Genomic DNA, 72089 nt, shown 5'->3' on the forward strand with positions numbered 1-72089 from the left:
TAGGCAGAAATTCAATCTACATTTGGATCGCGCTTACTTGACTCTTGTGCAGAAAGGCGTGCATTATTTTACTGCATCCATTTTCACTAAGCTACCAGAAGAGTTCAAAAATCTTAGCAGTAATCCAAGCGCTTTCAAATCCAAACTGAAGAGTTTCCTCATGAGTCACTCCTTGTATTCTGTCGAGGAGTTCCTTGAAAAATTAAGCAAATTCCTGTGTTATATTATTGATTGCCTTTACATAAAACTATAGCTTGATGTCTTTTTAGGATTCATAAGGGTTTTATTTTATCTCTTATTACTTTTAGTTGTAATTTCATGCACTGACATGTTCCATGACCATGGGGATTTGATTCTCAATTTGGTCCTTCTGATATAGACATATAAAAAAAGTGTCTCCAAAGTCAATTTCTGGCTTAATATGTTTTCTTTGCAACACGCCGCATGGCGTGAGCCATTTTGGACACTGATGTTAAGCAAGGATGTTCAGCTTTGATTAGATACAGTGCATTCATTCCATTAAGGGCGTAATGAAGCTTAATACTTCGACTTAACCCGCCATCAAGACCTGCGCTACATCTTGTTACTGTATAAAATCTGTTTTCCATCCATACTTATGCTGTTTCTAGTACCACAGACCTGAGGATGTTGCACAGTGAAACACGCCAGGACTAAAAATAGCAGAATATTGGCCTCTAAGACTAGAGTAAGTCATTCAGTACTGTCTAACTTTGATAATGGGCCCAATCCCAGCATGTCGTATCCCGCTTAAGTCACTCGCAGCTCATTAAATGTCATAGAACTACCAAAATAGTGTGATGCTGACTGCTATCTTTCTGCGACGGGGAAAACGTCTGTTGTTCTGAAAGACGAAAGTGACCCTAGGCTACGTTCTGTGAAGATGTAGAAAAGAGCGGTGAAATAAACACCGTGGTTAATGCGTCGTGGCTACCTTAGTGAGTTTGATCAAGTGACGGCACGAAAACACCTGCAAAATATCGCAGAACAGCCTCCAGCCAGAATTGCAGCCTCCGCACACGACGGGTTGAACGCCTCACTGTGCCATCGGCGCACTCACACGTCGCATCATTCGACGAGAGCAAAATTCGCGATTCGTCGTAATGCGTTACACAACTCCAGTTAGGTGAAGCACGCACTGACACTCTAACAAATCGGACAGTTATTTCACAGTGTGGTCGCGGGCACGTCCAAGTACGACAGCTCCTTTCTACTGTTGTCATGTTTCTGGGTCGAAACATTTTATAGCGTTATTAGTCAAAAGTGACTTGCACATACGCACTATTTCACTGCCGTAACTTTTGACAGCTAGTGGTAATCACACGACCGTTTAGTACCAGTTTTATACAATCTACTTTCCGGGAAGAGTCGGACAACTTATTACTTCCCCCCTCATACGTTTCGCTCAATGACCACAGGGAAAAAATTAGAGAAATTAGAGCCAATACAGAGGCTTACCGATAATCATTCTTCCCACGCTCTATTCGCGAGTGGAACAGGATTGAAGGACCCAGTTAGTGGTACAAAGTACCCTCTGCCACGCACCATTAGATGCCCTGCGGAGCATGATGTATATGTACTAGTGCGCTCTTTCAAGGGGCTGTTACGGACTGGTTGACAAAAAAAAATGAAGTACCCAAAAGGGAGAATGAAACGAAATGGAACTTGAGAGGGTATGTGCTGTTATTTCGGCTGTTACAAAATTGCGTCCAATGTACAAAGAGAGTTTATGGCGTCGTATCGACTTTGGTGCAGAAGAATTCAGTGATTTTGTTTGGAAGGGTGTCGTATGGCAGTTACATTCTCTGATGAAGCAAACTGGTCGGAATCTGTTGTAACCGGTCGTTGATATCCTGGATACTTGCGCTAGGCGAAATTCCAAATTCGAGCTGCTGCCACACGTGTTCTATCGGGCACATATTTGGAGATACTGCTGAGCATGACTGTACGTTAACATCACGCATATAGGTCATAGAGACATGTGCCGTGTGTGGTCGAGCTTTGTTCTGTTGAAAAATTGCATCACTGTACTACCGCAACAAGGGTAACACGCGAGGACGCAGAATGTCTGTGTCGAGCTGTTGGCCCTTCAGAATTCCCTCAGTCACTTCCACTTGTCACGTGAGATCATACTAGATACCTCTCCACGTCACGACGCCAGCAGTAACATCGCCGTGCCTCTCCAAAACATTGGGAAAATGGGACCTCTGCCCAACTCGTCGATTACGGTCGTCCAGGATAGTGCAGAACCGCGATTCATTGCTGGACACAATGCAATAGCGTTAATTAGCTGTTCATGGTAACCAGTCACGGACCCCTCCAAACGCTGCTGTCTGTATTGTGGTATTAACTGCAGCCTACGCATGGCTTTGTAGCTGTGTAATCTGGCTGCTCCTAGCCTCTGACCAGCAGTGTGGGATGGCTCCTATTGTCGGAAGGCAGACGCAGATGAGAAGGGCTTACTGTATGCTCGGTCCACAGTAGAGCGTGGTTGTGTCTAGGATCGGTTCGCTAGACAAACAATCAAACAACTCGTATTAAAGAGTTTTATTACAACAAGACAAGTATTTAACTTTGATCTGAGAATTCTTGTAGTCCTTCATACTCAACAGAGGAAAGTCCACTGGACCAGACGGGATACCAATTCTGTTCTACACAGAGTACGCGAAAGAACTTGCCCCCCTTCTAACAGCCGTGTACCGCAAGTCTCTAGAGAACGGAAGGTTCCAAATGATTGGAAAAGAGCACAGGTAGTTCCAGTTTTCAAGAAGGGTCGTCGAGCAAATGCGCAAAACTATAGGCCTATATCTCTGACATCGATCTGCTGTAGAATTTTAGAACATGTTTTTTGCTCGCGTATCATGTCATTTCTGGAAACCCAGAATCTACTCTGTAGGAATCAACATGGATTCCGGAAACAGCGATCGTGTGACCCAACTCGCTTTATTTGTTCATGAGACCCAGAAAATATTAGATACAGGCTCCCAGGTAGATGCCATTTTCCTTGACTTCCGGAAGGTGTTCGATACAGTTCCGCACTGTCGTCTGATAAACAAAGTAAGAGCCTACCGAATATCAGACCAGCTGTGTGGCTGGATTGAAGAGTTTTAAGCGAACAGAACACAGCATGTTGTTCTCAATGGAGGGACGTCTACAGACGTTAAAGTAACCTCTGGCGTGCACAAGGGAGTGTTATGGGACTATTGCTTTTCCCAATATATATAAATGACCTACTAGATAGTGCCGGAAGTTCCATGCGGCTTTTCGCGGATGTTGCTGTAGTAGACAGAGAAGTTGCCGCATTAGAAAATCGCAGCGAAATGCAGGAAGATCTGCAGCGGATAGGCACTTGGTGCAGGGAGTGGCAACTGACCCTAAACATAGACACATGTAATGTATTGCGAATACATAGAAAGAGGGATCCTTTATTGTATGATTATATGATAACGGAACAAACACTGGTAGCAGTTACTTCTGTAAAATGTCTGGGAGTATGCGTACTGAACGATTTGAAGTGGAATGATCATATAAAATTAATTGTTGGTTAGGCTGGTGCCAGGTTGAGATTCATTGGGAGAGTCCATAGAATATGTAGTCCATCAACAAAGGAGGTGGCTTACAAAACACTCGTTCGTCCTATAATTGAGTATTGCTCATCAGTGTGGGATCCGTACCAGATCGGGTTGACAGAGGAGATAGAGAAAATCCAAAGAAGAGCGGCGCGTTTCATCACAGGGTTATTTGGTAAGCGTGATAGCGTTACTGAGATGTTTAGCAAACTCAAGTGGCAGACTCTGCAAGAGCGGCGCTCTGCATCGCGGTGTAGCCTGCTGTCCAGGTTTCGAGAGGGTGCGTTTCTGGATGAGGTATCGAATATATTGCTTCTCCCTACTTATACCTCCCGAGGAGATCACGAATGTAAAATTAGAGAGATTCGAGCGCTCATGGAGGTTTTCCGACAGTCGTTCTTCCCGCGAACCATACACGATTGGAACAGGAAAGTGAGGTAATGACTGTGACACGTGAAGTGCCCTCCGCCACACACCGTTGGGTGGCTTACGGAGTATAAATGTACACTCCTGGAAATGGAAAAAAGAACACATTGACACCGGTGAGTCAGACCCACCATACTTGCTCCGGACACTGCGAGAGGGCTGTACAAGCAATGATCACACGCACGGCACAGCGGACACACCAGGAACCGCGGTGTTGGCCGTCGAATGGCGCTAGCTGCGCAGCATTTGTGCACCGCCGCCGTCAGTGTCAGCCAGTTTGCCGTGGCATACGGAGCTCCATCGCAGTCTTTAACACTGGTAGCATGCCGCGACAGCGTGGACGTGAACCGTATGTGCAGTTGACGGACTTTGAGCGAGGGCGTATAGTGGGCATGCGGGAGGCCGGGTGGACGTACCGCCGAATTGCTCAACACGTGGGGCGTGAGGTCTCCACAGTACATCGATGTTGTCGCCAGTGGTCGGCGGAAGGTGCACGTGCCCGTCGACCTGGGACCGGACCGCAGCGACGCACGGATGCACGCCAAGACCGTAGGATCCTACGCAGTGCCGTAGGGGACCGCACTGCCACTTCCCAGCAAATTAGGTACACTGTTGCTCCTGGGGTATCGGCGAGGACCATTCGCAACCGTCTCCATCAAGCTGGGCTACGGTCCCGCACACCGTTAGGCCGTCTTCCGCTCACGCCCCAACATCGTGCAGCCCGCCTCCAGTGGTGTCGCGACAGGCGTGAATGGAGGGACGAATGGAGACGTGTCGTCTTCAGCGATGAGAGTCGCTTCTGCCTTGGTGCCAATGATGGTCGTATGCGTGTTTGGCGCCGTGCAGGTGAGCGCCACAATCAGGACTGCATACGACCGAGACACACAGGCCGTACACCACTGGTGATCGTCGAGGGGACACTGAATAGTGCACGGTACATCCAAACCGTCATCGAACCCATCGTTCTACCATTCCTAGACCGGCAAGGGAACTTGCTGTTCCAACAGGACAATGCACGTCCGCATGTATCCCGTGCCACCCAACGTGCTCTAGAAGGTGTACGTCAACTACCCTGGCCAGCAAGATCTCCGGATCAGTCCCCCATTGAGCATGTTTGGGACTGGATGAAGCGTCGTCTCACGCGGTCTGCACGTCCAGCACGAACGCTGGTCCAACTGAGGCGCCAGGTGGAAATGGCACGGCAAGCCGTTCCACAGGACTACATCCAGCATCTCTACGATCGTCTCCATGGGAGAATAGCAGCCTGCATTGCTGCGAAAGGTGGATATACACTGTACTAGTGCCGACATTGTGCATGCTCTGTTGCCTGTGTCTATGTGCCTGTGGTTCTGTCAGTGTGATCATGTGATGTATCTGACCCCAGGAATGTTGCATGGGGGCTTAATTATAATAGAATGCAAATAATTTTAATTTTTTGTTTTAGTAGCTGTATGTCCGATTACAAAGTCTCGTAAACGGTTGGCCCTGACTAGTATTATTACGCTATCTGACTGCATAACAAAGAATGAAATGGAAATTTTCATTAACACAATTAATTAATTAAGTCCCCAGCAACTATAAAACGTACGAAACCAAAGCACAAGTGTAACTGTTCTGTGTGTGGAAGTATGACTCAACGTACGCATCTGGCACGGTTCTTCTTCAATAACACAAGAAATTTTAAATATCATTTATACTGAATTAATTATAGAAAATAAAAATACCATAATTACTCAAGAGAACCAGAATTACACTCTAATCCCAGAACACAAGCCAGATGCTTTGTTGACTGAACCTGTAATGAAGCATTATTTACGACATTAAATAATGAAAAATACATCAAGTTTCGTTACCTTCATATATTGACCAAAATCACTCTAATCATTACAATATATCTCCACACCGACTCGCTATTACCACATCTCAACAAGAACTTTTCAGTATCACATCTCAGCAAGCACTCCCTACTAGCACATCTCAACAAACACTCTCTGCTACGAGTTCTTAACAAGCACTGACTACCACGAGTTCTCAACAACCACTGCCAGTGGAGGCGGCGGAACAATACTCTCTAGCGCGATCTCTGGCGCTGTGGCTCAGTGTAGCCACCTTTCATATGCCCTTGCTCAACGGGCTAGAATTTGATGGTATTTTTGCCAGCATTGGTGGTGAAAATACCACCAAATTCGTCAAAAAAATACAGACAAAAATAAAAGATAATATTAATACGTAAATATCACATACTAGATAAAATTTTGGCTTTGCACTGACCTTTCAATAACCTAATATATAAAATACAGTAAGCAATACAAATTCTTTCATACATGTGACTTTACATAACAGTTTACACAAGTATTATGTGGTTAAACAATTCAATCAATAGCGTCAGCAATGACGAATATGTGCAGGTAAGAGTCTCATAACTTTTCAGAAACAGTAATACACAAAAAATCAGTTTATACAAATATTCACATAAACCCTTTCCATAGCTCAAGAATAAGCAGTTGACAGTTCCAGCAGTAGCACCCAGCAATGGTCAACAGGTGCAAATACCAACAAGTAACATTATTTCAATAGATGCAGTCCATCAGTGGCACCCAGTAATGTTGAATAGGTGCAGACACCAACAAGTAACACCATTTCAGTATAAGCAGTTCCATTAGTGGCACCAGCAATGTTGAGCAGGTGCACACAGCAACAGGTGACATCTTTTCAGTAGAAGCAGTCCATCAGTGGCACCCAGCAATGTTGAGCAGGTGCAGACATCAACAAGTAACACCATTTCAGTATAAGCAGTTCCATTAGTGGCACCAGCAATGTTGAGCAAGTGCAGACCCCAACAAGTGACATCATTTCAGTAGAAGCAGTCCATCAGTGGCACCCAGCAATGTTGAGCAGGTGCAGACATCAACAGGTGACATCTTTTCAGTAGAAGCAGTCCATCAGTGGCACCCAGCAATGTTAAACAGGTGCAGACACCAACAAGTAACATCTTTTCAGTAGAAGCAGTCCATCAGTGGCACCCAGCAATGTTGAGCAGGTGCAGACACCAACAAGTGACATCATTTCGGTAGAAGCAGTCCATCAGTGGCACCCAGTAATGTTGAATAGGTGCTGACCGCAGTCCATAATATTCACTATCACTAATCACACTGTTCATCAGCAGAAATTAAACATGTCCTAGTGGCACCAATCATGTATAAAAAGTGCAAGTAACAGTCCATAATATACACTATCACTAATCACACAGTTCATCAGCAGAATTTAAACATGTCCTAGTGGCACCAATCATGTAGAAAAAGTGCAAATAACAGTCCATAATATTCCTTATCACTAATCAGTCAGTTCAGTCATGAACAATAGTTTGAATGCACATACAATTTCTTTAACAAATTATTATCAATGCTCTTACACTAAACATACAAATCATAATAAACACACAAATGATATCAGATAATTGTCATATTAACTATTACAATACACAAATAGCAGTAAACCTATAATATTTATGGGTGTCAGTGCAAGCCACAACAAACAAGTAAAATAATATTTAGGAGATAGGTTGGGATCACTTCTCTGGGATTATAAAAGGAAAACACACAAAACACACTCACTCATCTTTCATCCACATTTAGTGCTCCTGTGTAGTTGAATAGTGTTAACTGTGTAAATGTAATTCTGTCAAAATTTGATGTTCATCATGTGTATCAAGTAGTAGTGGCAGCAATGTATAACAGTTAATAATAGTCAAGTCAACATCATAGTCATCATGTCAAATCATGTCAATACCAATGTTTGCCAAGCCAGATCAAATGTACTGTTGCTGAACAACTGTCAGTGAGCCAAGATACGCAAATACTTCCTCTCTTCAATATATATATACTGCTTAGTGATTTAACAAAGTGTGTGTGTAGACAATCTTCCTTCTACTTGAGTGTTCTAGCTGCCATCTTCATCCTCCTTGTTCCATATAGACCAACAAAAAAAATATGCTCCTCACTTACTTTACCTCTTGTCCACGAAAACTCCAATAATCATCAACTTCACATAATCTCAATACTTCAATAATACCTCTTCAATACGTCGATCATCAATATCATTTACCTTACCTCTTGTCCACGAAAACTCCAATAATCATCAACTTCACATAATCTCAATACCTCAATCATACCTCTTCAATACGTCGATATATATAAACCTCAGCACCAATATCATTTCACTTCCATAACAACTCTTTCCTCTAGTCAGTCTCCTCGAACAAGTACAGACAAAATCCTAGTGCAACTTCAATTCATCATCTCATACAATCCGAAGACACAATGTCAACACACAACCTCTCGTGTAATCCATCTGATCCAAATCTGCTACTCATTATAAATTATAAGATACATTTTGTTTACCTTGTCCATCATTAAATAAAAGAAATGCATACATGACCTCTAACAGCCTTTAGTTTGAATAATCTTCAGTAAGTAAGTACGAGTACGAAGTGTTAATGATCGTGATATTTCAGTGTGTGCACCACTTCAAAAATTATGGCAAACCTAAGCAAACATGTGGAGTATTTTTTGTGTCACGTGTCACTTCCTATTTCAATTGCTCACGAAGAATGCAGTGTAATAACTGTCAATGGTCTAAACCTAGTGTTGGTATGTCACGTCGTTAGCTTCCTTCCTATTAGCATAAATTTATACAGCTTCCATAAAACCTCCAACTCATGTGACTTCTATGAAGTTTCTTGTACTAATGTCGTTCGTAGAATTATAGCAGTTCATTTTCTTATCTTAAAAATATAAGGCACTGAGCGTAAGCAAAACATGCAATAGCGCGACAGTATACCAGTAGAGAACAGAATGTCAACAAGTGGATGCAGCACAATCCCTACAACGAGGCTCTGCCAAGCAAACAATCTATAATTAATACCACAGTGTAACCTAAACTCTATGTTCGTACACAGTATATCAGCATTTCTATATTCTAAATTGAAGAGTAGTTATGACAACAAAACAGAAGTGTGTAAATATGCAATCCATACGCACAGCAGCAAACATATATCTTACGTAATAAACAAGTCATTAGCATCATTCAGCATAAGCAAATAAATGTTCATATGTAATCTTAATAAGTAAACATGAAGGCGCAAGCAGATAAATCACAAAGTGTAACCTACATACCTAACTACAGTCAGCACAATTAATCAGGTGACAATTATAATTTAAATAAATAAGCACAGCAGGCACTTAATAAAAAAATATGACATCAGTGAAAAAGCATAGCAGCCAAGCGATGCATAATATACGCAAGTAATAACACTGTTCATTAATCAATAATTGTCAAAATCACTAAATGTACACAAGCATGTCGCTTCACAAGTAAATTCATAGAACATGAAATTTAGCACAAAGTATGAGTCACGTAATCGCAAGCAGCAAATTACGTCTAAAGTACGTACCTAAGTGGAAATATATTACCTGAAAAATAAACTCAATTAATAGTTACCCTTTTTAGTTTATTACTTTTTTCTTCGAAATTACATTCTTCCTGAAATTTTCTCCATAGCAAGTCGTCTTAACGTCGGACACGCACAGAATTTACCTGAAGGTCTTAAATATTTTACACAACCGTATCCTGAAAAATACTGAACGTTAATAACATAATTTATAAAGTCACCGTAGCTTTATACTGAATGTAATCCGAGAAATTAGACTGTGTATTTGTTTACGTCTGTCAGTGCATTCGCACTGAGCGCTCGATCAGCTGTAGGCGCGTGACGTAGGAAGTGATTGTTTGCGGTCAACGACTGCCTTGTGCGGCGCGCAGACTTCACTGTTGCTTTGAGTATCTGCCGCCGCCGGAACACGGCGCGGTATCCTTGCATTCTCCGCATGTTTACGTATAACTGTTGGTTTCTCAAAAGTATGTCATTCCACAAAAATTTTAATGTTAGATATGTGATGTATTCCCTTAGAGCGCCGAGATTTAAGAGTTTCTACTTAACAGTGTTATCATGAATAATTTTGCGAATTCTATATGGACCGTTATAAAGCAGAAAAAATTTGCGACGTAAGCCTTTTCCTTTATGAGACAAACGATGAGACTTAATTAACACCTTTTGACCAACTGACAAAATTTTTAAACGACCAGGACGTTTAGCTGATTTCTCTCTTCTAGCAGCCGCAGATGCAATATTTTGTAGAGCCAGGTTGACAACTTCAGAATGCCGCAGTTTCCGTGAAGGCGGAAAAGGAACGATTTCAGAAATGCGATTTGTTGGTACTTTATTTTTTAATATCAATAGAGGCGGTAAAGAAGTTGAGTCATTAGGAAGTTCATTCAGAATGTTTTGAAAAATATGAAGATACTGATCACAAGTTCTGTGATTCTGATGACAATAAAGACGGCACAATTTATTGATTTCCTTCATCCATCTCTCTGAAGCGTTCGATTGAGGGTGAAAAAGTGAAATAAAAATTGGTTTAATCTTACGACGCCGTAGAGTACGAAGCCAAATTTTAGAGTGAAACTGTGATCCATTATCTGATATAACCTTATCAACATGACCAACTTCTTTAAGAAAATGTTTGATGAAAGCGTTAGATACTGAACGAGCTGTTGCCTTGCGTAAAGGTGTAAAACACACATATTTTGATGTCAATTCCACTGCTACGAAAATGTACGCAAAACCATTAGTAGAACGAACCACTGGACCGAACAAATCGACTGCAGCCATGTCCTTTAATTTCGCTGGAATGATAGGAAACAACGGTGCTCTGTGAGAAATCGTTGGAGGCTTAGCCTTTTGACATAATTTGCATTTGGCAAGAACAAATCGAATACGTTTTTCCATATTACTGAAGTAGCAATTTTCTCGTAATTTATGAAAGCATTTTCTGGGACCAAAGTGCGCATAACTGAAATGTGTGTACCAAATCAATTTATTGACCCACTCATCAGGAATACAAACTAACCAAACAGAGTTGTCGACCGATTTTCGTTTGAAAAGAATGTCATTGCGAACTAAATAATGCTGTCTAATCGCTACGCTTTCCTTTCTCCTCCACTTCTCCTTAATGTCCTTCCAGACTGGATCCTTATTTTGCTCCTTAGCGATGTCCTGGAGCGAAGATGAAATAAAATTCTCAAACGCAACACCTTGAATGTACATCAAACAATAATGGTTTTCTTTGCAGTCCTCCTCAGCACTTTGTTTCAAACCCATAGGTGCACGTGATAAAGCATCAGCAACAATATTTGAAGATCCCTGTATGTAAACAATACTAAAATCAAATTCCTGTAGGTACAACGCCCACCGTGACAATCTGCCATGAGTTAATTTTGTCGACATAAGAAATTCCAGAGCTCGATGATCGGTGTAAACCTTAGTATGTCTGCCAAACAAAAATGTGCGAAATTTTGTGAAAGCTCAAACAACAGCCAAAGCTTCAAGTTCCGTAATCGCATAATTCTTTTCGGATTTAGAAAGAACACGACTTCCAAATGCAATAGTCTTCTGTACTACAAAGCCGTTTTGTTCTATCTCTTGAAATAAATGTGCACCTAGGCCTTTGTATGATGAGTCCGTCGCCAAACAAAAATCTTTAGATAAATCCGGATGTGAAAGAAGTGGAGCAGTAACTAAAGCATCACGAAGTTGTTCAAATTCTGACTGAGCTTCCTCATCCCAACACCAATTAGAATTTTTTCCAGATAGTTCACATAAACGAGGTGTGGCCAAATTGTCCAATCTAACAAAGCGTCTAAGAAAATTACAGACACCAAGGAAACTACGAACATCACGTTTTGTGGTAGGTACAGCATAATTACGAATAGCGTCTAATTTCTCTGGATCAGGAAGAATACCTTCTGTAGAAATAATGTGACCGAGAAATTTCACCTGAGAACGACCAAATTCAGATTTTTCCAAGTTCACTGTCATGCCAACTCGTGCAAAAATACGTAATAATGAATCCAAAATTTTGTTGTGCTCACTCCAAGAATGTTTAGCAATAAGAATATCGTCAACATATGAAGTAACATTGTCACGAAGATAAACAGGTAAAATTTCATTTAAGCTACGAATGAATGCTGCTGAAGATACAGTAAGTCCAAACGGTAATTTCCGAAACTGGTAACCGTTACCAAAGGCTAAAAATGCAGTGTATTTTCTACAATCATGGTGGAGTTCTATTTGCCAAAAACTTGCGCGCATATCAATCGTGGATAAAACTTTAATTCCATGGAAATGTTGAAGAAGTTCATCTAAATTTTGTGGACGGTCAGTTTCAGGAATAATAATATTATTTATCTGTCTGGAATCCAGAACCAAACGAATTGATCCATCCTTTTTAAGAACGACATGTAATGGGCTGGTATAAGGGCTGACTGCTGGCTCAATAATGCCCTGATCTAACATGTACTGAAGTTCATTCTTAACCTTGTCTCTGTAAGCCAAAGGAATAGCGTACGTTTTTCCTCGAAATGGTGTGTGTTCTTTTACTTTAAATAAATATTGTAAGCCTTGTATAGTTCCTGTGTGATGACTAAACACTGTAGCATGTGAAGTCAAAATGTGGTGCAGCTCTTCTCTTGCAACGTCATCTGGCACTTCAGCTTTCTTAACCTTTTCATTAATTAATTCTTCGCTACTAATTATATCATCCATCGCGTCTCTGTATCTATTGTCATTGTCATGAATAAACACACTGTCGTCATAATGCTCAACGAAAACATCAGAAGTAAGAAACCTTAAACATTTTGTATCTGATTCTGATCTTGCTAAACACTCGAAAAATTTCAAACATTTCGGCATTCCGGCAACAGTCAAATTCACACTTCCTTCTTTAAAGTTCAAAATTGCCTTATGTGTGTTAAGAAACTCCATACCTAATATAATCTGTGTACTGAGTAATGGAACAATAATAAAATTAGCAGACAATTCGTATCCTTGACAAATGAAATTTAGGTTGGTCTGTTGTTTAACTTCCACACCTTTTCCAGAAATCGCTCCTCGAATTGTAGTTTTAGAAATAGGTAACACAGGACAGGCAATAGTTCTTTCACATATACGAAAAACTGATTCACTAATGACGTTCAATGGGCTCCCAGAATCTAAAACTGCAGTGAACTTATTCTTACCCACACATACTTCAATAACAGGATGTAAAAATGCGTCTACATTATTTTCCTTTTCGCCTAGCAAAATGTCTCTCATATCTTCCAGGCGTACGTAGTGTAAAGTTGTAGTGTCATTACTTTCTGAACCGTCTATATTGCTGCCAGAAGCCGAAGCTGCAAGTCATGGTCGATTGTTTGCGTCACGTCTTTGATTATTCCCGTCATTTCGCGGATCAATTTCTACTATTTCCACTTGTCTCTCTGAATTTCTGTCACGCGGAGGATGCCAATTAGGTCCTTCCTGTCTGTTAGATGCAAATTCTTGGTTGTGTCTGTTATTAAAATTTCTGTTTTCCTGTCTGTCTTCATAACTACTTCTTGTATAATTTCGACTGTCACTTCTGAAATTACTGTTAGACCTACTACCCTGGTTATTTCTGTAGTAAGAATTTCTATTACTGTATGGATAATTTCTGACTTGATGATGCCGATTACCGTTTCCGTATGATTGATCATTCCGGTACGAATTACCGTTATTATAATTGTCTGTGTAATTTCTGTTAGAACGTCTGTTATTGTCATAAGGCTGGTATCTATTGTCCTGTCTGTTACGTCTGTCATTCTCAAAATTACCCATATAACGCCCGTTCCGATCACTATCCCTTTTCTCTGAAAATCTATTATAATTACTGTTACTGAAAAAGTTACAAGAAGTCCCGTCGTCGTTGTCATACTCAAGTTCTTGTAACAAAGTCTTAAAAGTCTCAATGTCGTCTTTACATCTTCCAGCTAAAGCAATTTGTCTTATGGATTGTGGCAGCTTAGTTAAACAAATGCGAATTAATTCAGTCGGGCTATAAGGGTTGGACAGGAACTGATTCTTTCGAATCATGTCTTCAAAGTATTCTGCCGGCGTGCGGAACTCAGACTGTTTAAAATTACGCTGCATAATCAGACTATGTTTGACTCTGTCTTGTGTGTTTTCGGACGAATATGCCGATAGAAATGCATGATAAAAATCATTCAGATTATTACAATCTCTAATGAGTGCACGCATCCGCGTCGCCGGTTCGTTTTCTAAATATCCACACATAAATTCCAGTTTGTGACTTAGTGGCCAATTTGGTGGGAGTGCGTACATAAATTGATCTAACCATGCACATGGATGTATGTCATTCTTAGAATTGCGGAAGATCTTAAATTTCCGAACAGTCAAAAAGTGTTTATAGTCAAAGTTTTCGCCTCGTGACGACAAAGACCTACCGCGTCTGTCCCAGTCCCAATGTTGATTATTGTCAAGTTCGCGCGCCTGGCGCTCCCTTGTTGCTTCCCGTAAATGAAACAAATTATTTTCTTCAAACCCCTCCGCTAACTGTGATTCCAAATTTCTTTTGCTGTCCTTTCCTACGATTTCGCCTTCAATTTGTTTGACTTGCTTTCGTATTGCATCAAATTCCCTTTTGACGCGTTCATTAACTTTTCCCTGATTTTCAACATGCTTATTTATATTCTGGTACTCTTCGGTTTCTGCAAATGGTAATGGAGCTGTGTCATCTGAATCTCTATCCCCATTTAAACTAAGACTTGTCAATTTATCTGAAATCTCCTCAACTCTTTCCGATAAGTCACCTATTTTTTCTTTCTGTTTACTTACGTCTTCCGTAAGTGTCGCGACTCGGGTTAACTGTTCATATTGTTGTGTTAGATTATTTATTCTGTCATTTGGTACGGATTCCTCGATTTTCTCAAATATTTCTTCCTTATCATGTGCACGTTGTAAATTTAACTCTGAAAATTTTTGTACTATCACGCGATCTCTTTCTTCCTCTTCTCTATCTTGTTCCCTTTGTCTAATCTCTACTGCAATTAATCTATTATTGTGAGAATTCAAAATCGGTTGTACTTCTTCTCTGATTTCTTTCTTTAACTCATCTTTCATATTTTTGAAACATGTCCCTATTCGTGAGTCTAACCGTGTTTCCATTGTTCCCATCTCAGTTGTAATTGTTCCTATTTGTGAGTCTAACCGTGTTGTCAAAGTTCCCATCTCTGTTTTAAATTCAGATCGTAACTGTGATCCCATTGTTCCCATCTCAGTTTTAATTGTTCCTATTTGTGAATCTAACCGTGTTTTTAATTCAGATCCCAAATTTAATATTGCACCCATCAACTGCTCCATAATAGCCGGTTCGAAATTCTTTTCGCCCCTAACATTTCCCGCGAAACCAACTTCTTTCGTCATAGCTGTAAAGCTATCTGTGTTCGATACTATTTCAGAATCTTCTATCGTTAATCTCGTATTCTGTGAATTTTATGATTGAGAAAAATTTTGAAATGGTTCCGGACTATTTTCCCGACTTATTACATTATTTTCAACTCCATTATTCATCATACTGTTGTCCTGTGTTGGCGAGTTCGCCATGTCAACAATTTCGTCATTCTCACTGTCGATCATTTTTGCCTTTTTCATCGACCGCGTAATCATTTACAAAACATACAAAACTCGTCACTATATGAAAATTACACACAATGACACTTTATCTCCAACAATACCATTCACACGAAATGTTTCCCTCAAACACGATTAATCGAACAATTGAAATAATTGCACTAATTGTCAAACCCGTAGACAAGACAACATAAATGAAATTTTGCAAAAAAAAAAATACCATTAGAAGAATGACAATTACCAAATCTACACATGCAATATAGACTACAATTACTAAACTACAAATTACTACAACAATCCTACTGTCTACTATTTCTACAATCAGAATAATTCCAAGGGACGATCCGAAGCAGCGGTCGCCACGTGCATGGGGGCTTAATTATAATAGAATGCAAATAATTTTAATTTTTTGTTTTAGTAGCTGTATGTCCGATTACAAAGTCTCGTAAACGGTTGGCCCTGACTAGTATTATTACGCTATCTGACTGCATAACAAAGAATGAAATGGAAATTTTCATTAACACAATTAATTAATTAAGTCCCCAGCAACTATAAAACGTACGAAACCAAAGCACAAGTGTTACTGTTCTGTGTGTGGAAGTATGACTCAACGTACGCATCTGGCACGGTTCTTCTTCAATAACACAAGAAATTTTAAATATCATTTATACTGAATTAATTAAAGAAAATAAAAATACCATAATTACTCAAGAGAACCAGAATTACACTCTAATCCCAGAACACAAGCCAGATGCTTTGTTGACTGAACCTGTAATGAAGCATTATTTACGACATTAAATAATGAAAAATAAATCAAGTTTCGTTACCTTCATAATTGACCAAAATCACTCTAATCATTACAATATATCTCCACACCGACTCGCTATTACCACATCTCAACAAGAACTTTTCAGTATCACATCTCAGCAAGCACTCCCTACTAGCACATCTCAACAAACACTCTCTGCTACGAGTTCTTAACAAGCACTGACTACGAGTTCTCAACAACCACTGCCAGTGGAGGCGGCGGAACAATACTCTCTAGCGCGATCTCTGGCGCTGTGGCTCAGTGTAGCCACCTTTAAATTTGTCAATAAAGTTTCCCCTTCCTGGGACAATGAATTCACGGTGTTCTTATTTCAATTTCCAGGAGTGTAGATGTAGATCCGCAAGTGCAATGACACAGGTGTGTCGCAAGCAAAGGGCTTCGAACAAAATAATCAGTCTTCTGCAGAATAGAGAAACACGAAGAGGCTGTGATGCATCAGCTAAGTGGCTAACGTTGCAGCTGCTATCGAAGTGGCTGCCACCGCTCAGACGCAGCGCTTATGTCCTGTTCACATAAGGGCCGCTGCTGTTATGGTGTCATCCTGGAGGGAGGTTAGTCAGCATGTGATTGGCTGACCTCTTCTCACTGCCGTCTCTTCTCTGCCATTCCCCACTGGTATGCTGGCACTGACTTTACGCCATAACAGTGCGATTCTTCCTTGTGGTGCAGAGATATTTGACAGGATCCTTGATGAAGAGTGGGCCTGCCCTCACGATTCTGTACAGTCCAACGTCGCGTCGTCAAACCCGAAAGCTCTGGGTAATTGCTTAACTCGACCAAGTAGATACCAACAATGACACTGCTTTCAAACTCTGCCAGGTACTGATAAGCGCTGTCTCACGCAAGTATGTGGCACCTCAGAGTCCTTCACGGTGATCACACAAGACGTCCCTTTTGTACTGTACCAGCTCTGGTATCAACAATAAATACTAACGACTCTAACGTAATGATAGTAATGTTTCGAAATTGAGTGACTGTAGGTAGATACAAGACGACTTAGACAAAATTTACAGTTGGTGAGATGAATGGCAGATACCCCAAAAATGTGGAAAACTGTAAGTTAATGTGGATGAGTAGAAAGATCAAACCTGTAATGTTCGCATACAGTATTACTAGTGTCATGCTTGACACAGTCAAGTCGTTTAAATATCTGGTCGTAAGGCTGGAAACCGATATGAGATGGAACGAACATATGAAAACTGTGGTACGTAAGGCGAATGGCGAACTTCGGTTTGTTGGGAGAATTTTAGCAAAGAGTAAAAGTTGGCTAGTGTGGTTATGAGTACAATTTTAATATTAGATTGATATGAAAATTAATTAAATTGATCAATTAATCACCCTGCCCCCACCCACACCTGCCCCCAACCCCACCCACCCCCGCCCCAGATAATGACACGTGTTTTTCTCAGCCTGCCCCCGTGTGCCCCAGCGCCCTCCCCCCTCTCCGTCATCCCCTCCTCCAACCTACCCTATTGGCGAGAATTTCGAATTCTGGCGGGAATTTATTTGTCCCAGGGGTATGCTGACACCCCACCCAACCCCCTACCCAGGAATTGTTGGGAAATTGAAATTGGCAGCTCCCTTTCTGGGACTCGAACCATAGTCCTCCTCGATGGAAAGCTCAACTACACTCAACTACATCTCCACCTCCCCCCACCGCCCGACATAATTAAACCACCAGAGGAGCTTGGAATTCACAGAAACTGAAAATGGCGATGCCATTTCTGGGACTCGAACCATTATTCTACTGGATGGAAAGCCCAAGTGCACAACCCCAACGTATGGAAACTGTCCAGATTTGGGAGAGGAAGGTTAGTTTAGAGTACTTTATTTATTTTGGTCGGGAAAGTGACGCAAAGATCAGTCCTAACAACACAATTAATCAGAAAGATTGGGTCTAATTACACAACTATATGCATGTGCTACACAAACACATCATAAAATCGTAAACTGACGATGCCATTTAACTGGTGTTTTTTTCCCACTAGGATAACACCAATTATATGGCATCGTCAGTTTTTGGGTTGTATTGCGATTTCATGCCATGTTTGTGTAGCGCATGCATGTAGTTGTGTAATTAGACCCAAATTTTCTGATTAATTGCGTTATTACGACCGTTCTTTGCGTCAGTTTCCCACCAAAATAAATAAAGTACACTAAACTAAGCTTCCTCTCCCACATCTGGACAGTTTCCATATGTTGGGGCTTCGCACTTGGGCTTTCACCGGCCGGCTTGGCCGAGCGGTTCTGGGCGCTTCAGTCTGGAACGGCGCGACCGCTACGGTCGCAGGTTCGAATCCTGCCTCGGGCATGGATGTGTGTGATGTCCTTAGGTTAGTTAGGTTTAAGTAGTTCTAAGTTCTATGGGACTGATGACCTCACATGTTAAGTCCCATAGTGCTCAGAGCCATTTGAACCATTTTCTGGGCTTTCCATCCAGTAGAATCAGGATTCGAGTCCCAGAAAGGGCGACGCCATTTTTGATTTTCCATCAGTTCCAAGCTCCTCCGGTGGTATAATTGTGTTAGGCGGGTGCAATGGGCTTTCCATCCAGGAGGACCAGGGTTCGAGTCCTGGAAAGGAAACAGCCAATTTTAATTGCCCGCCTGTTCTTGGGTGTGGTGGTGGTGGTGGTGTGGGGGGGGGGGGCATCAGCATAACCCAGGTACAAAGAAATCCCGCGAAAATTCGAAATTCCCCCCAATATGGTAGTTTGGATGGAGGGGGAAGGTGAATAGGGGGAAGCGGGCCGGGGTACATGTGCAGGCTGAGAAAAACACATGACGTCATCTGGTGGCGGGGGCGGGTGGGGCGCCTTTGGCTGGGGGGGGGGTGATTAATTGATCAATTTGATTAATTTGCATCTCAATTTGATGTCAAAATTGCGCTCGTAACGCCACTAGCCTACTACTAAGAGTGGCTTACTTGTAAATGTGACCGCATATGGGTCGCTGGTGCGACATATTCTTGAGTACTGCTCGAGTGTTTGGGATCCGTATCAGGTCAGATTGAATAATGACATCGAAGCAATTCAGAGATAGGCTGCTGGGTCGGTTACCAGTAATTTCGAATAACATGTAAGTGTGGAGGAGGTATTGAATAGGATTGGGGAAAAGAGGATTTTGTGGCACAACTTGACTAGAAGAAGGGATCGGTTGGTAGGACACGTTCTGAGGCATCAAGGGATCACCAATTTAGTATTGGAGGGCAGCGTGGAGGATAAAAATCGTAGAGGGAGACCAAGAGATGAATACACTAAGCAGATTCAGAAGGATGTAGGCCGCAGTACGTACTGGGAGATGAAGAAGCTTGCACAGGATAGAGTATCATGGAGAGCTGCATCAAACCAGTTTCAGGACTGAAGACCACAACAACAATGTGTAAGTGTTACGAAGATGCTTTGGGAACTCAGATGGAAATCCAGGGATGGAAGGCGAAGTTCTTTTCGAGAAACGCTATTTGGAAAATTTAGATAACCAGCATTTGAAGCTGACTCCCGAACATATATTGCGCGTGAGGACCACGAAGATAAGTCACGACAAGTTATTCTCTCGCTATATTTGCAAGTGCAACAGTAAAGGAAATGACAAGTAGTGGTACAGGGTAGCCTCCGCCACGCACCGTACAGTGGCTTGCGGAGTATCTATGTGAATGTAGATGTACTGTAAGCGCCGTTCCACCTGTCACAGGGCATTGGAACTCTAATCATGTATATGCCCACCTGTGGTCTGTACGTTTACGAAGCTACACCGACATACGATCATGTCTTGTGAGTTCTTAACTGTTCTTGACAGGCGTTGTATTTTGCCTGGTTACTTTCGAGTGTGCACGGAAGGGACAGGACTGTGACCCCCTTGGTAACAAAGGACACGGAATATTGATTTTTTCGTTCGGTATCTTCCAACACAGGGGATGTGCCAGTTGGAAGAAAAGTGTAAGGTGAGCGTATGACGCACAGAAAGACCGAAGGAACGAGAAAGACAGACGACGAGAGAGCGGATGAATAATGGGAGCTGCCCGTCCTGGTCGTGGGACCCAGCGGGAGGAGGGCTGAGGTCCGGAAGCGATGCGCGCCTGCCGCGGCGCGCCGGAAACGTATTTATTTATCGATCGGGCGCCGGCGCTTTTAATTTTGCATCTTTACGCGCGACTGCAGCGAGGGAAGAAGGGCGCAGCGCTCTGGAGGTGTTTCTAATGAAGAGCTTTCAGCGACGGCCGGCGGGTGAAGGTCCGCCGAAAAAAGGCGGAGAGCGCCGCGGACGGGGGGAAAAAATTCCCCCGTTAACGAAGTTTTATAAGCGACGCGGAAGAAACTGTGCGTGTAAAGTGCCTGGCTGGCGAAGGCGGCGGGAGATGGTCGGATATAACGCTGCGATGACTCCGAAAGCGCCAGCCTCGAGAAGGGTTGCCGGAGGTGGAGTGGGGGGGGGGGGGTGAGGAGCGAGGGTCACATCCCCCAGAGAGGCGGGGCTGCCTTGCCGGAGACGCAAGCACTTCTGCACGTCTGCAAGGCGCGACGTCCCACCAACACAGCAAAGGAGACGCGTCCTCCATTTCTTCTCCAGAATTGGTGCGGAACATCTTCCCTGATTCGATTGGGAAGAGGTATACTGATGACGAACGATCTGTCGTTATACGAGGGTCACTCCAAAAGAAATGCACACTATTTTTTTTTTAAATCCGTCTTTTATTCTACATGTTTGAAGGTTTTAAGGTGTGTAGATACATCCTTTAGGAAGAATATTTTCATTTCTCCACATAATTTCCATCCCTCTCAACTGCCTTATGCCATCTTCATCTACATCTACATCTACATCCATACTCCGCAAGCCACCTGACGGTGTGTGGCGGAGGGTACCCTGAGTACCTCTATCGGTTCTCCCTTCTATTCCAGTCTCGTATTGTTCGTGGAAAGAAGGATTGTCGGTATGCTTCTGTGTGGGCTCTAATCTCTCTGATTTTATCCTCATGGTCTCTTCGCGAGATATACGTAGGAGGGAGCAACATACTGCTTGACTCCTCGGCGAAGGTATGTTCTCGAAACTTTAACAAAAGCCCGTACCGAGCTACTGAGCGTCTCTCCTGCAGAGTCTTCCACTGGAGTTTATCTGTCATCTCCGTAACACTTTCGCGATTACTAAATGATCCTGTAACGAAGCGCGCTGCTCTCCGTTGGATCTTCTCTATCTCTTCTATCAACCCTATCTAGTACGGATCCCACACTGCTGAGCAGTATTTAAGCAGTGGGCGAACAAGCGTACTGTAACCTAGTTCCTTTGCTTTCGGATTGCATTTCCTTAGGATTCCTCCAATGAATCTCAGTCTGGCATCTGCTTTACCGACGATCAACTTTATATGATCTTTCCATTTTAAATCACTCCTAATGTGTACTCCCAGATAATTTATGGAATTAACTGCTTCCAGTTGCTGACCTGCTATTTTGTAGCTAAATGATAAGGGATCTATCTTTCTATGTATTCGCAGCACATTACACTTGTCAACATTGAGATTCAATTGCCATTCCCTGCACCATGCGTCAATTCGCTGCAGATCCTCCTGCATTTCAGTACAATTTTCCATTGTTACAACCTCTCGATACACCACAGCATCATCTGCAAAAAGCCTCAGTGAACTTCCGATGTCATCCACAAGGTCATTTATGTATATTGTGAATAGCAACGGTCCTATGACACTCCCCTGCGGCACTGTTACTTCGGAAGACTTCTCTCCATTGAGAATAACATGCTGCATTCTGTTATCTAGGAACTCTTCAATCCAATCACACAATTGATCTGATAGTCCATATGCTCTTACTTTGTTCATTAAACGACTGTGGGGAACTGTATCGAACGACTTGCGGAAGTCAAGAAACACGGCATGTACCTGTGAACCCGTGTCTATGGCCCTCTGAGTCTCGTGGACGAATAGCGCGAGCTGGGTTTCACACGACCGTCTTTTTCGAAACCCATGCTGATTCCTACAGAGTAGATTTCTAGTCTCCAGAAAGTCATTATATTCGAACATTATACGTGTTGGAACACAACTGATCGATGTTGGAGATATAGGTCTATAGTTTTGCACATCTGTTCGACGTCCATTCTTGAAAACGGCGATGACCTGTGGCCTTTTCCAATCCTTTGGAACGCTACGCTCTTCTAGAGACCTACGGTACACCGCTGCAAGAAGGGGGGCAAGTTCCTTTTCGTACTCTGTGTAAAATCGAACTGGTATCCCATCAGGTCCAGCGGCCTTTCCGCTTTTGAGCGATTTTAATTGTTTCTCTATCAAAAATGGCTCTGAGCACTATGGGACTTAACTTCTAAGGTCATCAGTCCCCTAGAACTTAGAACTACTTAAACCTAACTAACCTAAGGACATCACACACATCCTTGCCCGAGGCAGGATTCGAACCTGCGACCGTAGCGGTCGCGCGGTTCCAGGCTGTAGCGCCTTTAACCGCTTGGCCACCACGGCCGGCGTTTCTCTATCCCTCTGTCGTCCATTACGATATCTACCATTTTGTCATCTGTATGACAATCTAGAGAAGGAACTACAGTGCAGTCTTCCTCTGTGGAACATCTTGGAACCAGCGCCTGTATACCCACACGGTAAAATTCGGGACCAGCCTGCTGGAGCCACTGTTTGGCAGCGTGCACAAGGGAGTCATCATCTTCCAACCACGAAGATAGTCTTTCAGTTTCCCAAAGAGATGAAATTTACATGGAGCCAGGTCAGGACTGTAAGGCGGGTGTTTCAGTTTGTCCATCCGAGTTTTGTGATCGCTTCCAGCAGGCAGGAGTGGCCGAGCGGTTCTAGGCGCTACAGTCTGGAACCGCGGCCGCTACGGTCGCAGGTTCGAATCCTGCCTCGGGCATGGATGTGTGTGATGTCCTTAGGTTAGTTAGGTTTGAAGTAGTTCTAAGTTCTAGGGGACTGATGACCTCAGAAGTTAAGTCCCATAGTGCTCAGAGCCATTTTTTGATCGCTTCCATGGTTTTTCGACTGACATTTGGCCCTGCATTGTCGTGCAACAGCAAAACATCCTGCTTCTGCCGATGTGGTCGAACACGATTCAGTCGAGCTTGAAATTTCTTCAGTGTCGTCACATATGCATCAGAATTTATGGTGGTTCCACTTGGCATGATGTCCACAAGCAAGAGTCCTTCGGAATCGAAAAACACCGTAGCCATAACTTTTCCAGCAGAAAGTGTGGTTTTGAACCTTTTTTGGGTGAATTTGCATGATCCCACTCCTTTGATTGCCTCTTCGTCTCTGGTGAAAAATGATGGAGCCATGTTTCATCGCCTGTTACGATTCTTCCAAGAAATTCATCTCTACCATTCTCGTACTGTTCCAAAAGTTCGCTTGATACCGTTTTTCTTGTTTCTTTGTGAGCCACTGTCAACATCTTGGGAACCCACCTGGCACAAATCTTTTTTAACTCCAACACTTTCAGTACTGCAAACACTTCCTTCCCCTATCCCAACGTAGCGTGACAATTCGTTCACTGTGATGTGTCTGTCAGCAGTCACCAACTCATTAACTCTCTGCACATTGTCTGGAGTGTGTGCAGTACGAGGCCTGCCGCTGCGAGGACAGTCCTCAATATTGCCGTGCCTGCTTTCATTACGTAACCTGCTTGCCCACCGACTAACTGTACTGCGATCGACAGCAGCGTCTCCATACACCTTTTTCAACCTCTTGTGGATGTTTCCCACTGTCTCGTTTTCACAGCACAGGAATTCTATGACAGCACGTTGCTTCTGACGAACGTCAAATGTAGCAACCATCTTGAAGACATGCTGTGACGGCGCCACTCACAGGAACAGGTTGAACTAAGTTTGAAAACAAGCGGGAAGGATGTATCTACACACTGTAAAACTTTCACACATGCAGAATGAAAACTGTATTTTTACAAAAATACTGTGCATTTCTTTAGGAACGATACAAAACGATTGTGCAATCAGTTATGTCAGTGCAATACAATGCAGAGTACCAGTATGTTTCAGCAACTCGCTCGCAAAAATGCGGGTTTCTGCAGGCGGTCGTATCTCGATTTACATTGGTCAAAGAGATATGTGATCAAGCATTGTGGGTACCTCTTGGCCTGTCGACCACCTGCATGCATAGCCGAAGAACTTGAATACCGTACCTATCCTCCAGTAAAGGGTCACGATTTAAACATCACACACTTCCTCCATCCTAGGCAAATTGAGCAAATCCGTTGTTTGTTTCGCATTAGCTGTGGTCCAGGGTTGGTTTTAGAGTGCTAATGAAAGCACCATTTGCTCATGGGAGGTTCCTGAGAAAACTCAAAAAAACATGATTATAGGGTACCAAAAGTACCAATGGGGGTGGGGGGGGGGGGATGGTCAATGGTCACTTCTATAATTACTGTTCATGACAAGTCGTCAATACTTTCACCATACGTTTTTATAACGATGTTCTTGTGGAACCTTGAAACCTTGAAAGTTTTCGATATCATAATCCACCTACCGAGATCCAGGTTCAAAGTTACCGTATTCCTGCATTTAAAATATGCATCTAATGTCCCGCCTGAGACATAAATAAGGTTTTAATTGAAGTAGTGAACGCATGGAGAGAGTTCTGGGATCATCGCAAGGGTTCTAAAGTCACCGAACTATGTTTTTAGTGGCCATTTGTTTCATCAATTAAACTTTATGATGCACTGCCTCTGTATACATACAGCCCTAAGTAGGCTGTCTTCATATGGAAATTATTTGATGATGCCACCTGGCAGCTTAAGCACCCCGCTAAAGATTATTTTCTCGTATTACTTCTCTGTACTACCAAATCAAACATGCATTTTTGTACTAGGTGTAGCTTAAATAAGTGCATTTTTATATTAAGTAGTGTGTAGTGAACTTTCGTTGTATGGCAGACAATTTTGTGTTATACATACACTGTCCGTACTTATTTATATGTGTCAAAGTATGTAAATGTGTCCAAGTACAGGGTGATCATAATTAAAGTTAAACATTCAAAACACTGTAGAAATAACACAGAATGACGTCAAATTGCAACGGAATATTATCGGAGAAGGGGGAAAACGTATGGAAGAAGAAAAAATTTATGGAAGAAGAAAAAATTTATCAATAGAGGGCGTTGTATGTGTCAGAATACGTAAACGAAAACACCTGTCATGAGTAAGGCCCACTGAAATTGGTATAAACACGTCGGGTACACGGCTTTTCCTCTTTTCGCGTCTGCGACGTTCGCCATGACTGTCTCAATGCAGAATCGTGCTCTGCTTGTGAAGCTGTGTTACAAGAATGATGATTGTGCACGCGTCGCTTTTCAGAAATTCCGGACACTGAAGGGTTGAAAAAAGGCGTTGGTCCGATGACTGCCGTGGATCTGGAGAAAATAATTCAGAAATTCGAAAAGACGGGTTCTTTAGGTGTAAAACCTGGTAGAGGGAGGAAACGAACTGATTCGGTGTCAGTGGAAGCAGTGTCCCCCCCCCCCCCCCCCCAGATAGCTGAGTGGTCAACGTGCCGGATTGACGTCCTACGGGCCCGGGCTCGATTCCCAGTTGGGTCGGGAATTTTCTCCACTCAGGGACTGGGTGTTGTTCTGTCTTCATCATCATTTCATCCCCATCCGGCGCGCAGGTCGCCCAATGTGGCGTCGAATGTACGAGGGCTATTCGGAAAGTAAGGTCCGATAGGTTGCGAAATGGACACCACGGTAAAAATCAAAAATGTTTTATTTGCAACAGTTAGATACACCTTGCAGCTACTTATCTCCATAGTCGCCGATCCGACTTAGACGTGTATCGTAGCGTTGTACCAACTTTCCAATACCCTCGCTATAGAAGGCAGCCGCCAGTGCTTTCCGCCAATTCTCTACGCTGGCCTACGGCTCGTTGTCTTGTGCCAAAATCTTGTCTTCATAGCCAGCGGTTCGTGTGAGCAGAGATGAAACTCAGAGGGAGACAATTACGGGCTGTATTGTGGATAATCAAACATTTCCAACTGAAAACGATGCAGGATCATTTTCATTGCCCCTGCAGAATGCGGCCGAGAATTGTCTTGAAGAAGAAACAGCACGACAGTTATGTAATGTTGATTGCATAGCTTCAGGGGAAATTTCTCACCAGGCCCTCGTACTTGGCGGCAGACACTACTTTCTAGACATCTTTACGCACTCACTGCGAGCTCAGAAATGAGAAGAGCGACGTGATGCTAACTGGGGTTATACTAGAGACACTACCCAACACATCTGTGCAAAGCTTTATCGGATTTTCACTGTGGTTTCCATTTCGCGACCGATCGGACCTTACTTTCCGAATAGCCCTCGTAGTAAGACCTGCACCAAGGCGGCCGGACCTGCCCTGCAAGAGGCCTCCCGGCCAATGACGCCAAACGCTCATTTCCATTTCCAGTGGAAGCAGTAGCCAGAGCACAGCAGGAGGACACGAGTGGTGGTGTGCAAACGTGTAATGCACGGAGAACTGCCCGTACCCGAGAGCACTGTGCGTAAAATCCTACGAAACATCCTTCTTTGCTGTCCATTCAAAATTACTCATGTGCACGAGTTGCTTCCGGTAGACCTGCCAGCAAGAGAGACCTTTGCTGTAGAATGTCTTGCTCGCATGAAAGTGGAAAATGATTGCCCGTGGGAGATTTTGTGGATAGACGAAGCCCACTTCAATCTGAAAGGATATATCAATACACAGAATTGTCGAATATCCACACGCAAATCAATCAGTACCAATTCATCTGGAAAATGTCACTGTGTGGTACAGGTTTGCGGCATCAATCATCATAGGGCCATATTTTTTCGAAGAGACAGGTGCTGCCGGTCCTGTTACCTGTACCGTCGCTGATAAGCGCTATGAGTGCCTTTTGCGCAACCACGTCATTCCAGCTCTCCAACAGCATGGCTGTGTGGATGGGATCATTTTTATGCAAGATGGCGTTTTGTTGATTCATAGCACGTTCTGTCATGCGACAGTGTAAATACGATACAACATAACCACATTACGGACAACTAAAGTAAACAAAACCTGAATCACGACTTCTTCGCCATCAGGCTCGTTAACATTGTTTTCTAGTAGGAAGTAAAGAATGTACATGCAAATAAACAGCACAGTGCGTGTAAACTTCTACGCATGTTGGTTGTAAATAATCTTGAAAGCAGTAATGCTAGACAAAGCGGTGGCTCTGAGCACTATGGGACTTAACATCTGAGGTCATCAGTCCCCTAGAACTTAGAACTACTTAAATCTAACTAACCTAAAGACATCACACACATCCATGCCCGAGGCAGGATTCGAACCTGCGACCGTAGATGTCACGCGGTTCCAAACTGAAGCGCCTAGAACCGCACGGCCAGTCCGGCCGGCCGCTAGACAAAGCGGTAGACAAGTTTACTTCCAATATCTCCTTAAGCTGGCTTCTCCTATACCAGGTACCCAATCTCAGATTGTTCAGTGGTGCAGCCTCTGTATTGTGTTTCATTCTTGCACTCTTGCACGCCCTTACGAAACACCCTGTAAACACTATGTGATCAAAAGTATCCGGACACCTGGCTGAAAATGACTTACAAGTGCGTAGCGCTCTCCATCGGTAATGCTGGAATTCAATATGGTGTTGGCCCACCGTTAGCCTTGATGACAGCTTCCACTCTCGCATGCATACGTTCAATCAGGTGCTGGAAGGTTTCGTAGGGAATGGCAGCCCATTATTCACGGAGTGCTACACTGAGGAGAGTTATCGATGTCGGTCGGTGAGGCCTGGCACGAAGTCGACGTTCCAAAACATCCCAAAGATGTTCTATAGGATTCAGGTCAGTACTCTGTGCAGGCCAGTCCATTACAGGTATGTGATTGTCGTGTAACCACTCTGCCACAGGCCGTGCATTATGAACAGGTGCACGATCGTTTTGAAAGATGCAATCGCCATCCCCGAATTGCTCTTCAACAGTGGGAAGCAAGAAGTTGCTTAAAACATCAGTGTGGGCCTGTGCTGTGATAGTGCCACGCAAAAGAACAAGGAGTGCAAGCCCCCTCCATAAAAGAACACGACCACACCACAACACCACCGCCTCCGAGTTATACTGTTGGCACTACACACGCTGGGAGATGACGTTCACCGGGCATTTGCCATGCCCATATAATGCCATCGGATCGCCACATTGTGTACCGTGATTCGTCACTACACAAAATGTTTTTCCAGTGTTCAGTCGTCCAATGTTTACGCTCCTTACACCAATCGAGGGGTTGTTTGGCATTTACCGGCGTGATGTGTGGCTTATGATCAGGCGCTCGACTATGAAATCAAGTTTTATCACCTCCCGTCTAACTTTCATAGTACTTGCAGTGGATCGTGACGCAGTTTGGAATTCCTGTGTGATCGTCTCGATAGATGTCTGCCTGTTACACATTAAGACCGTCTTCAACTGACGGCTGTCTCTGTCAGTCAACAGACGAGGTCGGCCTGTATGCTTTTGTGCTGTACGTGTCCCGTCACGTTTCCACTTCACCGTCACATCGGGAGCAGCGGACATGGGGGTGGTTAGGAGTGTGGAAATCTCGCGTACAGTCGTGTGACACAAGTGACACCCAATCACCTGACCACGTTCGAAGTCCGCGAGTTCCACGGAGCTCCCCATTCTGGTCTCTGACTATGTCTAATGACTACTGGGGTCGCTTATATGGAGTATCGGGCTGTAGGTAGCACCACAATGCACCGAATATGAAAAACGTATGTTTTTGGTGCCTTCCGGATAGTTTTGATCACATAATATATATACGTACGTACGTGTGTGTGTGTGTGTGTGTGTTCCGACTCTTTTCACCACTGTGGCTATCGAAGATATACGATAGAACATGTTTATTTATTTTAACAGTTTCTGTACGTTTCTGAGATTCGTACAATTTGTGTAAGATAGAAGTCCGAACTAGTATCCGCGGAGGTTCGACACACAGCAACTGGCTCAGTAAATCGATTATCAGGCCGGAGTAAGACAGGGGAACATTATCTCTAATGGCAACATGTTGTTAACCATATTACTGGCTGGCTCTGAGCACTATGGGACTTAACATCTGAGGTCATCAGTCCCCTAGAACTTAGAACTACTTAAACCTAACTAACCTAAGGACATCACACACATCCATGCCCGAGGCAGGATTCGAACCTGCGACCGTAGTGGTCGCGCGGTTCCAGACTGTAGCGCCTAGAACCGCTCGGCCATAGTGGCCGGCTAACCATATTACTCTTAAGGGGAAAAAACCATTAATATATCGCCACCTCTTGCTGTCCTGTACCAACTGTATGGCCTCTGCATACCTGCGTTCCTCAGTGTTTCCTCTAACCAGTCTCATATAGCAAAATACTAATCCAAAATTGTTAAGGCTTTCGTGGCCACTTGTTGACAAACTGCCTATTGGCTTCTGTCTCGGGCTCTTCGGCCAACGTTCATGTAATGATTTTACTGACGTTTCGCCAGCACGAATGGCTGGCATTGTCAAAGCTGAACTGGAGCCGAGCTCGCGGCCGCAGACTATATGTACCTGGCGCGCCAACGTCCGAGGGCTTCTCCGCGGTCATTTCCGGTGCGGTTCTCCTCTTGCTACCTGCGACGGTCGTTGGCTGCAGTACGGGAAGCCAGGATCCGTTTACCTTAAGGCTTTCCTCTTTCTTGTTGAAACTGTACGCGTGTTTTTGTATTTCTACAACTTATCTGAACATGCGCGTGTGATAGTGCTCCTCTACAGTCAGAACTTCCGTGCCGGCGAATTTTACTACGTGGTTGGTCTCACACACTGTGTGCTCTACCACGGCCGATTTCTCCACCTGCCCCAACCAGCAATGTCACTTATGCTCTTTGATCCTGGTGTTACACACTGAGTGAGACCGACCAGGTAATAAAATTCGCCGAAACGGAAGTTCTGGCTGTAGAGGAGCACTATCACACGCCCATGTTCAGATAAGCTGTAGAAATACAAAAACACGCGTACAGTTTCAGCAAGAAAGAGGAAAGCCTTAAGGTAAACGGATCCTGGCTTCCCGTACTGCAGCAAACGACCGTCGCAGGTAGCAAGAGGAGAACCGCACCGGAAATGACCGCGGAGAAGCCCTCGGACGTTTGCGTGGGAGGTACATATAGTCTGCGGCCGCGAGCTCGGCTGCAGTTCACCACCGGCAATGGAGAGTGAAGCTTTGACAATGCCAGCCACTCGTGCTGGCGAAACGTCAGTAAAATCATTAGATGAACGTCGGCCGAAGAACCCGAGACAGAAGCCAATAGGCAGTTTGTCAAAATACTAATCCTTTCGTCACCAAGTAGATTTTCCTGTCTACTGCTGTTTCAAACACTATGTTAACTGATCCTGGCTGTCGCAGAACAAGTCTCTCCCTGTTCCACCTACCCTTTCCCTCTTTCTATTAAAGGTATTCTGTAGACGTCACTTATTCCTACAAGTGGCTCTTTCTTTCATACCTTCTATGACCTCGTAATACATTTGCCACAAAGAGTGTAGGAATAAACTTTTCTGTACTATAACGAGAACACAGGCAGACGACACCAAAATTGGGAATTCACTGTATACGATGTTTAAATATTATGTAGAAGAAAATCTGCTTACACAGAGTGTATCAAATTTAATATCGAAAATTGACAAGGGTGAAAGTACACGACTATACAATCAAAAACGTTCTCACAAACATGGCACCGCAAACGAGCGAGATATTTAGATATGCGAGTTTACGAGCTGCGACTGAGTTCAGTATCAAGTATTGTACCAGTTATAACAATTGTATCTGAAATGTAAACTGTTCGATCAAGTGACCCAAACGACCATCCAACCGAGCTCAAATTTTTCGTAATCCCACATGCTCTGCATGAATCACCACATAAGCAACGTTCCTCATAGAATATATGTTATGCGGCCTAAGTGATCGTCTTGGTGAATAAGGGAGTCTTCTCTTTCTGCGGCGGGATCTTCCAGGAAATCTCGAGGATATTTCTCTCATATAACGTTGAAGAACGTGGTACATGCATGACAGGGCAGCGGCGCCTTTTTCTGCGGATGCAGTACGATGTACAACGTGCAATTATGGTCCAGTACGCATTGGCTGTAGCGTCCAAGATCACCTGACCCTTCGATTTTTCTGTCTGCGGATGTTAGGCTGTGGGTCGGGATGTCGACTGGAGGTATCAGAAGTGGCCCTGTTGATCTGATAACTACTGTAATTGTCACCCTACAAAATAATGAACAAGGAATTCTTAAGCTAAAAAATTAAACAAGAATCGTAATTAATTCAGTTTATTATATTAAAAATACATGATAAATCACCTGACAAAGACTGACAAATCTAAACTAATACCTCGAGAAGTCTGGTTAAAGGATCTGAGGTCCGATTCCAATAAACGCATATGAGTATTAAACAATTATGTTTGCAAAGTCGTACCATGAGTGCAGTGATGTCAGTATTAAAGGACAGAAAGCGCTAGAGAAGGATATACGTTTGCATCTGTGCCTTGAATTGGAAGCATACTGACCGTAAAATCTGTAAGTAAGTCTTGAGATTGAAGCTTCAAATTGCTGAAACTCACTAAAAAAGTTTTGAGTTGGCGACAACAGTCTCGCTGGCACAGATAGGGCTCATCACATTAATTTCAAGTGGAGATGAAGTTGCTGCAAACTCAGTCACTGGTTTCGTACCAACAACTTCTGTTTTGCGGCTAAGTTCAAATCAGCCAGAAAAATTTCTATGTACCCCACTCATTTGCTCAAAAAGGTGCCTGGCTACAGAGATACTCAGCTGCTGGAGAGGAGAACAGAAGTCTGGTGAATTCTAACCATGATGCAGAAGAAGTCTGGCATAGCCAGGCCCTCGTGGAGAAGAAGTCTGGTGGAGAAGTGATTTTGTACTGACTGCTTTCTAAAAGGAAGACTCTTGTTTTCATATTTCTCGTTCGTCACATCATTTAAATTGGTTGAACTATTGATATTCCGAGTGGCGACCAGCAAAAAGATCCCTTTAAAGAAGCTGGTTCCCTTCATTGACTCTTGTTTCAGGTGGTTAACCAGTAACACACTCCCTAACACTTGGTGCTGAAAAAACTGTGTCCTATCTTTCTGTCTCTGTCTATGGCCGATGATGCTGGACCACAGAAGTGCAGTCCAGTCTGTCTCTCTAACTTCTAAATTATTCATGTTATTGAGTCCTGGCTGTTCTTATGTTCTGTTAAGTACTTGGTTTTTGCAATGCCTGAGCTCGGTGACATCTCACGCCTTCAAATGCGCCCCAACTCCTGGGTTCTCACTCCATTCTCCAGTGTTATCTATGGCGGCCAGTGTATTTTGAAGAACATCTGCTTTATTGCTCTGCTCACAAAAGTTCTCTTCTGAGTCTTGCCAAAAATGGTCCAGCTCCTTCTTCCATATGCAGTCCCCTGAGGCGACTCTTTAAAGCAAAGGCCAGCCTGACCAAGGGGCACTGCCATCTGGAGTTGCCGGTGAGACCTTTCAGGACTTGTCCTGGAGGCAGCATACCCTGGCCAGCTAACATGAGCCGCTGCACACCCACTGACTTGCAGCTCAGCTCAATATACTTTCTATAGTGCCCTATTGTTTTGATGAACCATGCAGATCCATATGAAATATATAATCTGTATTAGTTAAGTACTGGCAATCACTGGTACTGATACACACCTCATTTATCAGTGGGGATTAATTATTACTGTTTCTCTGATCTTTTTAATTCTGGTTTTATATCACTTACGAGACGGTTTTGGGAAAAACTGTTGCGTAACATGGGTATTTCAAAACTGACGAGTACAGCACTCCCGTTAATATGGTTGAAGAACTGGAGGAGCGATAGCAAGAGTCTTGTTATGATTCACGAAATGATCGGTAGCTCATTGCAGAGATGAGTACAATGTTGCATCCAAATGGGAGAATGACAGTTAACAGGTACGAGTGTGCAGGAAACTAAAACATGCGACATGCTGAATCAGTATTGCGTTTGTTGTTAACATAGGCCATCGGTGAAGTTTGAGTCTAACTGGATGAGGACGTAATCGTAAAATTTGAATTTCAGACACATGTGTTCTAATTAAGACTATTATTTCATACTGAAATTATCCACAGTTCGTAACCAAACATTTGCAACAGTTCGTAACCAAACATTTGCAATTATCCCGCAAGTTGCTACTTTGCATGTCCATATTTGCTGGAACGTTCTTTCTTCTATTCTCGGTACTTTGCCTTGTGTTAGTTTTCGCTGTTGATTATGTTACATCCAGTTATCACCTGCATAGCCGAGCAGTCAACGTCGTGATTGCCATGAGGGAGGTCTGAGTTCGATTTCCAGTACTGCCAGCAGATATTCATTGGGGGAAAGCGGGGGGGGGGGGGAGGGGGGGCGGGGGGGGGGGGGGGCTGGAAAAGGGTACACCCATCCTCGTGATGGTGGAGCTAGTGGTAGCGGTACCATGTCGGCTAAACTGACGATGCTCAGGAGTGTGGTTGGCTGGTCCCCAGCGCAGCATACAAATGACGCTATTGGCAAAGGATAACATGGTAGACCGTCGGTCCCAACTGGACTGTCTGTAGCCAGTACAGTGGTGCTTACCTGTTATTACCAGTGAACCCAACAGTTTGAAGAATTCATTCAAAGCTTTTTTACCGTGGATACGGTCTTCCTAAAATATATTATGGCGCAAATTGACCTTAATGCTCGCTGTTTGTAAAGAAACTCACCAAAAGTTCGACCTTGTAAAGGCTCATGTTGGCAATAAAAATTATACTCTGAATAATGACAGAAACAGTACACTGTAAAAATTATTGAGTGCGCAAGTGTGTGTGTGTGTGTGTGTGTGTGTGTGTGTGTGTGTGTGTGTGTGTGTGAGAGAGAGAGAGAGAGAGAGAGAGAGAGGTTGAGGTCATGTGTATACCCTGATTTATTCCACATCAATGTCGCACCCGTGACACTTCCCTTGTGAAGCCTGTATAGCAACAATCTTGGGCTTTAATACTTGGATCAACAGTCAGTGAGCATATAATTGTCTTCTTGTTGCCATCCGCAATCTCGAATTTGTTTTATGACGTGTTTTGGGGTATCTAGTCAAATCTGCATACATACATTTTATAATTATGATTTCTCATAGAGTATTTTAACGATTTATCCCGCCATCTAGCACGCTACTGTAAATGTACCCAGAGGAAAATATAGTTAAATGCTGATTATTTATTATTTTACTTGCTCGTACAGTTGCGTGACCGGTGTTCGAAGCATCTACCTTGGATCAGTACACCGCGAAATGCTCCGTGGTCCAGGCATATGGACGTTACCTTAAACAGAGCATTATGAATGTGAGTAGCCATTCTGAAGCACTGTTCTTTTCAGATACCACGCTGAGTGATTTTTTTTTCAATGTAATTTGCAGCGACATAACTATCTGATTCTGTTATAATTAATAAAAAGTGTCGTAATTATTGCTTCAATAACCACCTGTGGAGATAAGCGTTTTTGGCCACTTTAAGATTTGACAAGGGCGATAAATTACTTTTTATTCTTTTGGCAGTGCAATTTAGATGTGAGATAACTTAGTGGTGAGGTTGATGGATGTTGTTTCTCGTGAGGGATGGAAGTGGGTCACAAGGTTAATGCATGTGTGCACGATATTGGTCAAGAAGCCTTAAACTTCGCTGAAGTATTAGCGGAATGCATTGTGTTACATTTAAGAACTGCATGTCAAGGACGGCTCAAAAACAATGTTGGTAAAACTGGGAATAGACGCCATTTTTGTACTTGAGTTAAAGCGAACGAACTCCTAGAAATTCTATGCAAGACAATTCAGCAAAATCATTTGTGGAAATAAATTACACACAATATCAATGCAAAGTACTTGGGATTATCATCAGATCGAGCAGACAGAATACCTAGGCTGTATATCGGAACCCTGTAATAACGATAGGTTAGAAGTTTGAGATAATGGTTTTGAATCAACGGGATACATCCTAACAGCATCCTTAATATCAACTAGTTATTCCGTTGGTGATTTACAACGAGATTGTGGCCTTCAGTAGTAAAATCTGTCTCGAGCTAAACGCACTGACCACGAAAAGGTACGAAATATTTTTAATCATCTCATTGACCCTCGCGGTTTTGCAAAACTCAATTGATTTTTAGTTTTCATTTCCAGACCTGTCAGTACGTTGTCTCACCAGCAGTGGCTCAATATTTTGTTCGAAAACTTAATTATAAGTCGGTCAGGTTTTATCGAACGTTCATTAACCTTTTTGATTGAATATCCTGCCACGATATTTTTTGAAATTCTTAATGTCAGTTAAACAGTCCTGGCGTGAAAATTGTAAGCCTCTGCCTTATTTATTCCCAGACTCCCAGACTATAAATCTCTCGTACCTGGGACACATTGGGGCACTGTACGTCCCACTCGCAAAAACGGCGGAGAAAAATTACTATTAACGTCTTTTCTTTTTTTTTTGCGTCATCAGTTTTCTGACTAGTTTGATGCTGCCTGCCACGAATTCCTCTCCTGCGTCAACCTTTTCACATCAGAGTAGCACTTGCAACCCACGTCTTCAGTTATTTGCTGGATGTATTCTAGTCTGTCTTCTTCTACAGTTTTCACCCTTTGTAGCTCTCTCTAGCACCGGGCCAATTATTCTTTGATATCTTAACAGACGTCCTATCACCTGTCCCTTTGAGGCTACTATGTAAGTCAGACAGTACCCTAGCGGGCATACAGATACAGACAACGAGTCATGTTTCTCGCATGACAGATGTACGTTCTGTTCCGGCAATTGTTTCAAGTAGTTATGGTTGAGCCCAAAAGATATCAGCATCTTAGGGACTGTAAAGTCATATGTAGTATATGAGAGCTGGTTTCTCAGGATGGGGCAGGATAAGGTTACGATTATGGACGGGGCCGTAATCAGTTACTCTATGTTGCACAACAAAAACGTAAACTTTATTTAAAGAAACAAAAAATTTTAAAAAAATCTCTTAAAAAACACAATTGACTGTATGACGGCTGAAGGCCTTACCACAGAAAAAAAAATTCCACAAATTTAGGGCCGAAGGCAACCAACAATAACCTCAAACAACAAACAGCTGAAGGCCTTAATTAGAAGTCAGAAGAACAATTCCTAATAGCACCTATTAAGATAAATACTTCGTTTTAAAACAAACTGTAACACGACTGAAGGCCTTATTGTAAAAGAAGTGAAATTATCACTCGGCTGAAGGCCACAAACAATTTCAATTAACAAACGTCTGAAGGCCTGAATTAGAAGTCAGGTAAACAATTCCAAATAGCACTTTTAAAATAAATCCCTTGGTTTTAAAACGAGCTTGCTTAAAAAAATCTTACTCTAACACAGCTGAAGGCCTTATCACCAAAGAAGTGAAATTATTGCTCGGCTGAGGGCTACACCAACAAGAATTAAAAAATTACAAATATCCTTAAAAGAAACATCACAATCTAAGGAATCAGGACAAGCGGTTCTCAGCAAGTGTTCCAAGGGTCGAAAAATGGTTCAAATGGCTCTGAGCACTATGGGACTCAACTGCTGAGGTCATTAGTCCCCTAGAACTTAGAACTAGTTAAACCTAACTAACCTAAGGACATCACAAACATCCATGCCCGAGGCAGGATTCGAACCTGCGACCGTAGCGGTCTTGCGGTTCCAGACTGCAGCGCCTTTAAGTTCCAAGGGTCGGCCTGAGAAGGTAACTCAAACAAAAGGTAAAGGGAGACAGGCAACCAAGAGTTGTATCACGTAACAAGATGGCAACTCAAACTAGGGGCAGCTTAAGTGCTGACCGACTGATCAACCAATCCGCCTAACGTCCAATCACTGGTACAACGATGGAATATATTTTAGGCATGGGCGGTGAGACAGACAGCACTACTTCTTTAGAAAACACCCAGGGCCGAAGGAAACACTAGAACCAAGGTAGACCTCCCAAAAAAATATACACAGTACAGTACAAGAGGCTGTCGAACCTACACACCATGTCAGACAGCAGCAACACGACGAGGAAAGGTACACTGCCGGAAAAGTACGCTGAAGTCCAGGTCAGGTAACTGGAGCATTAGCGGCCAAAAGGCAGAAAATACCGCTGGTTGCGCTTCACTAATAAGAATAATACTATATTCAATGATGAATAACAAATAGAGAAAGATGGCTGCAATATTTCACCACCTCGAAACACTTCATTCGTTGCCACCAGGCTCAGCGGCCCTGGGAGCAACAACCCACTGACCAAAGGCGAGATCTCAGAATAGTCGAGGTTGCAGTTAACTCTTCACTCAACTTAAACGTCCAGGGTTCGGCGTGCAACGAAGTCGTCGCCCTCGCAGCTGCGCCTCCTCGATCCGGCAGTGGCAGCACGCCGCCAGCGGCCCCGGCTTGGCGTCCCCCGCGCTGCACGGACCTGCTCGCTGCTGCGCCCCCAACCGACCTTATGTCCGTTCGCAACTCCCCACCAAATCCCAGTACGCAGACAGAATTAAAATAACTGCTCATTCAAAACCACAAGATACACACGGATCCCGGAAAACAATTCCACCAACAACTCACAAACTAAAACTAGTCACTGTGAAACAACACGGACGAATTATAAGTCGGCACGAACACAGATAAGCCACAGGGGGTCGGAAGACCAAATGCACGCCGTCCGCTGCGACGACCGTCTGAACGACCAACCAACGGTCGTCCCCACTCAAATCAGTATAAATCGTTGACTGTCAACTTGTTGCCATGAGGTCACTTCGACGGGAGGACACACACTGAGGTGTGAGCAGTTCTCTTAGGTTGTTCGCAGATGATGCTGTAATTTACCGTCTAGTAAGGTCATCCGAAGACCAGTACCAGTTGCAAAGCGATTTAGAAAAGATTGCTGTATGGTGTGGCAGGAGGCAGTTGACGCTAAATAACGAAAAGTGTGAGGTGATCCACATGAGTTCCAAAAGAAATCCGTTGGAATTCGATTACTCGATAAATAGTACAATTCTCAAGGCTGTCAATTCAACTAAGTACCTGGGTGTTAAAATTACGAACAACTTCAGTTGGAAAGACCACATAGATAATATTGTGGGGAAGGCGAGCCAAAGGTTGCGTTTCATTGGCAGGACACTTAGAAGATGCAACAAGTCCACTAAAGAGACAGCTTACACTACACTCGTTCGTCCTCTGTTAGAATATTGCTGCGCGGTGTGGTATCCTTACCAGGTGGGATTGACGGAGGACATCGAAAGGGTGCAAAAAAGGGCAGCTCGTTTTGTATTATCACGTAATAGGGGAGAGAGTGTGGCAGATATGATACGCGAGCTGGGATGGAAGTCATTAAAGCAAAGACGTTTTTCGTCACGGCGAGATCTATTTACGAAGTTTCAGTCACCAACTTTCTCTTCCGAATGCGAAAATATTTTGTTGAGCACAACCTACATAGGTAGGAATGATCATCAAAATAAAATAAGAGGAATCAGAGCTCGAACAGAAAGGTTTAGATGTTCGTTTTTCCCGCGCGCTGTTCGGGAGTGGAATGGTAGAGAGATAGTATGATTGTGGTTCGATGAACCCTCCGCCAAGCACTAGAATGTGAATTGCAGAGTAGACATGTAGATGTAGATGTAGAAAGATGCACTACTCGAAGCCGGCCGCGGTGGTCTCGCGGTTCTAGGCGCGCAGTCCGGAACCGTGCGACTGCTACGGTCGCAGGTTCGAATCCTGCCTCGGGCATGGATGTGTGTGATGTCCTTAGGTTAGTTAGGTTTAAGTAGTTCTAAGTTCTAGGGGACTGATGACCACAGCAGTTGAGTCCCATAGTGCTCAGAACCATTTGAACCATTTTTTTGCACTACTCGAATATCACGGTCCATTGAACTAAAACTCGCCGAATCCGGTCCTCGACGTGGTCGTGCACTCTCGCGATCACACCCTTCCGTCGGACAGTGCAAGTGTGTCGCCAGCTGCCCAGACCTCACTGCTGCTCCGTCCCAACTCCACTCGTTCGACACACGACGACCCGGAAATACTAGAGGCCGCTCCAAAGATGGTACCACAATACCCGCTATCGATAAGCGCAGCTGCTGCCAGTCACGGACAGACAAGGCGAGCAAACGTAGTGGCGCCAGTGAACACACTAAGAAAACGAGACGCCACTACCGCTATTACAAGATGCCAAGCTATGAACGGCATCAACGCGAGCCGCACACGGCTCAGTATATTTCTGAAACAAAACTGTATCTATTATGACTATTTCGACTTTCGTTAACTCTTGTTAATTTAATTTGCTTAGCTATTAGTGTGAATGAAGGTGTGAATGCTACTTAATGAGATAAGTGAATGCTGCTACGTCTATGAACGGAGTATGCTTTAGCGTGAGATCTGTGGCTGTACAGAGAGAATGAAGCTTACTCAGGGGAAATTTGTTAACAGCAGCTAGCCAGTTTAGGAGAATCTGTAAACAAAAAACGTATTACGATAAATCTGTTATTTAGATGTTAATTTTCTAAATTTGTCCATTTGATAAACTGTTCGTAACGACTATTAGATTCTGAGTTGTCAAATGTGAATGACGTAGGATTACGCGTTTTAATACTAATATCGGATTGGCTATGATGGATATCAGTCAACCAGAGGAAAGTACGTTTGCACGTAATTTGTGGGCTAGTTGCTTTCTAAAGTCTAAGGGCACTTCGGAGCTCAGGCATCATCATGTTCGGAAGCGTTCTTAAGGAGCTCAGGGTAGATATGATAATTTTGAGGGATTATGAATTGAACTTGGCCCTGGAGTGCCACAAAGTGAACGCATACGAGAGAGAAATATGAACACCCGAATTTCCTCTTTTTATGTGTGAACTGTGATTTTCGAATAACCAATATACGCATGGCTATTGTGCGAGTGGGGTCTTTAATGAAATTAAATTAAAAATTAAAAAAAATAGTTAATGAAATGATTTTGTTTTGAAATGTTACCTTTTTTAAATTATTTTTTGTTATTTGCTCTTTTCTTTTCTTTCTGTCAGTACGTACGAACTTTGTTGTAGAACCTCTTATTTACGTGTGGTAATAAAAATTCATTTGGACAGAATTAAGTACATTTAAAATTACGTGAACTTAGTCAACCCTCTCATGCTGAATTCATATTAACTGATTAAGAATATTTAGTTGAGAATTAAATCCTTTACATAATTCGGCCTTGGCACACATTTTCTAAATGCAGTGGTTTTTTTTTTTTTTAATATTTACTGAATTCTTTTCCGGCGTTAGCTATGCAACACAAGACTGTCTCTATTAGCAGAAAATGGTTAAATATTGCCAAGCCGACGTTTAATTATCATTGATAAAACACACTTCACTATACATTTAAGTTATTTGAAAGAACCAAAATTGTTAAATTTCAACGTTAACTATCCGCCTATGAATGCACAAATGTGAAACTAGTAATAAATTCAGTCAGTCTTAGATCGCTGTAAAAGAAAAACATTTTCTTAATTCACTGCTAATTTTTATCTGCTACCGATTTACGGGTTTGGTTAATTTTTCTTAGCGAAACAATTTTTTTAATGTGCCGCCGCTGCAAATCGTTCGGTCGCGGCACAGCCCAGCAACACCGCTAAAAATGCTGAAAATTCTGTAAAGAAATATTATAGATGACATGGGCAAGCTAATTTACATTAGTAATACACACTTTTGTTAAATTATAATGTATTTAGACCACAACAATAATTCAACTTACATTAGTTTGTAATTTCTCCTCTAATGGCGGCTAAATCTAGATACAGACAAAAGAAGTCTACCCATTCATAAAATGCTACGTCACAGCTTCCTCTCACTCTCAGCTCTCGAGGAAGACGACCAAGAATGCACACTATGTATTCCTATTAATATCACTATCAACCGTTAATGTCTCTTTGCAATCTGCGGCTGTATTTTACATTTTTGTTATCGCAGATATTGACACATTTCGTAATTACATTATGAGTATAGAAATATTACAATCATAAATACATTGAGAATATTACTACAGAAAATATTACAATAATAACGAATGTCCTTTACACAAAATTAAATAATATTTTTTGTTAAATAATTACAGTATATACAAATTGCTTCATAGCGGCGTATATGTATAGTACAGTTACATTTTAGTTTATTAAAAGTGTGAGTGTTGCCAGGGAACGTTACAGGTCCGAGAAATGAAAGGTCAAAGAGATCGATTTGGCTAATATTAGAGCGAGCATTCTGTCACAGCCAATCCGCCTTGTGATCTTTATGGAATTAGCTTCTGTTCACTACCATAAGCTGGCTATTACGCAGCTAACCTCACTCTGAAAAAAAGCTTTTGATGCATCCTTTGGGCTCGTGTAATGCTACTGGTTCTACTATAGCTTTTACAGTGGAAAAGCATTACAAGCTTTTTATAAGAAAGGCGTGTGTTGGAGCTGCAGAAGACGAGAAATCTCCGCGAAGATGACTGGAAATTTCTGTGGGAGAAATGACAATAACCACGCCATTGCACCTTTTTGTTAGTGTTTTCCATATACGCCTCTTCTTCCTGATCCTGCGGAGAACCTCCTCGTTCTTTACCTTATCACTACACTTAAGCTTCAACATTCTGTAGCATCACATCTCAAATGGTTCGATTCTCTTTTGTTCCGATTTTGCCACAGCCCATTTTTCAATACCATACATTGCTATGCTCCAAACGCACATTTACGGAAATTTCTGCATCAGATTAAGACGTATGTCTGGTATCAGAAGACTCTTCCTGACTAGGAAAGCTCTCTTTACCTGAGCATGTCTGCTTTTTACGTCTCCCTTCCTTTATCCGTCATGCTTTATTTCCCTTCCAAGGTTGACAGAATTCCATGACTTTGTCTACTCCCTGGTCCCCAATTTTGATGTTGAGTTTATCTTTAACGTCATTTCTTCGACACTCGTTACATTCATCTTTGCTCAGCGCAGTCTCAGTCCATATTCTGTACTACTTATACTACTGACTCCATTAGCCACGACTTGCAGTTCTTCTTCATTCTCACTGAAGACAGCAATATCATCAGCGAATCTTATCATTGATGTCACTTCACGCTGCTTTTTAATCCAACTCTTGAACCTTTCTTCTAATTTCACCACTGATTATTAGAGTAGTAGGGAAAAGCAGAAGTTTCATACAGAAATGAAATCCGCTGAACCTCTGCTCGTGGAGCAGAAGCTTCATTTCCAGTCCAACAACGAGGGTTATCCATTGTTCATTTTCACACGCATATCGAAGTGCGATGGTCGACCAAATAATGTCACGGATAATGGTAGAAACAGTTTCCAACAAAATGTAATAGCACATCTCAAATTAATATCAGCTAAGAAGCACTATTCCATTGCATTATCGGGCAGTATTTATTTTATTTATTTATTTAGCCCACTGATCATATGAAATACGTTGTACACGGTAATACTAGATATGAAGTAAATCTAGTCTTTACAAAGCAAAATAATCAAGACTATATGTAGGCCCGCATATTATAAATTACGTCGATTGGCGTAATAATTTACTAAACAGAACAGTGGTACCATAGATATTTCAAAGGTATTTATGTTGAACATAAACTTTAAATCATTTATTGAATTGTTGATCACTTTTATTCCCATATAGCATGTATGTTTCTGACATACTTATTTTAGGTCGGGTTACATCACGATTTCTTTTAATCCAGTAATGTGATTATGTACTCACGATTATTCTCATATTAGTATCAAAAACAAATAACATTCTTTATTATACAGTAGATTAGTGTATTCATAATATACGTGTATGGTAATGCTAGCACTTCCAGTGTTTCAAACAATAGTTTACATGTGTGTATCTCAGCTTCCTGTAATGATCTTATAGGTGCTCTCCTGAGCTGCTGGCGAATTTCCCCAGAATAATAGCCCATGTTTCCTAATATGAGCATTAAGTTAGGCGTAATAGACACTCATTAGCGACTGCTCATTTATACATGGTTTGGGGGCCCCTAAAACCTAACAGCCTGTACTCAGCTTGGAACTGATGCGTAATATGTTTCTCGCATTTTTAGTCACTTTGTACCCAGTTACCAAAAGATTTTGCTGGCTTTTTAATTTGTAATATGTTAATTGTTGATGGAGATATCAGAGTAATGCAAGGGTTTATTCTGGCAGCTAGAGTAATTTAATGGTAATGTTACCCTGTTGCTTATTATGGGCTGGTCAATTGTTGACCATTTACTTATCAGGCTTGTAACAGAGTTTACTGTACGCTGGATATCATAATTTTCTGCAGATTTCACAATTGTATCAAAAGCAAACAGAATTATTTTGTGTGAATCAACATGAACATACAGTTCACTTTGCAAAAACAGATGTGACGTAGCATGTGAAAGTTGCTGGATTTCGACGGGTTACTCCTGTAACTGAAATATCAGATCTGAAGATTGTTCTGAATGAACCGAAACCGGTCATATGAATCATCATCATCATCATTTAAGACTGATTATGCCTTTCAGCATTTAGTCTGGAGCATAGTCCCCTTTATAAAATTCCCCTATTCCGTGCTAACATTGGTGCCTCTTCTGATGTTAAGCCTATTACTTCAAAATCATTCTTAACCGAATCCAGGTACCTTCTCCTTGGTCTGCCCCGACTCCTCCTACCCTCTACTGCTGAACCCATGAGTCTCTTGGGTAACCTTACTTCTCCCATGCGTGTAACATGACCCCACCATCTAAGCCTGTTCGCCCTGACTGCTACATCTATATAGTTCACTCCCAGTTTTTCTTTGATTTCCTCATTGTGGACACCCTCCTGCCATTGTTCGCATCTACTAGTACCTGCAATCATCCTAGCTACTTTCATATCCGTAACCTCAACCTTGTTGATAAAGTAACCTGAATCCACCCAGCTTTCGCTCCCATACAACAAAGTTGGTCGAAAGATTGAACGGTGCACAGATAACTTAGTCTTGGTACTGACTTCCTTCTTGCAGAAGAGAGTAGATCGTAGCTGAGCACTCACTGCATTAGCTTTGCTACACCTCGCTTCCAGTTCTTTCACTACGTTGCCATCCTGTGAGAATATGCATCCTAAGTACTTGAAACTGTCCACCTGTTCTAACTTTGTTCCTCCTATTTGGCACTCAATCCGGTTATATCTCTTTCCCACTGACATTACTTTCGTTTTGGAGATACTAATCTTCATACCATAGTCCTCACATTTCTGATCTAGCTCTGAAATATTACTTTGCAAACTTTCAATCGAATCTACCGTCACAACTAAGTCATCCGCATATGCAAGACTGCTTATTTTGTGTTCACACATCTTAATCTCACCCAGCCAGTCTATTGTTTTCAACATATGATCCATAAATAACATGAACAACAGTGGAGACAGGTTGCAGCCTTGTCTTACCCCTGAAACTACTCTGAACCATGAACTCAATTTACCGTCAACTCTAACTGCTGCCTGACTATCCATGTAAAGACCTTTAATTGCTTGCAAAAGTTTGCCTCCTATTCCATAATCTCGTAGAACAGACAATAACTTCCTCCTAAGAACCCGGTCATATGCCTTTTCTAGATCTATAAAGCATAGATACAATTCCCTGTTCCATTCATAACACTTCTCCATTATTTGCCGTAAGCTAAAGATCTGGTCCTGACAACCTCTAAGAGGCCTAAACCCACACTGATTTTCATCCAATTGGTCCTCAACAAATACTCGCACTTTCCTTTCAACAATACCTGAGAAGATTTTACCCACAACGCTGATTAAAGAGATACCTCTATAGTTGTTACAATCTTTTCTGTTTCCATGTTTAAAGATTGGTGTGATTACTGCTTTTGTCCAGTCTGATGGAACCTGTCCCGACTCCCAGGCCATTTCAGTTATCCTGTGTAGCCAATTAAGACCTGACATTCCACTGTATTTGATGAGTTCCGACTTAATTTCATCCACCCCAGCTGCTTTATTGCACTGCAATCTATTGACCATTTTCACCGCTTTCTCAAATGTGATCCTATTTCCATCCTCATTCCTATCCCATTGTACATCGAAATCTGAAACATTACTGATCGTATTTTCACCTACATTGAGCAACTCTTCAAAATATTCCCTCCATCTGCCCAAGGAATCCACAGGATTCACCAGCAGTTTTCCTGACCTGTCCAAAATACTTGTCATTTCCTTCTTACCTCCCTTTCGAAGACTGCTAATTACACTCCAGAATGGTTTTCCAGCAGCTTGACCCAAAGTCTCCAACCTGTTTCCAAAGTCTTCCCAAGAATTCTTCTTGGATGCTGCAATTATCTGTTTGGCTTTGTTTCTATCTTCAACATAACTTTCTCTGTCTACCTGAGTTCTAGTATGTAGCCATTTTTGATACGCCTTCTTTTTCCCTTTACAGGCTGCCTTGACTGTGTCATTCCACCAAGCTGTTTGCTTCATCCTACCTTTACACACTACTGTTCCAAGACATTCTTTAGCCACTTCTAGTACTGTGTCCCTGTACCTTGTCCATTCCTTTTCAAATGACTGTAACTGACAACATTCAACTAACTGGTACCTTTCTGAGATCATTGTTATGTACTTGTGCCTGATTTCCTTATCCTGAAGTTTCTCCACTCTTATCTTCCTACATATGGACCTGACCTCCTGCACTTTCGGCCTCACAATAACAATGTCGCTGCAGATTAAATAATGATTAGTGTCATAAAAGAATCCCCTGAATACACGTGTGTCCCCCACAGCCTTCCTGAATTCCTGATCTGTTATTATATAGTCAATGACAGATCTGGTTCCCTGCCTTCCCAAGTATACCGGTGAATGTTCTTATGTTTAAAAAAGGAGTTTGTGATTACTAAGCCCATACTGGCACAGAAATCCAAGAGTTGTTTCCCGTTCCTGTTGGCCTCCATATCCTCTCCAAATTTACCCATAACCTTTTCATACCCTTCTGTTCGATTTCCAATCCTGGCATTAAAATCACCCATGAGCAGAACACTGTCCTTGTCCTTTACTCTAACAACTACATCACTGAGTGCATCATAAAAACTATCCATCTTACCTTGATCTGTCCCTTCACAATGCGAATATACTGACACAATCCTAATTTTCTTGCTAGACACTGTCAAATCTATCCACATCAGTCGTTCGTTTACATACCTTATTGCAACTACGCTGGGTTCCATTTCTTTCCTGATGTAAAGCCCTACACCCCATTGTGCTATTCCTGCTTTGACTCCTGACAGGTAGACCTTGTATTCTCCCACTTCCTCTTCTTTCTCACCCCTTACCCGAATGTCACTAACAGCTAAAACATCCAGCTCCATCTTTACTTGCAGCCTCTGCCAGCTCTACCTTCTTCTCAGAGTAGCCCCCATTGGTATTAATAGCTCCCCATCTCATTACCATTTGTTTGCCGAGTCGTATCTTAGGTGTCCCTGGTTTGTCAGTTAGAGGTGGGACTCCGTCACCTCCAAAGGTCCGAGGCATTTTGCTCTGATTGTTGCCAGCATCATATTTAAAGTACCAGGGAAGCAGGTTGCTAGCCTTACTTGCCCCGAGTCCCATTGAGTTTTACCCCTAACGGTTGAGGGACTAACCGGTGGATTTGGTAGTCTTTGCCGTATGACCACAAAGGTGACCAAAACTCAGAATATGTCCGAGATGCCCAGCCTTATTCCAAAGTAACTGGTATCCCGACTGTCGGGACCACTTACTTGGCCACTCATACGTTGCCCGTAGTTCATGAACTAGGACATGACTACAGGAACGCACACCATGAATATAAAAAAAAATTGCAATCAAGACGGATTTTAAGTAACATTATCCAGTTCACTGATGTAAAACAGGAAAAGGGAAAAGAAGTCGCATTACACTGATCTTCCGGTACTCCACAGGATGCTGAGCGTTCTTCTGGGTGACATTCAGAGGTTATTTGTGATTTTACATCTACATGTCTTATGCTCGCTTCTTACTTGCTGTTACTAAAAAGACAATGAATGCATTCATTTAAGAGGCCCCTAATGCCATAGTATTCAAGCTGGTTTACTATGGGCCTATGATTTACAATGCCGATTTATTACTTATTACTTTCACAACAGTAGTTATGCACTCATAGATAACTGTCTCAGTCGATTTCTTCCTTCGGAATCAATGACGGAAATTAATACTCTAATTTTGCTTTCAAAGCATATTGGACACTGCTAGCGCCAGTCCGTCTTGGGAATTGTCTCAACACACAAGCGCTCACAGGTTTGTCCTACCCATTATAATTTTTTTTCGTTTACTTCTTTGTTGTTTCATTCTCCTCGTCACAAATAGACAGGGAGTGGACTACCAGGGGAACAAACACTGTTCACCCAATACGTTTAAAGTGCATCTAATCGGCATGATACAAGAGCGCCCGTACGATACTTTGCAAGAGGGTGGGGGGCAAATCGGGGGGAGAGGGGGGAGAGCGGACGAAGTATCTTTAATATTTTGAAAGATGAATGGCGTTAAAAAAGTTCCAACTCCGACACTACTAAAAACCTCTGTATTACAGTATTTTAAATCGTTTTCTTGAAAGAACAACACCCGATTGCACTATATTACTTTTCCCTTTCCCTGAAAGCTAGCAGCCCCCTTGCCTTCAGCCTCAGATATGGACGCCCATGAGATGATGTAATTAAAAAAGTGGAACACTCACATTTCTTTCTAAATGATTGAAAATATGATTTTCATTCATAGTACTAAAAATAAAGTAACTGCTGACTTTTCTATTTTCTAGTTAAAATGTAAATAGGAGACAGTATGTAAGTGGAGCGGCCGTCTGTCGGCGGGTAAACACGCACTGCTTGTGAGTGATCTGGCGTAACGCTACTCCACCAAACAGCAATGTCCAGGCCGACAGACGAGTACCGCGGTGAAGGTGTTACGACCGTTGCCTCGTTGTACTTACCTGGGGCACTCGAGGTCGATTCACCACAAATATCGTTCACATTGTTCTTCCGAGTCAATGTGGTCGTGCACTGCAGTAAAACTGGCGAGTGCTCACTAGGCTGGACGTACCACTCGACGTAAATTTATGAGTCACAGTTAATGCACAGCTCAACTGGCCTAAATCCATATGAGATCGTCTACGGAAGAAGAATGAATTCAATGCATTCACCCTTGGACTTTGCACGATCGGCTATTGTAATCAGTAATGAACACGTAAGGGATCTAGCATGCAAGCTAAAGGAAACATGAGGGGTAGTGAAACAGCGGAATCATCGATCCATTCTTCAGCAAACAAGACAACACGACCGCCAAGCAGCAGTGTCACAGTATCGAGTTGGAGATCTTATGTATCTGAGCAACGTGGTGTTAGAGAAGAGTCAATTCAAAAAGTTTAAGAAATTTTGGAAAGGACCATATCCAATCTTGGAGGTGTTGTCGCCAGTCACTCTTAACCTCCAACTGCCCTTTCGTTCGATTGGTCATGTCAATCGTGTAAAGCCATTTCTGGGTAGATTTCCGGTAGTTCCGCAAGACGACGAGGACCGACCTAGAGTCAGACCTGCTGTTCTCAAACCCAGGAAGCGAGAATCGTGAGGTCGCAGTCCAGACTTCGAAGTCGAGGCATCGCCACGTTCCGAACGATCTTGTTCCAGACATCCCTACAATCTGCGTAAACGTGTATAGTGTGTGCGATTACAATGCTTGTGTTTATTTCAGCCATGTGCTTATGTGAATGTGTTGTGAAAATTTAGTATTGAAGCTATTTCACGAGTGCACAAGTGAAACTAAACCTTTTATTCCACAGGTTACCACAAGAAACTATTTTATGTTCATTGTTGACTCTAGTATTTAGAACTAATTAACCATGTTCATTTTTATTCTAATCCGTATTCTACTAATGCTGTAGTAGTAGTACCACAGAGTACAGTGTTTTGTGTGAACCACTATCAGACATGGTAGTTTCAACAAGTAATACAAAACTTGTCCTCAAGTACAATCTGAGTGAAATCCAGCAACAGTTCAATTCTGTAAAGAAGCAAATTGACCTAATTCGTTCTGTTAAGGGTAATGATACTATTTTGGAATTAGGTACATCTTGGTATAAGAACGGGATCACAGCCAAAATGCAGGTAGAGTCTACATTTGCTAATTATGAACAAGGGATTTACTGTTTTTAAAGCTTTTGCCACACAAAACTTTAATTAGGCATGAACGTTCCTGTTTTGATTTTGGAGGGCGTATCCTTCGTACTGTATTTGGAACTTAAACTGGTCGAGGTCTACTGGAAGTTAAAGGCAAAATATTAGCTCTTGAACAACAGTCCAGTACAGATTCAACTAACCTCTCTAATGAAAGTATTGTATTAAAGAAAATGCAAAAAACCATTACTAACCACACAGTTTTCATTGAACAGGTTGTAAACTTATTTCAACGTACTTCGTAATGAAACGAATGCAAACATCCAATACCGTTCCAAGGATTAAATGCTGTGAGTGCACACTTAGATTTAAACACTCTTTTGTTAAGGATTACTGATAGTTTATCAAATGCTAGAATTGATGCCCTTAACTTAAGAACAGCCTTAGAAAGTAGTTCAAATGATTGTTCGAGCAGTGTACTACTACATCCAGAACAATTTTTACAGATCCTACTACCAATTGAACGAAAGCTAGATGCAACACATACTATGATTTACCCTGTTACCTCTTACAATTTATATACTTACTATAAGTTAACCACCAACACTCCTTAATGATTGAAGATGAATTAACTTTTATTGTTTCTATACCCATTGCTAGATCAATGCATAGTTTTGAATTGTATAAGATTTATACTTACCCTGTGAAATGGAGACAGGCAGCTATTCATGTAAAGTATGTACTGAGTGAAACTTGAAACTTCCTGGCAGATTAAAACTGTGTGCCGGACCGAGACTCGAACTCGGGACCTTTGCCTTTCGCGGGCAAGTGCTCTACTATCTGAGCTACCCAAGCACGACGCACGCCCCGTCCTCACAGCTTTACTTCTGCCAGTACCTCGTCTCCTACCTTCCAAACTTTACAGAAGCTCTCCTGCGAACTGAATGATTATCTACTGATCAGCAAGGATCGAAGATATTTTTTGTCCCTAAATGAAAATGTTTTGCATATGTGTAAACGTACTCATAAGTTAATTTGCCCTGAATCGGCAGTATTCTTAGATAGTAGAGTGTACAGCTGGGAGGAAGAATTGTTTATGAATTATCCTCCAAGAGATAATTGCCCTAGAATTTTAACACGTCTTTATTATCCATTTCTTAAACTATGTTCTGAAGGTATAATTTTCTCATTTAACTCCACCCTTGACATCACATTTAGATGTAAAAAATATGATACACCTGAGCCACCCTTTACACTAAAATTGAACAATAGTGGATTAATCTTGAATGTCATACCTAGTGATTTATTATGTGAACTATTTGATATGCCTAGTGTGTTGCCAACTACATTTATTACAACTCGACATTTGCCATTAACTAGAATGTTATCTGTTTATTACAACGTTTCATACATATTAACACATGGAAAGCATTCCTTATCAAGTTTTTCTGAAGACAATAATTTAATTAAGGACATCCAAGAAAATGTAATCGCTTCCAATAATGAGTTAAATTTCATTGAAGCAGCAAATAGAATTAAATCCTTCGATTCCTCCAGTAAGATTAATGCATACTTGATTGTCAGTATCGTGTTTTTATTGCTTTTATTAATTTATCTTTTGTCAACAGTATCTGTCTTGTATAAAATTGTCATCTTGAAGGCATGCTTCTCTGTACGTTACTGTGTCTGCAAATGAAATACATGTTGCAATGCCTTCTGATTGCATAAATGGCGAAATAGATTCATAACGCCCAGGAGGCCTTTTTGAGCCACCTATGGTTGCTGTTTTTCTCTGGGGAGAGTGATGTAAGGGTCTACAGATTGCGCGCAGCCGTACGGTACGTTAACACGCGCTCGCCAGCCGACCTGTCTGGAATGCTGACGATTTGCTTGGTCGGTAGACACGCGTCCGGCCGGTCTGCGACGGGGAGTACGCGACTGGCCACCTTTCGCAGCGCGCAATATTAACTAGCACAATCTCGGGCGCGAATAGGTCTCTTTCCTTAGCTCACCATGGAGCCTTTCGATACGACTGTAATTAGCCGGTGTTAGGGTGTCAGACACAGTGATGATGGGTGCGCGTAGCGTGCGTATTTATAATCCGCCTTTGTTAATATAACTGTTTAAACTTAACTTCTCGTGTTTGTATATTGCCGTATCTCAAGGACCCACTGCTTACAAATCCTGTCAAAATATTCGTGTAATCATCATCTGGGGCAACAACACAAACTACCCCCTTATAGTATGCTATAAAACATATTTCCCTCTACTGGTTAAGACGCAAAGTACACATACATGTACCTTAAATATTAAAAAAATAAAAATTAAAACAGTTTAATTTAATATGTAAATGTGTAACTACAATGAAACAAATGATAAAAACATTTTTCTTGTTTTATCACCAGGGCTGAAGAGGTTATGGCAGTGTTATTAATACAGAGCTATTAGAACTGCTGAGCATCAAAAGAACATACATGCATCCATACTCACTGAGTGGTGTGTCAGATGTGAAAGCACAGCATTGATGTAGCTGGATTAATAACATTGCCTAACTGATATGACACGACATGTTATCTAAATAATGAACTATTATATTTTGATGATGGTTATCAACCGAAACTGGTGGCGATAGTGAAGGACATGCAGAATCTGATCAAAAATGTCTGGATGCCAATTAATGGCCACTAATGTGAGGTGTCTCCAACATTCACCTTTACGACAGCTGCTAGTCAGCTGGGGTCACTCTTAAAGGGGTGTGTCTGACTTATGTGGAGGAATGGCATCCCGTTATTCCTACAAAGCCAAAAGCACAGAGGGTTCAAAAAGGGTTCAAATGGCTCTGAGCACTATGGGACTTAGCATCTGAGGTCATCAGTGCCCTAGACTTAGAACTACTTAAATCTAACTAACCTAAGGACATCACACACATCCACGCCCGAGGCAGGATTCGAACCTGCGACCGTAGCAGCAGCGTGGTTCCGGACTGAAGCGCCTAGAACCGCTCGGCCACTCCGGCCAGTGCACAGAAGGTAGTGATGTGGGACGTTGGGATCTGGAGCGAAGTCGAGGTTATAACTCATCCCAAAAATGTTCCACTGAGTTCACATTGGGACTCTGGGCAGGCCAGTCCATTTGTGGAATGCTGTTGTCCACAAACCGTAGCCTCACAAATGCTGCTTTATCACAAAGTGGGTTCTCATGCTAACACAATCATCAAACGCTACTGTACCTCTACTGCACGCAGTGCACATAACTGTAAAATGTCTTGATATACTTCTGCACTTAGCGTTTTCATACACACTATAACGGTGTGACAGACTAACCACAATAAATATCCACATACCGTAATATCAACTCCTTCCCACTTCACTGTTGGCAATACACACACTGAACGAGTTAGTGCAGTAGTTACCACAATGGACTCTCATTCGGGAGGACAATGGTTCAACCCAGGTCCGGCCATCCTGATTTCGGTTTTCAATGATTTCCCTAAATCGCCTCAGGCAAATGCCAGGGTGGTTTCTTTAGAAGGGAATGACTGATTTCCTTCCCCATCCTTCGCTCATCCAGTGGGACCAATGACCTTGCTTTATGGACCCCGGTCCCAAATCAACCAACGAAGCAATCAGCAATACACGTGACGGCAGGTAGTGTTGCCCAGGCATTCGGCAAACTCAAACGCTCATCGGATTGCTACAGAGTATAGTGTGATTCATCACTCCAAATCACTCGTTTCCTGTTGTCTACCGTCCAGTGGTGCCGCCTTTTACTCTGTGTCAAGCTTCACTTGGCACTGGCTGCAGAGACGTGTGCCTTATGAGGAGCTACTCGACAACTGTACCCCGTTCCTTAGTTCCCTACACACACTGACTGCACTAGCTGGGTGGCTGGTAATACTGCAGAACTCCACTGATTCCATGTGATTTTCTACAGTCACCCTCTGGAATGCTCAGTAGTTCCTGTCCATCAGTACATGAGGTCGACCTGGTCTTGGTTTAGGTGTGGTTTTCCTTCGGGTTTCCAGTTGACAGTATCATCACCAGCAGTAGACTCGGGCAGCTTTAGAAGGGTTGAAATGTCACTTATGCATTTGTTAGGTGATATCTACTGACTGGTCTATGTTTCAGGTCACTGAGCTCTCCTGCTGTTACTAATTAGTTGCTGAGAACAAAATACTCTCTGCTGGTTTTTATATTAGCTGGTCAGTCTCTCCTGACATCTGATGACCTATTTCACATTACATAAGGGTGTCTCGATACTTTTAAATCAATTACTGTATAGACAGCTGCACGTCAGGGATTTCATACAGAAATTGTGTCTTTCATTGCGAGATAACAACCCAAAGAGATGAGGGGAACTGATACAAGACGCTCACAAGCAGAGAGATGGAAGTCTTAAAATGAAGCACTGCACTTTCGTTGAAAGAGGACTGCTATGTACCATGGCATAAAGAAAATGGGGACTGGGGAAGATGGAGAGGGAGTGGCCAGCCACGAAGTGGAGAGGGGTGTAGAGGGAGGGGTGTAAGAGTTGTCTGGGTGAATAAACAGTGGGACGAATTCCATTGTGTGAGAGAGGGAGTCAGTTGAAACTTCGCTAGGAGAAAGTGTGTGTGTGTGTGTGTGTGTGTGTGTGTGTGTGTGTTTGTGTGTGTGTGTGTGTGTGTGTGTGGAGGTGTAGGGTTAGTAGGCGTGGGTTGTTATAGGTATGACAGTGTACCAGGACTGAAAAAAAAGAGGGGTAACAGTGCCGTTGCTGGAATTGGGTTTATGGATAGTGTAGGTTTCATAGAAGTGTTCAGTGGGGCCAATGAGTGGTGGGAATTTGATGAAGCAGTAATGCGTTCAAGTGGGAGAAGATAAATGAATCAAATGTTTTTTATTCCAGTCTTTGATGACAATATAAAGTCTTTCGACGATGACTAATTTCAATCTGTAATGACCATCTTCAGACGTACAATATAAAAATATACAACTAATGGGCATGAAACTTCCTGGCAGATTAAAACTGTTTGCCCGACCGAGACTCGAACTCGGGAAAGGCAAAGGTCCCGAGTTCGAGTCTCGGTCGGGCACACAGCTTTAATCTGCCAGGAAGTTTCATATCAGCGCACACTCCGCTGCAGAGTGAAAATCTCATTCTGGAAACATCCCCCAGGCTGTGGCTAAGCCATGTCTCCGCAATATCCTTTCTTTCAGGAGTGCTAGTTCTGCAAGGTTCGCAGAAGAGCTTCTGTAAAGTTTGGAAGGTAAGAGACGAGATACTGGCAGAAGTAAAGCTGTGAGTACCGAGCGTGAGTCGTGCTTCGGTAGCTCAGATGGTAGAGCGCTTGCCCGCGAAAGGCAAAGGTCCCGAGTTCGAGTCTCGGTCGGGCACACAGTTTTAATCTGCCAGGAAGTTTCATATCAGCGCACACTCCGCTGCAGAGTGGAAATCTCATTCAACTAATGAGCAGTCTATCAAAACAGCACAGTATTTCATATCACGATATACTCTCATACAAACTGGGAATGCACAGTCAAACTAAGGTAAAGTGTACCTGTTCTACACCATGTCATAATATGATAAAGTAGTAATGGCGTCGTCTAAACATATAAATACACTCAGAAAAGCATCGTCACGTAGAACTAAAATATGGTGTAACATAGGCCACATTGTCCACACAGCCATTTTGCTAGTGGCGTTACTGTACAATACATATATTCATCACCCTCATCCTGTAATTGATTATATCCTATCTATTCATGGATTGTATGGTCAGACTGTATAATCTTATTTATTGACTGTTAGTATGTTGTATAACCCTTTTCTGTAGAAAACATATCAAGATGTACGAAAAGCCCTCTTGCGGTTAAGTTCTTAAGATCACTGCGCGCCTACATAACATCTTGGCGGCTGAGCCAACAGTGGGCGCTGCTCATTGATCTGTCTGTTGTTCCATGCAGTTATTTTGGTATACAGACAACTTATCTTTCATAGATAATTCATAGGTTGCTATAGACAGAGTATTACATATATTTTATTGTGACCGAAATTGCACCATAAAAGTGTCAGACTTATTATCTTTATATATTTCATTTAAATAATTTTATGTGATTAACTCTATTCGTCTTTTATTTTGTCACAGTTGGTTTCTATAGTAGTTATCAAAATTTAAAAGTCTGCTACATGTATTTTACCTTCTGTATTTTCATTATATTATGGTTCTTACGTAAATGAGGAATACATCTAAATCGACAATAGCGACATCTATGAAGCATATAGGCAAACATATTTCTAGTAGTTACTGCACTTCAGCGTGTTTTGTACAGTAACGCCAGTTGCAAAATGACTGTGTGGACTATGTGGCCTATTTTACACCATAATTTAGTTCCATGTGACGATGCTTTTCTGAGTGTATTTAATGTTTTGACGACGCCATTACGGCTTTATCAAATTAGGATATGGTGTAGAATAGGTACGCTTTACCTTATTTTATCTGTACATTACCAGTTTTTATGCGAGTATATTGTTTTGATAGATAGATAGAAGGTCTTCGAATCCATCCTCTCCCATCGTATCCATCGCCACCTCAATCAACACCACCTCCGCCCACATTCCCAGTATGGCTTCCGACCCTCCTTCTCTGCCGAAGACCAACTCCTTAACCTCTTCTACCTTCTCTCCCTCCAACTTAACTCCCATCGCTTCGCCATTTTTGTTTCCCTCGATCTCCAAAATGCCTATGGCCACGTATGGCATCCCAGTCTCCTCTTTAGCATCCAAAGCCACACCTTGACTATCAATTTTATCCCAGTGCTGGTGTCCCCCAGGGTTCCATCCTCTCCCCCCTCCTCTATCTACTGTAAACTGCAGATATGCCCTAGCCACCCCACCTGTCCACCTCTTCCAATATGCTGATGACACTGCGTTCCTGGCTCTCTATTCTACCATTCAATCGTCCCTGCGCACCCTCCAAACCCACCTTGACCAGTTCACCACTTGATGTAACCAATGGTTCCTTCATATCAACCCATCCAAAACCGAGGTAATCATTATAGGCTGCACCACCTGCTACTTCCATCTGCATGATTTCTACATCACCATTTATGGTCGTCCCATCTCGCTCACCCAATCCTGAGATACCTTGGCCTCACCCTCGACTGTCACCTCCCCTGGACCCCTCATCTCCTGACCATACAGCAGAAAGCCCACTCCCGCCTCTGCCTCATGAAACTACTGTCTGGCTGGACATGGGGATTGCATCCTTCCACCATCCTCCACACCTACAAATCTCCCATCTGCACTATCCTCTGTTATGCCAGTGTTACCTGGATCTCCACCCCCCCCCCCCCCCCCCCCACTTTTATAAGGCCTTGACATCTACCCTTCCTACAAACTGTAGCCTGGCCTTGTTCCCCCCACTCCTCATGGCCCCCCTTTTCGTCTCCCCTCCTTCTCCCAGAGCAGATTTCCCTCTTTCCCACTGAGTCCCTGCACCCCCTTCTCGGCTGCTTTCCTCTACCGTCCCTTCCCTCCCCAGCTCTCCTGCGGTGCGCCCCCCACCTCATCCCCCTTTCTCTCCCCTCCTTCTCTCCTCCTTTTCCCTTCTCCCTTGTTCCCCCCCTCCCCCCGGCAGATCCTCCCAGGTTTTTATCAAGTGTGCTACTTTAGTGGTGTGTTCGGTGCTGGTATACAGTGTCATCTAGTGCTGTGGTTTTAATTGTGTGCTCGACCTGTATATAGTCCATGATAGTTCATGTGCTTTTAATACTGTGGCCAACTTTTAACTTGTTTTTGCCTCCAGTGCTTTTTAAGTGCGCTTCAAATTGCCAGCTGTGTTCTTTTAACTTCATGTCGACTTTTTAACTGTCCCCCAGTGCATGTCACCATATTAGTGTGTATTTTAACTCCCATCTTCTCCATTTACTGTGATTTTATGTCTCCCTTTCTAACCCCCTTTTATGTAAGAGTTCGCCTTTCTGAATTTTTTTTAAAAGCCCTTTGGCTGAAGAGCGGTGGACTGTGCTGCTGCCAGCCCTCCCCCGCCCGTGTGGGGCAGGGGAATGAAATTACAATAAAGAAAAGAAAAAGATAGATAGACTGCCCACTAGTTGAGTATTTTTTATATCGCAGATCTAAAGATGGTCATTACTGACTGAAACCGGTCATCTACATCTACACTACTGGCCATTAAAATTGCTACACCAAGAAGAAATGCAGATGATAAACGGGTATTCATTGGACAAATATATTATACTAGAACTGACATGTGATTACATTTTCACGCAATTTGGGTGCATAGATCCTGAGAAATCAGTACCCACAGCCCGCCGCGGTGGTCGTGTGGTTCTAGGCGCTCCAGTCCGGAGCTGCGCTGCTGCTACGGTCGCAGGTTCGAATCCTGCCTCGGGCATGGATGTGTGTGATGTCCTTAGGTTAGTTAGGTTTAAGTAGTTCTAAGTTTAGGGGACTGATGACCTTAGCTGTTAAGTCCCATAGTGCTTAGAGCCAGTACCCACAACAACCAACTCTGGCCGTAATAACGGCCTTGTTACGCCTGGGCATTGAGTCAAACAGAGCTTGGATATCGTGTACGGGTACAGGTGCCCATGCAACTTCAACATGATACCACAGTTCATAAAGAGTAGTGATTGGTGTATTTTGATGAGCCAATTGCTCGGCCACCACCGACCAGACGTTTTCAATTGGTGAGACATCTGGAGAATGTGCTGGCCTGGGTAGCAGTCGAACATTTTCTGTATCCAGAAAGGCCCGTACAGGACCTGCAAAATGCGGTCGTGCATTATCCTGCTGAAATGTAGGGTTTCGCAGGGATCGAATGAAGGGTAGTGCCACGGGTCGTAACACATCTGAAATGCAACGTCCACTGTTCAAATGACGTAAATGGGAAGAAGTGACCGAGACGTAAAACCAATGACACCCCATACCATCACGCCGGGTGATACACCAGTATGGCGATGACGAATACACGCTTCCAATGTGCGTTCACCGCGATGTCGTCAAACACGGATGTGACCATCATGATGCTGTAAACAGAATCTGGATTCATCCGAAAAAATGACGTTTTGCCATTCGTGCACCCAGGTTCGTCGTTGAGTACACCATCGCAGGCGCACCTGTGTGTGATGCAGCGTCAAGGGTAACCGCAGCCATGGTCTCCGGAGCTGATAGTCCATGCTGCTGCACACGTCGTCGAACGGTTCGCGCAGATGGTTGTTGTCTTGCAAACGTCCCGATCTGTTCACTCAGTGATCGAGGCGTGGCTGCACGATCCGTTACAACCAAGCGGATAATATGCCTGTCATCTCGACTGCTAGTGATACGAGGCCGTTGGGATCCAGCACGGCGTTCTGTATTAGCCTCCTGAAGCTACCGATTCCATATTCTGCTAACAGTCATTGGATCTCGACCAACGCGAGCAGCAATGTCGCGATACGATAAACCTCAATCGTGATAGGCTACAATCCGACCTTTATCAAAGTCGGAAATGTGATGGTACGTATTTCTCCTCCTTACACGAGGCATCACAACAATGTTTCACCAGGCGACGCCGGTCAACTGCTGTTTGTGTATGAGAAATCGGCTGGAAACTATCCTCATGTCAGCACGTTGTACGTGTCGCCACCGGCGCCAACCTTGTGTGAATGCTCTGAAATGCTAATCATTTGCATATCACAGCATGTTATTCCTGTCGGTTAAATTTCGCGTCAGTAGCACGTCATCTTCGTGGTGTAGCAATTTTAATGGCCAGTAGTATACATCTACATCCATACTCCGCAAACCACCTGACGGTGTGTGGCAGATCATTTGACTGTACATGGATCACTGTTTATGTTCGCGAATATGTCGCAGCTTGTGAGATAAATGTATAGCGAAAGATAAATGGTGTGCATGGCTTTTCGTAGAGCGAATGAACAAGGAAACGAATATGATGAAGGAAGCATCACGACAGTATTACAAACGGTGTGAAGAAGAGAACTTTCAGTAAGCACCGGATTGCGGCCGCGCCGTGAGCGAGATGTGATGGCCAGTGACCGGCCCTGGGGAGCCAGCAGTGGCAGGCAGGCTACGGCGGGGGTTCCCCGCCGCAGGTGCTGCTGCTGCTGCTGCTGCTGCTGCTGCTGCAGCCGCCACAGCCGGCACCGCCGCTGCTGCTGCCTGTTGCGCGCCGCCTGAATTAATTTCCGGCCCGCCGCTGCCGCCGCCGCCGCCGACCGAACGGCCCCCTGCAGTCGCCGCCTCAGCAGCACAAGTTGGGTCCACCCGCTGCACCGTTACCATTGCAGCAGCTCTGCTCCGAATTTATTGTCAGTTCAAGGCACTACAGGTTAAAATAACATGAAACACGGAAACATCGTTATACAGGGTGGTCCATTGATAGTGACCGGGCCAAATATCTCACGAAATAAGCATCAAACGAAAAAACTACAAAGAACGAAACTCGTCTAGCTTGAAGGGGGAAACCAGATGACGCTATGGTTGGCCCGCTAGATTTCGCTGCCATAGGTCAAACGGATATCAGCTTCATTTTTTTGAATAGGAACCCCCCTTTTTTATTACATATTTGTGTAGTACGTAAAGAAATATGAATGTTTTAGTTGGACCACTTTTTTCACTTTGTGATAGATGCAGCTGTAATAGTCACAAACGTATAAGTACGTGGTATCACGTAACATTCCGCCAGTGCCGACGGTATTTGCTTCGTGATACATTACCCGCATTAAAATGGACCGTTTACCAATTGCGTCAAAGGTCGACATCGTGTTGATGTATGGCTATTGTGATCAAAATGCCCAAAGGGCGGGTGCTATGTATGCTGCTCGGTATCCTGGACGACATCATCCAAGTGTTGGACCGTTCGCCGGACAGTTACGTTATTTAAGGAAACAGGAAGTGTTCAGCCACATGTTAAACGTCAGCCACGACCTGCAACAAATGATGGTGCCCAAGCAGGTCTTTTAGCTGCTGTCGCGGCTAATCCCTACATCAGTAGCAGACAAATTGCGCGAGAATCGGGAATCTCAAAAAGATAAGTGTTGAGAATGCTACATTAACATCGATTGCACCCGTACCATATTTCTATGGACCAGGAATTGCATGGTGACGACTTTGAACGTCGTGTACAGTTCTGCCACTGGGCAAAGAGAAATTACGGGACGATGACATATTTTTTGCACACGTTCTGTTTAGCGACGAAGCGTCATTCACCAACAGCGGTAACGTAAACCGGCGTAATGTGCACTATTGGGCAACGGAAAATCCACGATGGCTGCAACAAGTGGAACATCAGCATCCTTGGCGGGTTAATGTGTGGTGCGGCATTATGGGAGGCAGGATAATTGGCTCCCATTTTATCGATGGCAATCTAAATGCTGATTTCCTACGTAATATTCTACCGATGTCACTACAAGATGTTTCACTGCATGAAAGAATGGCGATGTACTTCCAACATGATGGATATCCGGCACATAGCTCGCGTGCGGCTGAAGCGGTATTAAATAGCATATTTCATGATAGGTGGATTGGTCGTCGAAGCACCATACCATGGCCCGCACGTTCACCGGATCTGACGTCCACGGATTTCTTTCTGAGGGGAAAGTTGAAGGATATTTAAGATCGTGATCCACCGACAACGCCTGACAACATGCGTCAACGCATTGTCAATGCGTGTGCGAACATTACGGAAGGCGAACTACTCGCTGTTGAGAGGAATGTCGTTACACGTATTGCCAAATGCATTGAGGTTGACGGACATCATTTTGAGCATTTATTGCATTAATCTGGTATTTACAGGTAATCAAGCTGTAACAGCATGCGTTCTCAGAAATGATAAGTTCACAAAGGTACATGTATCACATTGGAACAACCGAAATAAAATGTTCTAACGTACCTACGTTCTGTAATTTAATTTAAAAATCTACCTGTTACCAACTGTTCGTCTAAAAGTGTGAGCCACATGTTTGTGACTGTTACAGCGCCATCTATCACAAAGCGAAAAAAGTGGTCCAACTAAAACATTCATATTTCTTTACGTAATACACGAACATGTAATAAAAATGGGGGTTCCTATTTCAAAAAACGCAGTTGATATCCGTTTGACCTATGGCAGCGCCATCTAGCGGGCCAAACATAGCGCCATCTGGTTTCCCCCTTCAAGCTAGACAAGTTTCGTTCTTTTTAGTTTTTTCGTTTGACGCTTATTTCGTGAGATATTGGCCCGATCACGATCGATGGACCACCCTGTATACAGGGGATAGACAAAATAATTTGAACACCACGCAATACAGTACATTTTGTTGCAAGTTCGCACCACTGCTTATGTGAAATACTGTGATTCGGCTGCAGAGAACAATTGACGTACCAAGTCTTGCAGGTTATCTTTCAGTGTATTATACATTTCGTTCTGCGACGGTTAACACAACCGATCAATGAAATGTGTGATCTCTCAGATTTCAAAAAAGTACAGCTCTTTGGTGCGCGGTTAGCAGGGGCATCTGTGACGAAAACGGCTCAACTGTTCAACGCTTCGCGGGCGACAGTATCCACGGTAATGACAGCACACACAAAATGTGGTAAAACACCATAGGTGAAGAGGAATAGTGGCGAAAGCCGAAGTATAGTGACAGAGATCGACAAGCATTAAAAAGGATTGTTGCCAGACAACACGAAACTACCGTGGCAAAAGTGACTGCAGAACTCCGCACTCACTTGAGTAATACTGTTGTGACAAAAACAGTACGACGGGAGGTTCACAAAGCTAACATTGATGGAAGGGCTGCAACTGCGAAATCCCTAATAACGGAAGCCAACGCAAATCTGCGAAAGAAGTGGCGCTGCGATTATAAATCCTGGACGCTTGATATTGGAAGAATGTGCAACGCTCCGATAAATCATCCTTTACTTAGTTTCCTACAAACGGACAGGTTTAAGTGTGGAGAATACCAAAAGAAGCCTATGATTCGGCCTGCCTGCTTCATACAGTCAAGCACTGGTGAGTTTTCGTTATGATTTGGGCGGCTGTATAGCGACATTCAGCTGGTCCTATCGTTACCCTCACTGGCCGGATTGCTGCGAATGAATGTCTCGACATCCTCAACAATGAAATGCTGACTATAACTAGTATATTGCTGCTAAACACAGCCATATTTCAAGATGTTAATGCGCTCATACACGCAGACAAAAATATTCAGGGGTGATTTGTGGAGCATCACAATATCATCAAACATCTTCCCTGCCAGCACAATCGGCAGACCTCAATATCATCGAACCCTTATGGGGAGTTACGGAGCAGAGAGTGACGATCAGATTTCCAGCTCCAACATCGTAGAAGTAATTAGCGGATGTTTTTGCACAAGAATGGGAGAACATTCCGCTGGAAACTAATCAGACGCTATAGGAATCGCTAAGAACTGTAGCTCTTCTCAAAGCCAGTGGTGGCTCATCTCCTTTTTAATAAATACTTATATGTGTATGTCAAGTGTTCATATTATTTTGTCCAACCTCTGCATATTTATTCTTTATTTCACCGGGCACGATTAGGGCATTCAGGTCCCTCTTACACTTAACCAGGGAGCCTTATAATGTCAACATCACGTATGAAGTACACAGGCCTGGATCTAGGGAGGGGGGCGGGAAGGGGGGAAGGGCAAACCGGGGTATCTCCGTCTGCGCCGAGTGGCAGTGCAATCAGCAGAGTCCTCTGACTGGGGAGGTACCAAGAATGGTACCTCACGGGGTTCAGTCTTTTCAGTCTTGTGTCCCTAATTGTTCTTAATATACTGGGTGATTATAATTGAAGTTAAACTTTCAAACCGCTGTAGAAATAACACCACTGGTCAGAATGACGTCAAATTGCAACGGAATATTATCGGAAAAGGGAGAAAACGTATGGCAGAGCAACAGTAAATAGTTACAAAGTGTAGCAACAGATAGCGCTGTAAGCATCATAATTTAATAGTGGTCGTCTATATAGGATAAATGAGTCATGCAACAATGCCGAAGGTGTACGTTTGACGTTACACAAACTGCACTACTCAGGTGTAGGTACAGGTGTGATACTGTTAGTTACGTAAGCCCAAACATACGGCAAGGTCATATCACATCGGATGTCACGAGGCCAAATACCGCATAAAAAGCATAACTCACATCGGTTTGTAATTGTCCTGAGGACAAAAACCGCATAAAAAGCATCAATTACATCGGTTTTTAATGGCCATGAGGCCAAAAACCTCATAAAAAGCATCAGTCAAAATCAAATCCGATTATTAATTTCCGTGTGACTGTCTCAAAACATGTTCAATATGCTGTCCACCGTTTCCTGCAACTAGTTGAAATCGAGAAACAGCTTGTTCCACAACTGATCGAAATGTTTCTGGGGTCACGTTCAGAATGTGTTGCGCAAAGCGTGCCTTTAATGCAGCTAAGTTTGCAATTGGAACCCTGAACACAACATCTTTCAGATAGTCCCACAGCCAGAAGTCACACGGATTAAGATCAGGTGAGTGGGACGGCCAGGCTGTAAGGAAATGGTGGATGATAATTCTAGCGTTTCTGGAATAGCGGTTCAGCAGCTGCTTAACTGGATTTGAAATGTACGGACGTTCGCCATGTTGCATAAAAACTATCCCATCCACAGATCCACGCTGTTGGGGAGCTGAAATGACGTGGTTGCGCAAAAGACACTCATAGCGCTTACCAGTGACGGTACAGGTAACAGGACCGGAAGCACCTGTCTCTTCGAAAAAATATGGCCCTTTGATAAATGATGCCGTACACCCGCATCACACAGTGACCTTTTCAGGATGAAGTGGTAGTGGTTGATTTGCGCGTGGATTTTCCGTTGCCCATATTCGACAATTCTGGGTATTGACATATCCTGTAAGATGGAACTGGGCTTCGTCTGTCCACAAAATCTTCCACGGCCTTTCATTTTCCACTTTCATGCGAGCAAAAAATTCTAAAGCAAAGGTCTTTCTTGCTGGCAGGTCAACAGGAAGCAACTCGTGCACATGAGTAGTTTTGAATGGATAGCAAAAGAAGTATGTTTCGTAGGCTTTTACGCACCGTGCTCATGGATATGTCCAATGTTTGGGCAATTCTCCGTGTACAACACTTTTGCACACCTCCACTCGTCTCTTCCTGCATTGCTGTGGCTACTGCTTCCACTGACGCGAATCAATTCATTCCTTCCTCTGCAGGTTGCACACCAAAAAAACCGTCTTTTCGAATTTCCGAATCATTTTCTTCAGACCCATGGCAGTCATCGGGACAACGCCTTTTTCAAACCCTTCAGTGTCCGGAAAGTGTGCACAGTCATCATTCTTGTAATACAGCTTTACAAGCACAGCAGATCCTACATTGAGAGTCAAAAATGGCTGAGTGCCAGACTAACAATTGATTTCAGTATTAAAGTTAGATTAACATTTAATAGCCACAGCATATTATTTAGATATGGAGAATAATTATTATTATTTGGAGAATAAGGAGGCTTCTTTCACTGATAAGCAAAACGTGATTATTTCAAACTTGGACTAACAATCACGAGTATAACCTTGCAATTGCTTTTGCACTATGCTTGCGAATTTTACGTTGATTCCATCTTCAACCGCAGTTAAGCCATCTAAATCTCTTCTGGCCATATAAATGAAATCAGGCATTGAGTGTGGTAAGATCTGCTATCACTGACGTGAGGGCAGCGTGATATGTCTTTTGTCTCGGAGCTCTCGACCGACACTGTCGTTACTAAATGTTAATGTAACTCTGAAATTAAAATAATTTGTTAAACTGGCACTCAGCCATTATCGACAAATATACTATTTGTCACTGTCATTATTACTACGTGTTCGTGATGATTCAGAAGTTATAAATACACTTAATCTATGAAATCCCTTCTCACAAGTTATTTAGTAGTTAATAGGACTCAAGCAAACTCCTTTTCATTAAATTCATTCCTAGTAACAATAAGATTTAGCCGCTGCTGTAAATCACTTGGAAAAAGGCAGTCATCTAAAGAGGTGAGTGCAAAACTTGTTGCCAAACCAGAGACACTGACACACCACAACTTGTCATGTACTCTAATCCAGTAAATTCCGTTGCACAAGTCAGATTCTGTATCACTTGAAAATCATTATTCAAAAAGGCAGTCAGATAGCTTAGGTATTCATTGTTACAAATCCATTTGTTCCTGTAGCTTTTAGTATTCAAATACGCAAAAAATGGCTCTGAGCACTATGGGACTCAACTGCTGAGGTCATTAGTCCCCTAGAACTTAGAACTAGTTAAACCTAACTAACCTAAGGACATCACAAACATCCATGCCCGAGGCAGGATTCGAACCTGCGACCGTAGCGGTCTTGCGGTTCCAGACTGCAGCGCCTTTAACCGCACGGCCACTTCGGCCGGCCTCAAATACGCAGCCAGATTGAGTATCCAAATGTTAGTTTTAAGTTTCTCATGTAACGATCTGTTGAGGACTTATATAACAGTGAAACCGACAATCATACAACACGCACATAGTGCTATGCAGGTTACATTCCGCTTACTGATAGCCGAGGTTGCTTATCGAGTCTATTTTCACAGACGAACATAGGTAATACTGGCTGTAGCTACGTTACATATTTTTTGCATGTACGTTACAAGGTGTATCACAGAAAGTGAAATTTTGACAGAAAATTTTTGCCAGATCGCTACACTACCAGTTGAGCAGTCCCCGATTAACACCCGCTTTAAGTTCTATTCTCGAGATAGCACGGAAAGCGCGTCGTACGAACACGTAATAACGCCTAACTGGAGAATAAACGCGGGATAGCTGAACCTGTGATTCTCGCAGGGTTAGTGAAGTTAACCGAAGAATAAGTTTTCACAATGGCAGGAATAATTAGAGAAGACAAGATTGTTTGTTAGTACGAGGAAGAAGAAGAAGCAGTGTCATCACACAAATTATACGGAAGATTATGACGATTGCAAATATATGTAAACATTTCGTACTATTACTTTTCCATCTCATGTCTGAGAAACTGGAGCGTATGAATGAATTGTGAAACTATTTCCTGACATAGAACTTGTAGGGCGTATAGGCATTTGATATTGGCACTTCGTGTATTATGTTCTGTCACGTTATTTATGTAAATGATGTACATAAAAATGACCATTTTTGCCAAAACAGTCTCGCTTATTTGGTGTGTGTTAAAATTGCTCCAATATTAGAAAGGCCTGCTTCGTTTTATCTAGCAGACATTGAAAATAGACGTAATCAAATCGAGAAAACACACCAATCTTGGGTACTATTCGTATTAACAGCTTTTTCAGTGTTAGGCAACAACATTTTGATTTTTTATATAGCAGAAAGGAAAGCACGCCGTGTAAAGCTGTAGCAAGATTAGAGAGAAAAAAAAAGCTGGTACCTAAGGATTGAAAAAATGTGTACTGTCTTGCTTATCTTTATTGGTTTTATGTTTCCTATATTTAATTTTATGTCACACAAAAGAGAAAGTTATTAGCTGATAGTAAAGAGTGCAAATTTTCTGTAGAGTTCTTATCCTCCAGGTCACAAATGATCCAACCCAGTATTGGTTCAAATGGCTCTGAGCACTATGGGACTCAACTGCTGAGGTCATTAGTCCCCTAGAACTTAGAACTAGTTAAACCTAACTAACCTAAGGACATCACAAACATCCATGCCCGAGGCAGGATTCGAACCTGCGACCGTAGCGGTCTTGCGGTTCCAGACTGCAGCGCCTTTAACCGCACGGCCACTTCGGCCGGCCAAAACCCAGTATTAAATGTGAGCTTATTTAAGGGGGGTAGGATGTGAAACGGTCCGACTGGGAGCAGGAGAGGCACCGCATCACATTTTAATTTTCAGTGTTCTGAATATTGGTTGACGGCTTCCATTAGAAAAAAATATACGTTTGAATTCCACAGAGCTAAATACAGTGGCGTGCGATAGAAGAGTGCTGTACGAAAAGGCGTGGCACTGCACTTTGGCACACTTAAGACCGAATACCATTCTTACAATTTCTCGAACATATATGTTTTATATATCAAACTCTTCAGAAAAATATACGATACAAAATGAACATATTTTTGAAAAATCGATTTTTTAAAAAATTTTTGTCGTGCTTTCTGACACGCTCGAGTGTGGCGGGGGGGAGGGTGCGCCACTATCAAGTTAGTTTTTGCCCCTCTTCGGAAATATCGTAGATCCGGGGCTGAAAGTATGTAATGATAACAATAATAATAATAATAATAATAATAATAACAATAATAATCCCCGTGGAGGCCCGGGAAAAGAATAGGCCTCCGGTATGTTCTGCCAGTCGTAAAAGGCGACGAAAAGAACAAACCACTAATAGGGCTAACCCCCCTTTTAGTGTGATTAGTTGGTTCAGGACAGAACTAAAGAAGCCTCGGACAAGCGCCGTCATGGTCGGGGACGACGCTTGAACCCTATGCCCGCCCACAATGGTAACGACACTGCTAGCCAACTGGAAAATGATTTAAATCCAAATAGAGGTGTTTTGCAGGATATGCTTCCTGCAACCACCCTAGAAGGAAAACAAAGACAGAGGATGAGATGGTCAGATGAAGTTAATCGACACCTCATGTTCTGTTATTACCAAGCAACAAACCTAGGAACCAACACAACTGGATACAGATCACAAGTATACACAACATTTATTACCAGATACCCAGAATTAAAATTTTTAACAGAACAACGACTAGCTGATCAGATCCGTGTAATAATCAAAAATAACAGGATACCCCAGTCAGAATTAGAAAATATCAAACAACAAGTACAACAAATACTGGAACAAAATAATGTGCAATCAGAAGAAGAAGAAAATACAGTAATGGACTCAAACATCCCAGAGCAAACAAACAAAGAACAACACGCACCAATTAAACAATCAGAGGAAAACGAAATCTTAAGACAGCCACCAGAACAAGCACAAATAGAACACGAAGTGACACAGATGCTAGATATAGAAGAAAAATTTCAGCTAACATATATAGAATACAAAGACACAAATACAGACATTAGACCATTCTTGCATAGACCACCAAATAACCCACAAGTCGAAACAACAATAAAAACTATCAACACAATCATACACAACAAAATAAATGAAAACACAACTATGGAAGAGTTACAACTACTGGTTTATATAGGAGCACTCACTACACTAAATATACACACTAGACACAGATCAGAACCAACCAACACACAGAAGAAACCCACAAAACCAGCATGGCAACACAGGCTACAGATCAGAATAGAAAAACTGAGAAAAGACATCGGACAGCTAACACAATTTATAAGAAATGAAATCTCGGAAAAAAAACGAAAAAGGTTAGGTAAAATCTCACAACAAGAAGCGACAGAGCAATTAGACGAAAAGAAGCAGAAATTACAAGCATTAGCCAAACGACTCAGAAGATACAAAAAAAGTGAAAATAGAAGGAAACAAAACCAAACATTCAACACAAACCAAAAGAAATTTTACCAGACAATAGATAACACACACATTAAAATAAACAATCCACCAAACATAACAGACATGGAACACTTCTGGAGCAACATATGGTCAAACCCGGTACAACATAACAGGCATGCACGGTGGATACAAGCAGAAACAGACACATACAAGATGATACCACAAATGCCTGAAGTGATAATTTTGCAACATGAAGTCACCCAAGCAATTAATTCTACTCACAATTGGAAAGCTCCTGGAAATGATAAAATAGCAAATTTCTGGTTAAAGAAGTTCACCTCAACACATTCACATCTAACTAAATTATTTAACAGTTACATTGCAGACCCATACACATTCCCTGATACACTTACACATGGAATAACTTATCTGAAACCTAAAGATCAAGCAGACACAGCGAACCCAGCTAAATATCGCCCCATAACATGCCTACCAACAATATACAAAATACTAACTTCAGTCATTAAACAGAAATTAATGACACATACAACACAGAACAAAATTATAAATGAAGAACAAAAAGGCTGTTGCAAAGGAGCACGAGGATGTAAAGAGCAACTGATAATAGATGCAGAGGTGACATATCAAGCTAAAACTAAACAAAGGTCGCTACACTACGCATACATTGATTACCAAAAAGCTTTTGATAGTGTACCCCACTCATGGTTACTACAGATATTGGAAATATACAAAATAGATCCTAAATTGATACAGTTCCTAAACATAGTAATGAAAAATTGGAAACCCACACTTAATATCCAAACAAATTCAAATAATATCACATCACAGCCAATACAGATTAAGCGTGGAATATACCAAGGAGACTCATTAAGTCCTTTCTGGTTCTGCCTTGCTCTGAACCCACTATCCAACATGCTAAATAATACAAATTATGGATACAATATTACTGGAACATACCCACACAAAATCACACATTTGCTATACATGGATGATCTAAAACTACTGGCAGCAACAAATCAACAACTCAACCAATTACTAAAGATAACAGAAGTATTCAGCAATGATATAAGTATGGCTTTTGGAACAGACAAATATAAGAAAAATAGCATAGTCAAGGGAAAACACACTAAACAAGAAGATTACATATTGGATAACCACAGCGACTGCATAGAAGCGATGGAAAAAACGGATGCCTATAAATATCTAGGATACAGACAAAAAATAGGAATAGATAATACAAATATTAAAGAAGAACTAAAAGAAAAATATAGACAAAGACTAACAAAAATACTGAAAACAGAATTGACAGCAAGAAACAAGACCAAAGCTATAAATACTTATGCCATACCAATATTGACCTACTCATTTGGAGTAGTGAAATGGAGTAACACAGACCTAGAAGCACTCAATACACTTACACGATCACAATGCCATAAATATAGAATACATCACATACATTCAGCAACAGAAAGATTCACATTAAGCAGAAAGGAAGGAGGAAGGGGATTTATCGATATAAAAAACCTACATTATGGACAGGTAGACAATTTAAGAAAATTCTTTATAGAACGAGCAGAAACTAGCAAAATACACAAAGCAATCACTCATATAACTACATCGGCTACACCACTACAATTTCATAACCACCTCTACAACCCTTTAGACCACATAACATCAACAGATACGAAGAAAGTAAATTGGAAAAAGAAAACACTTCATGGCAAGCACCCGTATCATCTAACACAGCCACACATCGATCAAGACGCATCCAACACATGGCTAAGAAAAGGCAATATATACAGTGAGACAGAAGGATTCATGATTGCAATACAGGATCAAACAATAAACACCAGGTATTACAGCAAGCATATTATTAAAGATCCCAATACCACAACAGATAAATGCAGACTTTGTAAACAACAAATAGAAACAGTAGATCACATCACAAGCGGATGTACAATACTAGCAAATACAGAATACCCCAGAAGACATGACAATGTCGCAAAAATAATACATCAACAGCTTGCCTTACAACATAAACTTTTAAAACAACAAGTTCCTACATACAAGTATGCACCACAAAATGTACTGGAGAATGATGAATACAAATTATACTGGAACAGAACCATTATAACAGATAAAACAACGCCACATAACAAACCTGACATCATACTCACCAATAAAAAGAAGAAATTAACACAACTAATCGAAATATCCATACCCAATACAACAAATATACAAAAGAAAACAGGAGAAAAAATTGAAAAATACATCCAACTGGCTGAGGAAGTCAAAGACATGTGGCATCAGGATAAAGTTGACATCATACCAATTATAGTATCAACTACAGGAGTCATACCACACAATATCCACCAGTACATCAGTGCAATACAGCTACATCCAAACACATATATACAACTACAGAAATCCGTAATTATTGATACATGTTCAATTACCCGAAAGTTCCTAAATGCAATATAACACATACCGTACAGTTAATAGGAAGTGACGCTTGATCAAGGTCCGCGTCACTTTCCATTCTCAACCAGACTTAACGTCTGAGAAAGTAAAGAAACAATAATAATAATAATAATAATAATAAAAGTATCTAGGATAAGTAACTGAACAAGACATTTCAGAGTTAATACGATAAAACAGTGCACTACCCCACTTGTGTGCGATAAGAGTCAATACACCTTGGTCCTAGACTTAGGTAAATTATTTTTCTTGCTCTTATTTGGTTTTTTGAGTCATCAGCCTTGTGACCGGTTTGATGCAACCTGTCACGAATTTCTCTCCTGTCCCCATCTCTGTCTCAAGAGTAACACTTGCTACCTACGTCGTCGATTATTTTCTGGATCTCTGATTTCCTCAACAGTCTTTACCCTCTACAGGTCCCTCTAGTACCATGGAAGTTATTCTGCGATGTATTAACAGACGTCCTACCATCCTGTCCCTTCTTCTTGTCAGTGTTTTGCACATATTACTTGCCTCACTGATTCTGTGGATAATCTCCTCATTACTTACCTTATCAGTTCACCTAATTTTCGACATTCGTCTGTAGCACCACATCTCAA

The sequence above is a fragment of the Schistocerca nitens genome, chromosome 7 (assembly GCF_023898315.1).
Source record: "Schistocerca nitens isolate TAMUIC-IGC-003100 chromosome 7, iqSchNite1.1, whole genome shotgun sequence".
Classification (NCBI taxonomy): domain Eukaryota; kingdom Metazoa; phylum Arthropoda; class Insecta; order Orthoptera; family Acrididae; genus Schistocerca; species Schistocerca nitens.